The following is a 72,089-nucleotide window of genomic DNA, read 5'->3' as shown; positions in this document are numbered from 1 at the left end:
CTTGGAGGGGATTACAGTATTGAATGCAGAACTGAAATCTATGAACAGCATTCTCACATGTGTGTTTTGACTGTCCAGGTGGGTGAGGGCAGAGTGAAGCGCTGTTGAGATGGCGTCCTCTGTTGACCTATTGTGGCGATAGGCAAATTGGAATGGGTCCAGTGTAGCAGGGAGACAGGATTTTAGGTGGGATGCAACCAGTTTCTCAAAACACTTGGCAATGATGGGGGTGAGTGCAACAGGACGGAAGTCATTAGGGACCGAGGCAGTGGAGTGTTTCGGTACTGGTACGATGGTGGAGGTTTTGAAGATAGTGGGGACAGTTGTTTGGGCCAGGGACAGATTGAAAATGTCCGTGAAGACCCCAGCTAGCTGCTCCGCACAGGCTTTAAGCACACGACCAGGTATTCCGTCAGGGCCAGCTGCCTTCCGTGCATTCACCTTACGCAGAGTGGAGTAAACATCTGATGTGGAGAGAGTGAGAGGCAGTTCACTGGGTTGATGCTCAGCTTTGAGTGAGATCTCCTTATTATTTTGATCAAAACGAGCATAAAAGTGATTGAGCTCGTCTGGGAGGGAGGCAGAGCTGGAGGGGGGCACAGAGTTAGGTGGTTTGTAATCTGTGATAGATTGCATGCCTTGCCACATACGCCGGGGGTCTGAAGAGTTGAAGTGTTCTTCAATCTTCTGTTTGTGTGTGAGTTTGGCCTGGCAGATACCCTTCCTCAGGTTGGCTCTGGCTGAGCTGTAAGCCTCCTGGTCTCCAGACCTGAAGGCTGCATCTCTTGCTTTGAGCAGGAGGCGAACCTCTCTGTTCATCCAGGGCTTCTGATTGGGGAAGATTTTTATTTTTTTTTGTGTAGTCACTCTGCTCACACATCTGTTGATGTGCTCCATGACAGAGTTGGTGTAAGTGTCAATGTTAATCTGAGAGTTTGTGGTGGCCTGGGCAGCAAACTCACTCCATTCTGTGTGCTGGAATTGATGTTGAAGAGTGGAGTCAGCACCTTCCAGCCAGATTTTAACAGTCCTTGTTGTAGGTTTCACACGTTTGATGACCGGGGTATACTTGGGGAGCAGGAACAAAGAGAGGTGATCAGACTGACCCAGGTGGGGGAGGGGTGTGACTTTGTAGGCATCACTCACATTAGTATAAACGTGGTCCAATGTTTTATGTCCCCTTGTAGTGCAGGAGACATTTTGATTAAATTTAGGGAGAACAGATCTAAGAGTGCAGTGATTGAAGTCCCCAGCAACAATAAAGGCTCCATCCGGGTGCAGGGTTTGTAATTTGCTAATAGCAGCACAGAGTTCTTTCATAGCCACGTTAGCATTAGCGTCCGGAGGTACATAAACTGCAGCAGCAACAATGCAAGTGAACTCACGTGGTAGATAGAATGGCCTGCACTTGATAATCAGGAACTCCAGATCAGCAGAGCAGTAGGTATCAACAATGATAATATGACAAAACTATTTGAATTGTGTAAATTTGAATTATTGACAAGTGTCATTTAACAAAGTTCTGAATTAGATTTTTTTTTATATACAATTGATTTTTTTTTACATAACGGAAATGTATTATTATGTGTTATTTGCTATTTCTCATTTCATGGGACTAGCTTGTACCGTAGTTTTCATGTTAGACGTAGTTAACTATGACATTTTACACGTAATTGTGTTTTTAGCTGGCAAACCAACTCTGCACGCATGCTCTGGATTGTTTTTCTTTATTTATATCTCTGTAAAACATTTTTGATGGATCGTCCAATGGGAATTCTATTACATTTTAAATGATCTTCATCATGTTTTCAACACTACCTACATGAGCTCAGTGAAATGTTCTATTGGTTGTTAATCTGCCCGGTAATTGGTTAAAGTCCACAAAAAAAAAAAAAAATTATAATTTTTTTTTTTAATCTCTTTTTATTTATGAAGAGCCGTGGAAGCGGCAGGGTTTTGGGTGCACGAGCAACGCATGCGCACCGCCAGCGAAGCCGCCTACTTTCCTGCTATTCACAATTTACATAAAAGTTTTAATAAGTGAGTTTTGTCTACCTTAATGCGGGTGTGGTTCGGGTCAGATAACGGGTTGAGTGTTCTGTCAATTTACATTTATTCATTTAGCTGACGCTTTTATCCAAAGCGACTTACAATTGCTATATATGTCAGAGGTCGCACGCCTCTGGAGCAACTAGGGATTAAGTGTCTTGCTCAGGGACACATTGGTGTCTCACAGTGGATTCGAACCCGGGTCTCTCACACCAAAGGCATGTGTCTTATCCACTGCGCCATCACCACCCCCAATACAGCTTGTATCAATTACTGCGGGTGCGGGTCTCAAACAGGTCCCGTGCAGGACTCTGCCTCCAGATGCTATGTTGAGGGAACCATATATTTTTCTCATCTTGAAAACTTGAAGCTGTATTTTTTAAAACTGGATATTTGCAGTCAAACAATTCAGAACAAAAAAATCTGTTGTTTGAAAATACATGTCTATTAAAAAACTGCCATAAAAAATTCAATTGTGTTAAATTTCAAATGTTCATTATTCAAGTTTAAAAAAAAAATGTTAAATGTCACATTCAGTTTTGTTAAATGACACTTGTCAATCATTCAAATTTACACAATTCTAATTCAAATAGTTTTGTCATATTATAAGCTCCATAAATAATCAACATAAAAAATAATGATTGCACTCACAACAACATTAACAATAATGAGGGGGAAAATAATTGATACAAGAAGTAGGCTAGCCTACATAAAGACAAAAAATACTTAAAAAAAAAAAGATTTAAAAAAGATTTTTCAAAAATTAAATTAAAATTAATAGGAAAAACAATAATTAATTTAAATTAAATTATAATATAATATGGATTAATAGTGGAACTTTTAATACATGTGATTCAAAAATTAAATAAAATTAATTTAGATTCAATTATATTAGGGGTTAATAGTGGAACTTTTAATACATGTAGGCTAATTAAAAAATTAAATGAAAATAATTTTTTTTCAATTAAATTAAATTATTAAATTAAATTAAATTAAATTAAATTAAATTAAATTAAATTAAATTAAATTAAATTAAATTAAATTAAATTAAATTAAATTAAATTAAATTAAATTGCCTCCTGCAGGTTCATTAACAAAAAAAATGCAGTTTAGTTATAGCCAATGACATAAAAACAAACAGCAGTTTTAGCAAAATTACGGATTAATTAGTCACTGCAAGACATCAACCCCCGGTTTCACAGACAAGGCTGAAGCTAGTCCCAGACTTAAATGCATGTTTGAGCTGTCTCAACTGAAAATATCTTGCTCTGACATATCTTAGAATATGTCAGTGTCATTGTCCTGTGTCAAGATGCACACCTTAATGTTTTCTTCTAAGGCATTTTTGTAAAAGTTGCTTAAAAATCTTAATTTAACTAAGGCCTAGTCCTGGCTTAAACTAAACCCCGTTTGTGAAACCGGGCCTAAATGTGTTGTATTATGTGGCCTGCCATTTGACAAGGTTTGAGGACGACTGTGTCAAACCAAGGATTTGTGGAGGTGAAGCTGGTCTTACAGTAGATCAAATGCCCACTTAGGAAGTTTAGATGAATTGATGGGAGGGGAAAGTCAAGAGGTGGAGCAAGCAGAGAAAACACAGGGAATATGTGATCTAAAAATAGCCAATGGCTCTGTTGGAGTGGAGCTAATCCTCTTTGCAGCAGAATTACTGGCTGTGGGATTAGGCAGCTTTACTGTGTGCAAGACATCTACCCTCTGTAATACTGTGCCGGAGCAGGCCGTACAAACTAACTCTAAGCATCACCGGAAATGGTCATTTTACTTCAGCTAGTTAAGCCACACTGTGTTGCTGATGTCAGCCTGAGAAGGAAATGATGTCAGCATCTTTCTGCATGTCATGAAGGAACATTATATGTTAATAAAAAGTTTTCGAAAGCTATTGCACTTTGGTGCAAGCAAAAGCATTCAAGCAAAAAACATTTCAGGCTCTGAAATCTAAAATGAATAAATGTGGCAATTCAAAGGCTACAATCTGTGTTTTATCTGGTCAAATGTGTTTAAAGGGAGCCTCTTTTCTTACTTAATAACTTCTATTTATTATTTAGCATTAATGGCATCATAAGCATGTGAGGTAAAATCATTAACAGACATGAGTATAACAGTATTCCGCTTCCCTAAACCATGCAATAGCATCCGCTTCACTCTATTGTGGCTTCGTGTGCTCTTTAAACTGGACTCTACCATTTGGTCTGACAGCATCAAGTGTAGGGAGAGTCCATCTGGGTGAGCCGGTCGACCCATAATCCTCTGGTCTGCCCAACAGCCTCCTGTTAAGGTGACATGTAGTGCGGATTTTCCTTTGGATTTTTCAAATTCATATCAAACACCATAACACTTAAAGGAATAATAATTCTGGTAAGTTCATTTGATTTAATTTTAATTTTAAGGATTTAAAACTGCTTTCAGAACCATTGCTTTTAAACCATGCCTGTATTTGATGATGTGAATGCTTCACATTCAACATTAAATGTTTGAAGTCGTACAAATGACAGATCACAATATTTGACTACATACGTGTGGATCACAACAATAAAATGGAAACCATAATCAGAGATTAGAATTATACTTTGAAAGTGTTGCATGCTTGTATTTTGCAGATCTATAAAGCTGATGGAAAAGTCCACAGCTGAATGTATATATATATATATATATATCCCGGACATCACTCGAACTTGCTTAATAATTGCTTTTTTTGCTCTTATATTTGTGGATTTCTTTTGTATGTACTATGCCTGAGGAAGGTCTGCTGATTGAAATGTTGCATATTAAAATTATTTTTTATATTATTTATTAAGTTTGAGAGGTGTGCGGGATATATATACATGTATGCAGAATATAAGAAAATATAATGTAATTAATTTATAATATAAAAGTTTTCCAGTTCACCAATTATTAAAAAAAAATAATAATCTTATTTATTGTATTTTTAATATTTTAATAAACAGCAATGTCAGATAATGACAACAAACAATTAAAATGCCCAAATATATCTGAATGAAGTATGTTGATACAGGGTTAAAGGTGACTGCCATGAGGCTACAGATGGCATGCTTAAGCAAACGTGCCCTTCAGACTTGCCCTCTGTTAGGTACCGTCACCTCCTTGTGACATCACTAAAGACCCGGCCACACCATGTGCACTTTCAGCCATGTATATTCATATATACACACACATCGTTGTTATTATGTATTAGCTTTCAATAAAAAAAGTGTATTTGCTTTATTTCATGTCATCTACTGATAGTCATTTTAATAATGTGCCAGGACATGTATGTGCATTTTATATGCCCATTGGATGGTATTCAGAACATTATAAATGGATAAATATCATGATCTGATCCCATAACAGTCCCTACAGACCTAACTGCATGCATTTGCAAGGTTTGTTTTAGCTTATTTTGTCTCAGTACATGTCTAAAGTTACATAATGCCCATCTGGGGCCGTCAGATCATGATGACCAGTGATACTCAGTGAATGTAGATGTGTTCTCTCAGTAATCTCTTTTCTATTGTTTTTAATGTTTGGGCAAGGGACAGCTGTCAGTGCACAGGGATGAATGGCTTGATTTTTGATATGCTGAAAAAAATGTTTTCCCCCAAACCAGTTCAAAATATGTATTATTGCTCTCATACTCCAAGTCGTATACTCTATTATGCTCCAAAAATTTGATTATTTCCTCAAGAGACATGTTCATCACCCTCCAAATTTAATCTGGTCTTCTGGGAATGAATAAAATTAATCTGTTTTTAAAATGGATTAAATCATAGCTCTCACTTGGAAAGCGGGAGAAAATACGACACACGTCGAGGCACAAGAAAACCAAGAAAAGTAGTCTGTCTTTATAGTACTTAGACATTTGGATATTGTCAGTGTCTTGATCCATTGCTAAACACACATTGCATCCATGTGTGTGTTGCCATGAAAGCTGCCACATTGCCATGCATGCCATTCATTCATCAGTATATTACAAATGCACAAATACGTAAGTGTTCAATATGAAATACTTTGATTTCAGGCATGTAGTGAGCAGGATGTCTCGTCTCTGGTGTGTTCAGATCAAATGGCTTGGGCTGGATAAGTAGGGGTCTTATAATGAGGTCTAGTCTTGACCAATGAGAGTGTGGGATTACTGTCTTTTATCAGACACTCGCATGGCAGCAGAAGACTAGAGGAAGTTTCAATACTAAATGTAATGTGTACTTTATTTTTGCTAAATGGCACCTAAAAGTATTTAGTCAATGTTTTACCATAAAGTGTCCAATTCTCTACATTGTAAAAAGTAAATAAAAAAGAACAAATAAGAAAGAAAGAAAGAATATACTGGTACTTTTCTGCCAGGACATTATGCTTTAATTTTATGGACAGTTCTGTTAAGCCTAAAACAAAACAATGAATTGCAAAATTCAAAATACAGGTAGAACACCTCAAATAAATAGTATATAAGAAATCCTCATGTTAATACAGTATATTGTGCCCTGTTTTTGCTTCTTCAAACTATTAATGACTCCCTTCTTTTTGGTCAATTAAACATAGGCTACAGTGCGAGCGGTAGTCTATACGAATGATTAATAAGTCGGTTCTTTTTAGTGAATAAAACATATAGGCCTAGCGCGATTTTAAGGAAGGAGGATGGTTTAAGAAATTTGTGCTCTGCATTTAACACACACAGCAGTGAGAAGTGAACACACACACAGTGGGCAGCCAATGCTGCAGCACCTTGCTCAAGGGTTTCACATCAGTCGTGGTATTGAGGGAGGAGAGAGCGTTCTCTCCACTCCCCCCACCGACAATCCCTGCCGGACCTGAGACTCGAACCCACAACCTTTGGGTTACAAGTCTGACTCTCTAACCATTAGGCTGTTTTAGCACGATTTTCATACAAATGACTTAGTAGGTTCTTTTTAGTGAATCTACCACACACAAAAATATTGTAAAAATTCATTACAAGTGTGTAAAAATTAATTTGGCAATCGAATTTAGCATTTGTTTTTTTCTAGCATCCCACTGAATTGACTGCACATCTGTGTTTCACAGCCTGGTTTTCATTCATGTAAAGTTAAATCTATAATCTATTCTTAATAAGCTTGATTAATATATTCCCCCCCCCAACGTATTCACTTTTTCTGACTAATGTTCATTTTCTTGCAGGTGCAGCATGTGGCCTTGTGTAGAATCAACCAAAGGGAACTAACTCATTGTCATCATAAATACTGAGGCCTTAACTTAAATCAGGTGCAATTAATATTTTAAGACCTTTTTGGATTTGGAACTGTCACCAAAGGCTCAGAGATTTCTGGGGATTATACTATTTTAGCCATTTTTGTCTTCAAGAATAACAAATTCAAGCCAAAATGGATGACCCTTACCAAAACAATATAAACCAGCAGGGAGAAACGTATCCAACATACGGAGAAGGAGGAGAGTACACTTACCCCTATCAGGCAGACTACCCTCCTCAGGAGGAGGAAGATGCTGCTAGTGATGCCACCGAGGGGTATGATGAAGATGATCAGATGTACGAGGGTGAGTACCAGGGCATCCCTCATCCGGATGAGATCAAGGAGGCACGGAGAGCCGCCCGGAGGGAGGCTCGAATGAAGGCCAGAATGGCAGCTGAGGTGGAGGAGGAAACGTTGCCTGATCAATACGAGTCCATCATGGAAGACTGCGGTCACGGCCGCTTCCAGTGGACCCTCTTTTCAGTGCTGGGTCTGGCCCTGATGGCTGATGGGGTGGAGTGTTTCGTAGTGAGTTTCGCCCTGCCCAGTGCTGAGAAGGACATGTGCCTGTCAAATGCTGACAAGGGCATGCTGGGTGAGTAAAGGAGTGGAAATCAGATTCCACTATATTTCTGATCAGACTAAATCAATCTGATAAGTCTTTGTTTGTAAGAAAGCCCAATCGAAGAATTAGACATATGTGGCAATGCGGTTCAATGCAGAGTTTTCAGAACTAAAAACACAATGTGAAGTGAATAATAGCAAATGTAAATGCTCCTCACATACAGTACTTTCAATGAATATACTTTCTAGATGGCCCAGAAAGTTTTATATTTGTCAAATCAGCATCTAGACCTACAATATTTCAACATGGGATGATATATAGTAGTCAACATTTGAAGTGGATCAAAAAACTTCATCAAAGTTGATAAGAACGCATTTTGGTTTTAGGTTTTAGGACAACTTTGATGAAAGGTTTTGATCCACTTCAACTAGTGACTAATGTTTAAATAATTTAAAAAGTAAAATGTAAAACATTTCACAGATGGTTCCCTGTCGTCTCTAAGTAATTACTTAAATTTCAGTTATTAATATTATTATTATTATTATTATGTTTTGGACAGTATGATGTTTTTAAGAAATTACTGCTTTTATTAAGCTAGGATGCATTAAGTCAAAAGCGACAAAGACATTTACAGTATAATGATACAAAATATTTATATTTCAAATAAAAGCTGTCTTTATGAACCTCCTATTCATCAAACAATCTTGGAAAATATTTTTAACTGTTTTCAAAAATAAGAAATGTTTCCTGAGCAGCAAATCAGCATATTAAAATAATTTCTGAAGGATCATGTGACACTGAAGACTGGAGTAATGATACTGAAAATTCAGCTTTGCATCACAGGAATAAATTACATTTGAAAATCGAAAAAACAAAATGTATTCCAATAGAAAATAGAAATTTCAAATAAATGCTGTTCTTTTAAACTTTCCATTCATCAAAGTATTCAGAAAAATATTAAGCAGCACAACTATTTTCAACATTTAATAATAATAAGAAGAAATATTTCTTAAGCACCAAATCACCATGTCAGAATTAAAATTCAGCTTTAATAATAAATAATATTTTTAAATATATTCAAATAGAAAGCAGTTATTTTAAATTGTAATAATATTTAGTAATATTACTGTTTTTACTATATTTTTGATAAAGCAGATATTAGATCCCATGTACACCCTGAAGCATATCTTCCTGTAATATGTTTTTTAAAGCCTGTTGGTGACAGAACGACAGCACAGGTCAAATGAGAATGTTTCTTTGATCACGTGCCATAATAAGCAAGAAGCAGGAAAAGTTTCAATCAGGGATGAAAGTAGTCTGCTACAGTGTGTAATCCACAGGGAGGTTCACAATCCCTGCCACGTGCCTGATAATCACTTATCCCATTCTCTAATTAGCCGTTTGAGACTGTGTGTGTGTGTGTGTGTGTGTGTGTGTATGAGAGAGAACGAGAGAGAGAGAGAGAGAGAGAGAGAGAGCAGACCACTGATAAAGGCAAGAGAGACTGAGACAGGGTGTGACATTCGTATGCTTTTGTTAAATATTCATTGTGATGAAGATCACAGCTTTGTCCAAACTAGTAAATACAATACCTCAGGGATATTTCACACAAAATTTAAATTCAGTCATCACCTATTCATCTTCATATCACTCCAAACCCATATCACGTTATTTCTTCTGTGGAACAGAAATTAAATATAAATAAATAAAAACTGGAAACTGTTGTTTTTGATATGTGACCCTGGACCACAAAACCAAAAAAAAAAGGGTCAATTTTCCAAAATTGAGATTTATGCATCATCTGAAAAAATCTAAATATTGAGAAAATCACCTTTAAAGTTATCCAAATGAAGTCCTTAGCAATGCATATTATTAATAAAAAAATAAGTTTTGATATATTTACAGTAGGAAATTTATGAAATATCTTCATGGAACATGATCTTTACTTAATGTCCTAATGATTTTTGGCATAAAAGAAAAAAACGATAATTTTGACCCATATAATGTATTTTTGGCTATTGCTACAAATATACCCCAGCGACTTAAGACTGGTTTTGTGGTCCAGGGTCACATATTTGGTTTCAAATATTTCAGAAGTATTAATTTTATGATTTGCTGTGTTATTGTTCCTCAGTAGCTGACTGCGTGGCTCTGTGTGTTCAGGTTTAATAGTGTACGTGGGGATGATGATCGGCGCTGTCCTGTGGGGCGGTCTGGCTGATAAACTGGGCAGACGACAGTGTTTGCTCTATGCACTGGCCATCAACTGCATCTTCTCCTTCCTGTCATGTTTTGCACAGGGCTACGGCTTCTTCATCTTCTTCAGACTCTGCTCAGGAATCGGGTGAGACTCTCCGAAAGCAGCAGGAAATGATTTATGCAGAATTTTGCAGTCACTAATACTTTTTAGTTAATTTTTCAGCATTGTTTGTGCAGACTGTAGATGTTGTAGATTACAGCAATGAGGAAATCTCTTAATATACTAGCTTTATGGTAAGCTTAAATGATGGTCTCTGATGATCTCCTGCAGGATCGGTGGCTCAATCCCTGTTGTGTACACGTACTACGCTGAGTTCCTGCAGATGGATAAGAGAGGAGAACATCTCAGCTGGCTGTGCTTGTTCTGGATGCTCGGGGGACTGTACGCTTCCTTCCTCGCATGGGGAATCATCCCACATTATGGTCATTCATCATTTCTAATAATGGCAATTAAGTAAAAACACACTTGAAACAAGAAATGCAGTGAGCAAAGTACTGGTATATTCCATTTAAACGAGCCTTTTTTTGAATGTTAAGTCCCAGTGCAGGACCTTGTAGCGGAAAGCCACAGTGTTTAAATCCATAACAATATTACAAGTTGTCTGGAAGTAGTTGGACCTACCAAAACCACTTGTCAAGATGCATGTTGTCATGTTTCTCCTGAGGTTTCTGAGGGTTTGGTTGTTTTTTGTCGCAGGCTGGGGTTTCAGTATGGGGACAGAGTTCCAGTTCCACAGTTGGAGGGTGTTTGTGCTGATTTGTTTCCTTCCCTCTGTGGCTGCTCTCGCTGGGCTGGTGTTCATGCCAGAAAGTCCCCGTTTCCTCCTGGAGGTAATATGCATGATGGTTTACTAGTAGGGCACACAGGATTTTATCCTATTTACAACTTTTAAAAAAATATTTTAGTTGATGATATCCGTTGGCATCCATTGACACAGTGACACATTATTAACATAATGACAAATCAATAAAGCAGAGTAAAAAAGCACAAAAGGTTGTGCACAATGTCCTTTGAGAAAATATTTTCAAACATCTTTATTCAGATTCCATTATAATACAAAAGTGCTCAGTGCATAATAAAAAAGTGCACAGTTAAAGACAAAACAATTTCAATATCACATCATCATTAGTGTCTAAAACAGTAATAAACTAAATGAGCAAATAAAATGTCAATAAAATAAAATATTAGATATTAAAGGGGTCATATGATGCTTTTTTAAAGATCATTATTCTGTGTATTTGGTGTAACAGAATACGTTGACATGTTTTATTGTTCAAAAAACACATTCTTTTTCAAATACTGTACATTATTGTAAGTCCTCTATGCTCCGCCTCTCTCAAACGCTTCGATTTCTACAAAGTCTGAAACGAAGTCTGTTTGAACGAGCCGTTTCAAGGGGGCGTGGCGAGTCTTAATTTTTATAAAGAATATCTCTTTAGTTTTGAGACTTTAGTCTTTGCAACTTCAGGGATCTTATCTATGCACAATCAGCTTGTAACACTCCAAAGAGAAAGGAAAACTTGAAATCGCATCATATGACCCCTTTAATTAAAGTAAATTTTGCTCCGAACAAAGCAGTTTATTAGCTGTTGTACTGCCAACACTACTTTGAGTTTTAGAAAACGATGTACTGTACACTCTTAAAAAAAGGTTCTTTATTGGCATTGATGATTCCATGTAGAACGTTGAACATCCATGGAACCTTGGATTCTTTATAGCGGAAAAAGGTTCTTTAGATTTTTAAAAGGTTCTTCAAAATGGTTAATTTAAGAACTGTTTACTGAAAGAATCTTTGTGGAACCAAAAACGGTTCTTCACTGCAAAAAAACAGTGAAGCCTTCATTTTTAAGAGTGTACTGATTGTCAAAATGGCATATTGTGAAAAATATCATATTTTTAAGGCATAAAGTATATTCTATTTGTATAAAATTAGTTCTAATAATAATTGGTGCACACCCTGTTAAAAAGCTCTGTGCTATACAAATTCATGGTCTTTTTTGTGAATTTCAGACTGCAAGACATGATGAGGCCTGGATGATCCTGAAACAGGTCCATGACACCAACTGGAGAGCGAAAGGAGAGCCAGAGAGAGTGTTTCAAGTAAAGATGTCAATTTTAAAACTACTAGACTACTAAATAACAGCAAAGCAGCTCATATCCGTGTCTGTGATGAATTGATGACACCTGATAAATCCTGTTATGTGGCTCAGCTTACATGGTCTTATCTATGAAATAAATCCCTCTCTTGCAGGTTTCACAGATCAAAATGCCTCAAGCACAGGATGACGAGTTCATAGAGATTCAGAGTGAAACTGGCACTGCCTTCCAAAGATTCATGGTCAGACATATGACCCTGGTTAAACAGGTATGCACCATTTGAGCTAAAGACCTGAATGATAGCTAAAAGTGTGAGGTTTGTTGAGGAGAGGTCTACCATTACCTTTCTTTGGGTTCAGAATTAGAGCTTTTGTCTGGCAGATGATAAAAGCATTGAAGCATGCAATAAAAAGATTGGCTGTTAGATGTTTGTTTTGCTAAAGCAAATGAAGTGTTTGTTTCCATTGTCCTCCAAAGGTCATGAAGAACCTGATGTCACTCGCCGCACCTGATCTCAGACTCCATGGTTTGTTCATTACCATTGTGTGGTTTACGATGGCCTTCAGGTGAGCAGCTCTTGATAGAGCAGCTTCATAACAGATATAGTGAGCATCTCGCTGCTTACTTTCTACGACGCCTGTCCTAACAGTCAGAGAACCTCATAAAGCATTGTTTTGATATGTTCTACATACTGTAGTCAGTATACATGGGATAGGCATTAAAAACTCAACTCAGAATCAATATCAGTACATAAGGTGACATAATAGTAATAATAGCAAAATAATTTTTTAAATAACAAAAACTTAGTTAAATAATTGTTCAAATTAAAAAACAAATATGCAAATATTATAAATACTTAAATGTACAAATGAAATGCTAATAAAATAAGTTTTAATATTTATATTAAAAGTTTTAATACAATATTTAAAAACATATATTAATACACTACTATTCAAACATTTGGGTTCAGTAAGTTTTTTTTTTTTTTTTACCACCGAGGCTGATTTTATTTGATCAAAAATAGTTAAAAACAGTATTTTGTGAAATATTTTTTACCATCTAAAACAACTATTATCTATTTTAATATTTACAATTTTAATTTTCTCTTAAATAGCAAAGCTGGATTTTTAGCAGCTATTACACCGGTTTTCAGTGTCACATGATCCTTCAGAAATCAAGAAATTCTCGTCTTTTTATTAAGTATTAGTTTAAATTATTAGTTGTTCTGCTACTTAAGGAAGTATGGAAGTGTTTCAGGATTCTTTGAAGAATAAATTAAAAAGAAGAACATTTATTTGAAACAGAAATCTTTTGTAACATTATAAATGTTTGTCACTTTCCAATCAATTCACCTACCCCAGTTTTTTTAACTGTTGTGCACGTTAAAATTGTTCCTTATACATGGCACACACTAATGAATTATATAAGTATATTTATAATCATCATTTTTCTTGGTTCATCTGCAATCTTGGAAGGTTTTTTCTTTTTTCTTGACTGCACTATTGTGATTGTCTTTTCAAAATTGCATGTCAGGCTGCCTAATGAGGTATTTTTAGTCGCCAGCATGTCTGGAGCATGTAAATAATGATCTCTCTGTAGGTTAAAACAGGGCAAAATGACTCCTTTAACAGTAAACAACCTACAGCATTAATTCATCTTCCACCACACAGCTATTATGGCCTGGGAGCGTGGTTTCCTGACCAGATCAAGTACCTCCAGTTTGAGGAGTATGAGTCCAACGTCAAGATCTTTCATCGTGAGAAAGTGGAACGCTTTCATTTCAACTTCACTCTGCAAAATCAGGTCCACAAGGAGGGCGAGTATATCCATGACAGGTACATTTATTCCTTTACAGGAGTACACTTTCCAATTATTAACTTAACTGTCTCTCTGGCTTGATATATGTGACCCTGGACCACAAAACCTGTCTTAAGTCGCTGGGGTATATTTGTAGCAATAGCTAAAAATACATTGTATGGGTCATAATTATCGATTTTTCTTTTATGCCAAAAATCATTAGGATATTAAGTAAAGATCATGTTCCATGAAGATATTTGGTCAATTTCCTACCATAAATATATCAAAACTTAATTTTTGATTAATATGCATTGCTTAGGACTTCATTTGGACAACTTTAAAGACGATTTTCTCAATATTTAGATTTTTTTGCACCCTCAGATGCTAATTTGAGGTCATTTTTAAATATAAAGTCCAAATATTTGTATTCAACCAACTAGTTAGGATTTATTTGATGGAAAAACAAAGGATTTGATGTTAACTACAGTAATTGCCCATTGCCCCCGGGGACATTTTACCCCACACACTATGTTTGAGATAAAAAAAATGATGTCATTCTGAAAATATAATTATATTTTTATTAAATAACACCTACTCTCTATCTACAGGCCCTACTGTTCTCATATCATATATAACTGTGATGTTCAAAACATCAAGCTTTAAAACACTTTTTTTTCTTACTGCTGAAAATGAGATCATTTACTGTGAAATCTGTTTTTTCTCCAGTACATCACCAGTGTAAGTTTCATGGTGAAAACTTCGACATCACTCTTGTCAACGTAGTCCATAGTTACAATAAAAATTTATCTCGACTTTATCTTGTGGTTATTTTGGGAAAAACAGTAGGGGGGCGTTTTACCTCTCTTTACTCTATATGATGTTTTATAGAATGAAGGACTATTGCAGGTAAATTATCATTCAAATGTTTGAGGTTGTTAGGATTTTTTTTTTTTAAGTTTTCAAAAGAGGTCTTTTATGCTCACCAGGGCTGCGTTTATCTGATCAAAAATACAGTAAAAACAGTAATATTGTGAAATATTATTACAATTTAAAATAACTGTTTTCTATTTGAATATATTTAAAAATGTAATTTATTTTATATAAATGTAATTTAATGTATGTGTATTGGTTGAGCTGTCATTTTTATGTACTTTTCATGCAGGTTTATCAACATAGAAATAAGAAACGTGAAGTTTGAGGAATCACTCTTTGAGAACTGTTATTTTGAGGACGTCAGATCAACAGACACCTACTTTGAGAACTGCACCCTTAAAAACACAGTCTTCTACAATACTGGTATTCAATTAATACATATTTTGTATACAGTGCCCTCCATAAGTACTGGAACAGTAAAGACAAAATTGATTAAAAGATGAATATGAGACAAAACTACAGAATGTCACATTTATTATGAGCCGTTTCAACATACATATGTTTTATCAAATAAAAAGAACAGCACTTTTAGAGTTCATCCCACTCATTGATGTGAGCATAAGTATTGGGACAGTTGAACATAAGGTAGATATAAAAGATTAAAAGTTATTATTTAGTTGCAGATCACTTGCGCACAATCACAGCAGTGAGTCTGTGACCCATAGACATCACCAGACTCTTGGTCTCATCCTTTGAAATACTTTTCCCAGACTTTAATGCAACAATTCTAATTGTTGAGTTTCTGCCTTTACTCTCCTCTTCAGCTGGAAAAATTCATGTTCAATCCACCATGATTTACAGATGAGGCTGTATGCTTGGGATTATTTGCAGTTCCCTTTTTTTCTCCACATTTTTGCTTTCCCATCACTTAGATAAAGGTTCATCTTTGTCTCATCGGTCCATAAACACAGTTCCAAAACTCTTCTGGCTCATCTTTGTGCTTTTTTGCAAACTCTAATCTTGGCTTTCTATTTTTGGTGCTGGTCAGAGGTTTGCATCTTGCTGTGTAGCATCTGTAATTCTGTGTCAAAGTCTCCTGAGGACAGTAGATTGTCAGAGCATCACCCCAGCTTTCTGGAAGTTGTTGGTGATTTTACAGACACGTCTTTTAGGGTTCATTTTCACAGTTTTTATGATTTTTCTGTCACCAGCTACTGTTGTTTTCTCAGCCGATCAGGTCGTTGTTGGTTGCTGGTGTCGCTGGTGGTTTCCAAACTCTTCCATGCCCTTTGTTTTTGCTATAGCTCTAATTGACTTCCTCTTTTCTTTTAGCATCCAAATTGCTTGCTTTTCTCTCAAAGTCAGCTCCCTCATCTTCATCCTGGTTTGTGTGTGTCATCATCGAATGCAAGATTCAGAATACAGAAGTAATGGATATAGCTGATACGACACATTCCCTGCTTTTAATATCTGAAGAATGAATGCAACAGGACACAACTGATCACTTAGAAAGACCCGTGAGGCAACTGTTCCAATACTTATGCTCACATCAGATAGAGGGATGAAACTATAAAAGTGCTGAACTTCTTAGCTGGTAAAACATCTATGTGTTGAATCACCCAATAATAAAATGTGACATTCTGTAGTTTTGTCTCATATTCATCTTTTCATCATATTTGTAAATGTCTTGACTCCACAGCCAACAGAGCAATTTTGTCTTTACTGTTCCAATACTTTTGGAGGGCACTGTATATTATACATTAACCTTCAGCCCATTAGATTTCTGAATGATTATTTGGTGTTTCCTTTCATTAACTGTAATTTTTGCCATATTTCTTGCAGACCTGTGGGAAGATTCCAAGTTCATTAACTGTAAGCTGGAAAATACAACATTTCTGCACCCCAAAAAAGGTTGCCATTTAAATTTTCAAGAGGAAAATGACATCCTGATCTATCTAGTCAGCTTCCTGGGGAGTTTGTCTGTAATACCGGGCAACATCGTAGCAGGCCTATTAATGGATAAAATAGGACGACTTAAAATTATAGGTGAGTGGTTACACAAAACTGTTATGGCTTTGTCAATAACTTTCAATGGGTTTATAGTATCTAAATGAATTGTCTGTGTGTGTTTGTTTGCAGGGGGATCCATGTTAGGCTCCGCTGGCTGCACGTTCTTCCTGCTCCTGTGCTTCAGTCAGTGGGCTGTCGTCTTCTTCCAGTGCCTGTTCTTCGCAGCCAGTGCTGCAGCTTGGAACGGCATTGAGGTCGTCACAGTGGAGCTCTATCCAGCCTCAAAAAGGTACAAAAGAGCCATTACAAAAAGACATCTCTGATAATTAAAATTCATATAAGACAGATGCCTTTAAAAACAGACTTTGAAAACTTTATTAAAATGGCATTCACTTTTTGAACTACACTACTGTTCAAAAGGGTTTTTTAATGTTTTTGAAAGAGAGCTCTTATGCACACCAAGTCTACATTAATTTCATCAAATATTATTATTACAAAATATTCATATTCTAAAATAATATTACAATTTAAATTACTTTTTCTATTAGAATATATTTTCAAATGTGTTGTATTTGATGCAAAGCTAAATTTCCAGCATCATTACTCCAGTCTTCAGTATCACATGGAATCATTCTAATATGCTGATTTGCTGCTCAAGAAATGTTTCTTCTTATCATCAATCGTTGAGCCAAATTTTAAGGCAACCAGCTTCAGCAGATTTTTGAGATCTCTCAACTTATTTTTGTAGGAGATCCTCAACTTTTTGTTGTATAAACTTAAAACAACAAGTTGAGAAAACTCAAAAATCAGCTGAAGCTGGTTGCCTAAAAAAAATTAAGTTGGCTCAACTTTTTTTTTTACAGTGTATATCTATAGAAGTCTTCTACAGTCTTGTATATAGTCTATATAGTCTATAAGGTCCCAAATCTCCCCCCCCCCTACTTTGAAAACATTTTTGTCTGGAAATTTATAAAGACATTTTTTTTTACTATAATTTGAATTTTGAAAACACTGCAACATATACACCTTTAAAAATAAAGGTGCCTAAAAGGTTCTTCACAGCAATGCCATAGAAGAACCATTTTTGGTTCCACAAAGGTTCTTTAAAGAACCATCTCTTTCTTACCTTTTTATAATCTGAAGAACCTTCTTTCGCCAACAAAGAACCTTTTGTGAAACAGAAAGGTTCTTCGGATGTTAAAAGTTCTTCATGGAACCATTTAGACAAAAAGGTTCTTCTATGGTATCGTGAAGCACCTTTATTTTTAAGAGTGTAAAACAACCTGAAATTCAGTGCCTCAAAATTTCAACACATCAAATTAAACATGATGTTGACTCTGAATAAAGCTATGAAGTATGTATACTACTGTACTACTCATCCATCATTTGTGTCTTCAGAGCCACAGCTTTCGGTGTGCTGAATGGCACATGTAAACTGGCAGCGATCATCAGCACTTTCACTTTTGGCAAGTTTATCGGCATCACCAAGATCATCCCCATCATCCTCTCCTTCTCAGCGCTGGTGTGCGGAGGACTGCTAGCGTTTAAGTTACCTGAGACACGAGAGGTCATTCTTCAGTGAAAAAGCCAAACTCCTCAAGGCCTCAGCGTTTGGTCCAGCTGGACACTGGATGACCGCATGCTGGACTGCTGAACACTGACAGCTAAAGGGCTGAAACATGTAAAGCTGATATGGTGTCATGCTAGAACCACTGCACCGTAGTATTACAGTCATAGTATTACTTCTTTTAAACTAAAGTTGTAGAGCATATATTTGTTTAAAGTGTTCACAGAGGCTATATTTTGAGTAAGGAATCCAAAGTTTGGAAATATGGGTTAAATATATTTGCAACAATGATTTAGATCATTATTGAATTCCCTTTTTTATATTGGAACAAATAATAACTTTTTGACTGTAAGTTCAATCTTTAAATGAGATCTTTGCATTTTACTTAAATTTAATATTAGGGCTATCAAACGATTAATCGCATACAAAATAAAAGTTTGTGTTCACATTATAAATGTATAAATAGTATGTATATATAAATAAAAACATGTATATCTATATATTTAAGAAATATGAACATGTGAATATATATTTATAATTATATATAATATATAATTTATATAATTTATAATTAAAAAAATAACATATTTTTCATAAATATATGCATGGTGGGTATTTATTTATATATACATAATTATTATACACAGTACACAAACATTTATTATGTGAACACAAACTTTTATTGTGTATGCGATTAATCACGATTAATCGTTTGACAGTCCTATTTAATATGTAAAAATTGAGTTATTTTAGTTTTTTGGTGCAAAAATCTTTATCACCAACTTCATCTGCTCACCAGCTTTTGATCATCCGCTAGTTTTTTGTTGTGTTGTATTTGTTAATACTGTAGTATATGTTTATTTATTGTGTTTGTTTATTTTATGTGTTTTAACTCTAATGTTCTTGGATTCCCATCTTTTCAATTATTGTTTGTCCTGCCTTTTAATTAGAAAATGATACCGAATGAAAATATTGTTTGTATGAGGATAGATATTTTTAAATTTGACTTGTGAAGAGTGTATAATGCTCATTTGCTGTGAGAAAATATGTAGATTATGTGATTTTGATTTTATTTTTCTGTTTTAAGCACGTGTGAATAGTAATTATGAATGAATGGCTCAAAAAATAGTAATTTTAAGAGTTTATTTTTTTCACTTTTGACCACAGAAAAGTTTATTCAAATTTATTTTATTTTAATAGGTCAACACTGATTAAATGCTGCAAAAGGACCTCCATAACAAGTCTTAATAGCTTTATGTCAAATCTAAAATCTAAAATATATTCTTTTTGTATTTGTTCAAAAATGTAAATAAGAAAAGATCAAATGATGTTATTGTTTTGTTGATTTTGGTTTGTGATGGTATAAAAATAAACTATAAAACATTCTGATTTTCAGTGACTCATGTTCTTTCTCAGCACAATATATTAAAAATGGGGAAGAAAATGAGAAAACCAGTGTTTTGGTCTTATTTTAAGTTCCCATGCTTTTCAGTGGGTATGTGAACATGGAAAGGCACTTGTAAAAACAAAGCCAGGGCTCACGTGTGAATCAGTCACACCTCTTGTGACAGTCATTTATTTATGCAAAGGTGTGAAACAAAATCCAAATAATTCTATCACCAGATTTACTTGATTATAAGTTGTTGTGCATTCTTGTAAAAGCTAAATATGCTACTCATGTTTTGTTTTCTTATATTTATAAGTTTGTGGCTGCATAATGTTTTCCTCTTAACACAGCTTTAGTTATTAATTTAGAAAACCATCATAAGCAATATTTTTCAGTAATGCCAAACCGGGAATTTGCATGTGCAGTGATAGTTTTATTCATGCACAATGTGCTTCTCATTTTAAATCTACTCCGTGATTAAGTCAGTTGTCACGTTCCATACCAAGGGTGTGAAAGGCATCACTTTGCTAGGTCTTGCCAGGCCACAGTAAAAATTTTATTTACCCAGTAAAACTACAGTAACTAAAGTCAAAGCAGGTAACATGCAAATTACCAAATGTACAAATGCATCATGCATGTTTCCACTGCAAAAATAAGCAGGAGGAACAGATAATTTAGTTGTGTTTCTGTGGGAGTTTGATAGAAGCTTGGAGAAGAGTGGAAAGACACACACAGGTGCCAGCTTCTCTCATTCTTCTGCAGTACAGAGGTGCCAAATTTAGCACGCTGCTCTTTCACTCTCACACTCCAAAAACCAGAGAGGCAGCCTGGAGGTCACAGCATCGGTCACTGAGGTCAGAGGACCCCTTCTCAAGAAGTGGATCTGGAAGATGTGAACAGTTATCTGGTTCCAGCATATCTGTAAGGGCAAACTAGTCAAAACTATTATGACAACAAATACTCATTTTAATTCTATGGAAACCTCAGTGTGGCTGACATGATAACATGATTGGAAATCAATTTCTTGGAAGTAGCACGGGTTATTAGACACATATTTGTGATAGATGCTATTTACACTCAGTGCAAATAACAATGGATGCTATTTACCCTAAGTGCAGATAGCAAAGGATTCTATTTACACCAAGTGAAAATAGCAGTATTTTTTAACGATATGCTATTTACACTAAGTGCAAATAGCTATGGATTCTATTTACAAGATTTTCTGCTATTTATACTACTATAGGCAATCATCTGCACCTCAGTATTGTAGTACATTATAAAACAGTGCGCAATAATAACGTATTGAGTGTAAATTATAGTTTTAATTCAAATTATTAAATGGATGCCACCTTATGGGGACAATAAATCCCTCCCTACACCTACCCATACTTGTATTTTCAACTTTTTGATTATTACTTCATTTTTATTGAAAATAAATGCCTTTCCGATACAATATGAGATTTGAAAAGGGAGGGGAAAAAAGTTCGGTAAAAGGCGGGTTCGAACTCGGGTCGATCGCGTCAAAAAGCACTTGCATTATCATTAAATTAGCATCTTTTTTATTGTTGACTAACCCGATCACACGTTGGTGAGCGGCGTTAGTGTAAATAGCCTTTAGTGTAAATAGACACTCAGTATTAGATGTTTGCTGGGACTGATTTAATTTTCTGGTGTGATTATGTTTACACATATTCCAGTCATCTGATGTACTCACCCCTCCTTCATCGCAAAGCTCGCGGTTTATTTCAACTTCTTTAGCTCTCTGGTCTTTTGTTTTAATTGAGATTGTATTATTATTTTCCTTTCGAGTATATATATATATATATATATATATATTAATTATTCATATTTGGTCTGTATAGCCTACACACTTTCTTCTTCTGCGTCCACATTCAAACAGTGACAACAAACGTAATTGTTACGACACACGTTCTATTCAGCAACAATGCTATCGAATTTTCCAGAATTCCTGCTCCGACTTGCGTTCAAGACTCTCGCAGCAATTTGAAGGCATTTTCAGATTCAAAATCCAGTGTGAAGAATGCAGTCAACAGGTGGCATTTAACTCAACAATCGCCCAGAACAATACAGAAACCACAAAGCAGTACGCTAACAAGCACACCCATTCACTTTTAATTCTATTTCTAAACTAATACGTTGTGGAAGTTTCTTAAACAGCCAGTCACTTAAAAGCATTAAAAACTCTTACCATCTCCAAACTTTTCAGTTTACTCTGTACATTAGCCTACACATTCAATATATTACTCTTAAAAAATAAAGGTTCTTTAGCATCAGTGGTTATATGAAGAACCTCGAACATCCATGGAACCTTTTTAAATGCAGAAACGGTTCTTTACAATCTAAAAAGGTTCTTTAGATTTTTTAAATGCTCTTAAAAATGGTTCTTTTAGGAACTGTTTACTGAAAGGTTCTTTAGGGAACCAAAAATGGTTCTTTATGGCATCACTGCAGAAACACCCTTTTGGAACCTTTATTTTTAAGAGTGTATGAATATTTTTCTTTAAAAAAAAGCTAGATATTTCTAATTATACACTGATCAATCAATCAGATACAATTTGTGTTTTTATAATGCATAGGCCTACTCATGATCACTTTGAATCGCTGAATGTGACCCATTTCACTGACCACAGTGACTATATCGACCTCTAAACTGCAAACCTGCTCACCAGTCTGTGTGAATGTCACACCTCAAGTGCAATCTGCTAATGGAGTTTATTAAGCATCATTAAACATCATTAAGATCAATTATGCTGCTTAGCTTTTTGAAATACAACCCCATACTGACAGCTGACAGCAGTTTTGAATTATTGAGGACTATATCTTATATTTGCTGTAGGATGATTCCACTGATAGTGGGAATCATCAAATGATTAAACTCGACTGTTTTACCTTACTAGTCTAACCTAAATCTAAAAGATTTAAAAGTACTATTGAAACATGGTTATTTGACATAAGATTTGGGGTCAAGATTTTTTTAATGTTGTTAAAAGTAGTCTCTTATGTTCACCAAGGCTGCATTTATTTGATCAAAAATACAGTAAAAACAGTAATGCTGTGAAATATTATTATAAGTTAAAATAACTGTTTTTTTATTTGAAAATATTTTAAAATGTAATTTATTTCTGATATAAAGCTTAATTTTCAGTATCATTACTCCAGTCTTCAGTGTCTCATGATCCTTCAGAAATCATTCTAATAATCTGATTTGCTGCTCAAGAAACATTTCTTCTTATTATAAAAGTTGAAAACAGTTGTGTTGCTTAATATTTTTGTGAAAACCATGATGCAAAGATCAAGATTCTTTGTTGAATAGAAAGTTCAGAACAGCCTTTGTTTTATAGATTTTGTAACATTATAAATATTTTTACTGTTACTTTTGAATTATTTAATACATCCTTGCTGAACGAAACTATTAAATTGTTTTAAAAGTCCTCCTTTTTGTGAATTATCAGAGGTGAGTTTCTTAGGTAAATTAAATCGGTTTAAACAGAACCCATGCATTGTTTGGTCAGTTGCACAAGCTGAGTTTTCTGGGAGAGTAGCTGCACTAGTTTGTTGTTTTGAAGAGGAGTCAAAATTCACACCTCTGCTCCTGCGGCCTCTCCGAGCCTTTCCCAGACAGATCCAGGCCAAATCCTGGGGTCTGAGAGACAGAGATGGCTACCGTAGGCCTGCAGAGGTGTCACCTCGCACCTCTGAGTCCAACATATAAACCTGCAACCCTCCGTCCAGCCTTCATTCACCCGCAGAGTCGCAATATGGAAAGCTCAAGCCACAACCAGCAGAACCAGTGGAGCTGTTCGAGCTCAGAGTCAGAGTTTTACAGCGTTTCCTCTCCAGACATCGTCTCGCCGGATCCATCCATGGACCGGGGCTTCTCCCCTTCCCACCGGGCCCAGCCTGCATGCTCAAAATCAGCCAAACCTGCAGGTGTCGTAAAGAAGAAATGCAGATTAAGGCTGAAGAACCCGAGCGAGCAACGGCAGAACGCCAGTGAGAAGGAGAAGCTGAGGATGAGGGATCTGACCAAAGCGCTCCACAATCTCAGGACCTACCTGCCTCCGTCCGTAGCTCCTGTAGGCCAAACCCTGACCAAGATCGAGACGCTCCGGCTGACCATACGCTACATCTCGTTTCTGTCTGCTCAGCTGGGTCTCAGTGAAGAAGAACTGAACCAGAGGAGGAACAGGAACTCCAGCGGCTGCTCATATTCTCCAGAGATCGTTGGTTATGTTCAGTACAGGTCTATGGCTGGAGATTGGGTCGAGCAAGGACAGGGTTGCGGTCACTATGATGGACAGTATGAGGGTTGCTCTGGTCATACAGGGCAATATGATGAGATCAACATGGATCAGTATGGTGGTTCCTCACAGCAGCATTCAACAGAGCAAAACTTCTCTGCAAATGTAGATGGCTTCCTTCAGACACAACAGTGTGCTCAAACATCACAGACATACCAGGTATATAAATACTGCTTATGTTTTTTTATGGATGATAAAATAATTATATGTTTTTCATATATTTTTTAAATTATTTAATTATATTTAAATATAATTTATAAAATATTTATATAATTATATTCCTATATATTATCTAGTTATACATTTGAATATAATGTATTATATGTATGTATACATTTATATAAATTATAGAAATATTATATATTTATACTAAATAGTACAGAAACGGTAAAATAATCATCATTTATGTACAGAGTCATCTATTTCTACATTATATTTTAATAGTACTTCATTTGTTTTAATTATATTAATATTTAGCTGAACTTTAACTTTAGTTAAATTTAATTAATCTGAAATCAAAAAATAACTGGCAGACCTCTTGCAGTAACGCAACTGACCCTTCAGGTGTTGCAAGGCACAAGGTTGAAGATGATTGGTATAAATTCATATTTTAGATACCGCAAGTGTATCTGGTCACTAGTTTCACTTTTCAACACTTTAAATAACCAAAACCTTCAGGAAAATTAATAAATAAATGTAGGAAAAAATAGGAAAACTAATAAAAGAATAAATAGCTTGATGAAACACAATATATATATATATATATATATATATATTATTTATTTATCCGTGAAACTATCTTCATATATTTAACAAATATATTTCAAAAATATTTACAGATGGCAAAATAATATCTGAATTTAGATAACCTATATATATATATATATATATATATATATATATTGTTATGAGCACTGAACACAAGGCAAATTTTGTTACTTTGAAAATAATGCCACAATCAGTGTTATGTAATTAACAGTTGAAAATGAACAAATCAAGCAAACAAATATATTTAAAAGCATTGTATTCTAACCAATTTTCTATCCTCTGTTTCAGGTTTATGGCAGAAACTTTGGCTATCATCTTGTTCCTCAAGCTTACTGGAGCTGACCGCAAAATCATCTCCATCACACCCAATGCAAGACCGATGCCTACTGTAATGTGTACAGTAAATGGATGTGGATGTTTGGCTTGTGAAAGCAATAAATGTGCATCAAAGTTAATCCTGTTATTCTTATAATTTAAGTTATATGTGTTATCCATGTCTGTCCTATGTAAATACAAAACTATATTTGATACGTATTTATAATAAAACATGTATTATTCTTGTTCTCTACACTGGTGTTTCAATCATGTTGACTGCAATAAAAAAATAATATAATATCTAACATTTATAAATAGAAATCAAAGAGGGATAGTGTTCAGTTATATTTGTAGATGTAAATCAGGTATGGTCAGCTATAAGATGACAAAATAATATATTGTCCCTGTAAATCACATGTGGTTTGGGTTGCTAACGTTCTACTACCTAAATGTGGGAACTACATGTCCCACAATGCTCCTCGACTACTTCCGGATTCAGGATTAGGTTACGTGAGTTACAAAATCCACCAGATGTCAGTATCGTCCGAGTAAAATAACCTCTTAGCAGCACACAATATGACCAAACTTTCGTCGTGACAAGGCTATCAAAGTCAAATTCCTGTATTCATTGCCGCAAAGTAACTTTGTGTCCATGTCAGTAACTGTAATGTGGCAAATGCTATCAAAAGTTTCAACATTTACAATATGAACAAATAATATCAAATATTTAGTCTACATGACTGAAAGCATTTAGCCTAAGTTCGGTACTGATCTTCATTTTAATAAACATTATGTTCTATCAAGCGGACTAATGATTACCAATAATCACAGATAAAATATTTCTGGTAGACTGTTACCTAACCAATCTGAATTTTATATATATATATATATGTATATATATATATATATATATATATATATATATATATATATATATATATATATTGTCAAGAAAAATGTCCATGTGACCTTGGACCACAAAACCAGTCATAATTTTTAAAAATTGATATTTATACATCACATGAAAGCTGAATAAATAAGCTTTCAGTTGATGTATGGTTTGTTATAATTGGACAATATTTGGCCGAGATACAACTATTAGAAAATCTGGAATCTGAGGGTGCAAAAAAAATCGATATATTGAGAAAATTGCCTTTAAAGTTGTCCAAATGAGGTCCTTAGCAACACATAGGCTCCCTATTACTAACCAAAAATTAAGTTTTGATATATTTACAGTAGGAAATTTACCAAACATATTCATGGAACATGATCTTTACTTAATATCCTAATGATTTTTGGCATAAAAGAAAAATCTATAATTTTGACCCACAGTGTTTGGTTGGCTATTGCAACAAATTAACATTTGCAACTTAAGACTGGTTTTGTGGTCCAGACAGAGTCACATAAAAGCTGTTTATTCATTGTAAATTAAGAGTCTCACGGCTCAGACAAACAAATCTTCTGTCAGACGCAGTTGAAGATAAGTGCCTGAGAATAACATGTTGTTCTGGTTCAGTATCTGCTGTCAGATGAGATGGTCAGTCTGTCAGTGTTGTTATTCTATTAAATACAGCCTTGGTGATCATTAGAGACATGCAAAAACCAATATGGGATTTTACCAATCCCAAATTTGAACAGTAGTGTATATTTTGGCAATACCAAGGTTTCTGGACCTATACCTTGGTAGTAGACAATGTTCTTTCTTTCTAACCTTGAAGCACCATGTAAACACTATGGTAAACATTCAGTACCATGGTATATATCAAAATATCACCATGTGATTATACCATGGTACTGAATGTTTATCAATAGTGTACATTTTGGCAATACCTTGATATAGGTCCAGAAGCCTTGGTATTGCCAAAATGTACACTATTGTTCAAACGTTTGGGATTACGTTCGGGGTACTGCCAAAGTATTCAATTCTAAGAACTAAAGTTTTTGGCCAAAATCAATGGAAACTTGATTTTGTTTTTTTGTTCGTCTGTAGTTTAATAACTAGCCTATTATGTATTGCCACTAGATTGTCTGTTATGTTCTGTTTCAATAAATCTTGTTATTGAATTAAGTAAAGCTGGCACAGCTGCATCATAATAACCAAGCAAATGTGACATTTCCTGGTTGAGAAAGGAAACTACTTTGACCTCTGATCACAGATATTAGTTATTTTGTAAATTGCAAAAGCATGATCCTTAAGGTGTGATGTGTATTCAGTCTGTGACAAGTGAAGCCTATTGCTGCTAATGAAGTTCAACTGACTGCGAAAAGCCTGTTCACGCCACGAAGTCTAGCCTCAAACCTAGTTTTTGAGACCCCCCTCACAATACTCATGTCCTAATGTGAGCGAGCTGCATTTTAAATGCATAGAACAGTTGTGTGTGAATTACAGTAAATTGTGGAATTAGCCCACAAAGTTTATTTTGCCAGCTTGTGAGGGATATTTGATGTGCAAATTCCAATGTCAAATACACACATTCAGCTCTTTCATCTTAGAAGGAAAATACACAATTAAAATGTGTGAATGTGTAACAACACGTGTTAATCGGCTCATAATCACTTGGGTGTTAAACAAAGTTAGAGGAAATCCCCCAAATGAAAGGGTTAGTTCACCTAAAAAACAAAATTTCCTTAAAACGAGATGAGTTTGTTTCTTCACTGGAACAGATTTGGAGAAATTGAACATTATACATCACTTGCTCACCAGTGGATCCTGAATGGGTGCCGTCAGAATGAATCTAAGCTGCTAAAAACATCACAATAAGTCCATAATTTAGGCATTTTATTAAACATACAAGACAACAGAAAAATCAAAGAAGACAATTATCTTACCACCCTCAGCATGTTCAATTACACAGGGCAAAAGAAAAAAAAGGAAAATAAATTTTTGCTGCACATGAGCTAAGACAGACAAATATTACCATATCAAATAAAAGTACATCACATTTACATCAATCACTGGTTTGAGAGGAATCTAACATTTCTTGTATTACCATTTCATTGTTTTCAAGGAATTGTATAAAAAGGTCCCATATTTTATAGTAATCTTTCAGTTTACCCTTAGTACTGGATGTCAGTTTTTCCAAAACAATACAGTGTGATAAATCTTTTAACCAATGACCAATTGATGGACCTTCTATTTTCTTCCAATAAAATGCTATTGACCGTCATTTAGGCATTTTAAACTTGAAACCCTTGTTTCTGACCAAAATAGTCCTCATCCATATCCATTATCCATCCATAGTCCATAATCTATAATAATGCTCCCTGCAGTGAAAAGTTTTGGACTGTTTTTGCTTGTAAACAGTACTTGATTTGTGTATACTTCTCTCCTGATTCAGACAAGACATATTTCTCTTTCACTGGAGAAAGCAATATTATGGATAGAGAACTTGTATTGTAGCTGGAAGCGTCTTAGTGATGGATTTGTTTCAAACACATTTTCACTTCTCAAGACGTTAATTGATGGACTGGAGTGGTGTGGATAACTTGTGGATTATTGTGATGTTTTTATCAGCTGTTTTGACTCTCATTCTGACGGCACCCATTCACTGCAGAGCATCCATTGGTGAGCAAGTGATGTAATGCTCAATTTCTCCACATCTCTTCTGATTAAGAATCAAACTTGTCTACATCTTGCATGGCCTGAGGGTAAGTAAACTGCCAGAAAATATTCATTTTTGGATGAACTGTTCCTTTGAGTTATGTAAGACACCCTCTCATTCTGGTAGTTTAGTTCAGTTTATCAAATTTAAATGTCATATCTGCAATCTACAGTCACATGTGAATTCAAATAGTGCTAAAACCAGCATGTCTGTCAGGACTAGTGTTTTTCTGGTGAAGTCCATGAGAACTTTCTGAACTAACACCGTAAACATTTCAGAGGTGTGACTTCACTCCTTTGATTAGGAAATTACAGTCTTCTTAGTTAAAACTGACATTTATAATTAAACTAATACATAATTTGTGATCACATTCATTGAGCACATCGATGAGAACGTTCAGAAAATATTGCAACATATATAATTTATGTTGATATCTATGTATATGTGTGTCTCTATTGAAGCAGGAGTCAAATACGACACTTCTGTTTGTGGGAACTGCAGTCACTGATCTCGTCCACCAGCATCATCTGCTTCTTCACTACAGGAGCCCTATAAGAAGGTGTCATTTTCAGACCCCTGAGATCAAAACTTCATGTCTAGCTATGAATGTAATCAGAATGGTGTTAATCATGTTAACATGAAGGAGCGGGTGTGATGTGATTGTGTTTTTCTCATGCTCCTCTCCTCACGTATTTTGATGAAAACCAGACTTACTGATGAACTAAGGTTTATCTAGCTACTGTGTTTGTTAGTTAGGGGATTATTTGGATTTGTAATCTGAGATGCAAACGTCTCTGACCTCAATCAAACATGTCATCACCAGTAAATTAGCACTGACCTTGAAAAGCCCAGGGCCTCAGGAGTCTGAGATTATCAGGAAAATACACACAAACACAAATAGAAGTTCTTCATTATGGTTGGTCAGCTTCAGACAAAGTCCAACACTGAAGCCAGTGGTGCATTTCTCAGAAATACTGCATACGATTGAATTGTTCTGCACTCAAGCTTTGTGCTGGGTAGCTGACAAATAACATGGGCTTCAAGATTTGTGTTAAAATGTATCTATGGAAAGTGTAACTTTTTTATGTAACTGGTCATTATATGTTTTTCAGTATTTTTTTAAATAATATTTTAGCTTTCTTTCAGTTTACTTAAATAGTATTTTGTTGTGACAAATAAAAAAAAAACATGTAATTTTAATAATTTTAAAAATACTATGTAGTTGCATACTGCTAAGTTTAGTATGTAAAATTGCAAGATGTGTATGTATATATATTCCACCTTGATCTAGTTACATCTATTTATAAATATGAATTTCGGGTTCAGTAATATATGTTTTATGTTTTTTTAAGAAGTCTCTTGTGTTTTACAAGGTAGCATTTATTTTTTCAAAAATACAAAAATTTAATTTAAAATATTATTAAATTGTTACAATTTAAAATAACTTATATTTGAATAAATTGTAAACTGGTCGTGTATATATTAGGCATTAAGATTTATGTTAAAATGTATGCATGATTAAGGAAAAGTGCTATAGTTAGTATGTAATTAGTACAATTACAAACTATCTATCTAATTTATCTATATATCTAATTTATCTATCTATCTATCTATCTATCTATCTATCTATCTATCTATCTATCTATCTATCTATCTATCTATCTATCTGTCTGTCTATCTGTCTGTCTGTCTGTCTGTCTGTCTGTCTGTCTGTCTGTCTGTCTGTCTATCTATCTATCTATCTATCTATCTGTCTGTCTATCTGTCTGTCTGTCTGTCTGTCTGTCTGTCTGTCTATCTGTCTCTAATTTAAACTTGCAAGGGTTGTGTGCTCAGGCTGTTTCTGGTCCTCACACCTCACATCTGAGGCAGGAGAAGCTGCTCTTTCCCACAGACCCCCTACTTCTGGTGTCACTTCTCCTCTCAAGTACTGACTGGGATCCTCTGAGGTGCCAAATCGCACCTCATGGAGGATATATACAGGAGGAACACGGTCTACCAGCAACCACAACAACCTCATTCAGCAGAGACCTTCTCAACTCTACAGCCATGGATACCTCCAGCTCGCCTCTTCAGCTCCAAGACAGCGGCGCTTTTGTGTTTAACTGTGAGAACCGTCTGGATCAGAGCTACTCTGTATCAGATGTGGGCTACTACAGTGCCTGCAGCAGTCTGTCTCCAGCCTCTTCCATAGATTCCTGCAGCTTCTCCCCTCCAGCTTACCCTTGTGGAGCGGGACAGGACATACCCCAGATCTTCCCACACAACAGCATCACCACCCAGGAGAAGAACAGGGTCCAGCCACCCAAGAGAACCGGGCGGCCAAGGTCAAAATTCCCTGGAGTGAAACGGCAAACCGCAAGCGAGCGGGAGAAGCTGAGGATGAGGGATCTGACCAAAGCTCTTCATCACCTCAGGTCATACCTGCCTCCATCAGTGGCTCCTGTCAGAAAAACCTTGACCAAGATCGAGACACTGAGGCTCACTATCCAGTACATCTCCTACCTGTCTGCTCAGCTCAAACTCAGTGAAGACGAGACAAATCATGGAGCTCAGGCCGAGGTCAATGCTGCATCAACCATCTTTGACAGCTTCACTGCGACTCCTTCAGTTACACAAAGTTTACCAGCTCAGCAGTTCCCATCTATGACCTGTTATCAGGTATGTACATGGTACTTCAACACAATTTTAAATAATAATATTTATAACTAAATATTTAGTAAATGTGTAGTAAATTTAGAGTTCATAGGTAATATTGTACTTTAAGTGTTATTTAGGATAACTCAGTTTCTATTTTAATTTTTGTTAAAATTTTAGTAACTTGTGTGTGTGTGTGTGTTATTTTTATTATTATTTTTTAAATTAGTTAGATTTAGTCAGTTTCCTGGTTAGGCACCTCTTTAAGTTTTTTTTTTTTTTTATTTACATTTATTTTTATTTAAAGTACAATTTTTCTCTGATTCTTTTTCTTAATTTGATCTGTATTTTATTTTTCCAGACTCAGAATCCAGTCGAAGGCGAATTCCTATCATTCCCAGCTCAGGATTGTTGGTTTCTCGAGCAACATAATTTCTTCCATGGACAGTGCTGATCAAAGTGGACTGAATTGCACAATCTGAATGCAAATATTAATTTGTGCAATGTGTGTAAGATAATGAAAATTAAATAGTTTATTTTTTGTATACATGTTTGTACAGCTATTTATATTTTTCTGTGTTTAAAAATATATGAATATTTATGAATTAGGCAAATAAAGCCTTGAAAAATCTTACATCAGTTTTGTGAGTTTTGTGTTTTTAACATTACATACAAATGGTTTCAATAATATGCCCTTTAAAAAATGTACACCATAAAACAGATCATTAAGCAGCATCCTAATGAGGGACAGCTGTGATGGTCATTCCACGTTGTAATTCACACATTTAAGGAAACACCCCTGCAGAGCCAGCATTAATGTGGGCAGGAGAGTAAACTAACTCTCACAGGTGAGATCCTTTAATATCCCTCTGACTGTAAACAAAGGCTCTTCTTCTGAAATGCAAGGTCTGATGCCTCTTTCAAGCTAAAAAAGATAAACTGATGTGTTTCCTGAGATCTTAAATTCTCTTTTATCTCAAGTAGGAAAAATTCACCCAAAAATGAAAGAAATGCTGAAAATTCCATTGGACCATCCAAGATATAGATGAGTTAGTTTCTTAATTGTATATAGATACTGATATAAAGAAATTCAGCATTACATCACTTGCTCATCAATGGATCCTCTGCAGTGAATGGGTGCCGTCAGAATGAGAGTCCAAAAAGCTGATAAAAACATCACAATAATCCACATCACTCCAGTCCATCAATTAATGTCTTGTAAAGTGAAAAGCTGTGTGTTTGTAAGAAACAAGGCATTTGAACATTAAACCATCGCTTCTGACCAAAATATGAGTCCATAATGCATAATAACGCTTCCTCCATTCTGACGGCACCCATTCACTGCAGAGGATCCATTGGTGAGCTGAGCTAGTGATGTAATGCTAAATTTCTTCAAATCTATTCTAAACTCATCTAAATCTTTGATGGCCCGAGGGTGAGTGAATTTTCAACAAATTTTACATTTTGGGTGAACTATTCCTTTAAGTAGCCATGGTGCCAGCAACAAGGCGACATGATGAGAATCTCATGATCCCATGTCAGATTGCACAACACAAAAAATCCTTGCTGTGACTTTATTAAAGATATCAATAGCTCCATTAGTGACGTGAGTGACAGCTGTTCTTCAATGATCATTTATAATATGTGGTAAAAGTCGTAAGAGTCTTGAAGGTGACAAGTCTGCAGCTGCTTTTAGACATCATAATAATTAGTCACTTCCTCACACTCCCTTCCTCCCATTTGTGCAGTCTGGTCTACTTCCTCTGTTGAGCCCCTAATGACACAGAAGAATTAACCACGTTCATCTAGTTACAGAAACAACAATCCTAGTATGTGCTGTTACATCTTGGCCTGTGTTACTAAAGGTCCATTCCACTGCGGATGCTATTATTTCATTTTTTTTCCCATTAATTTCCTCCATAGGTATTTTCACAAATAAACAAACAAAAAAATAATAATTAATTAAAAATGGCAAACATTTTGGTTTGAGGTTGACTTTCATTAAAAGAAAAATAAGGCAATGAAACTACTCGTCCTATGAAGAACAATGAAAAAAAATGATAATTGAATCATGACAGTACAACATAACTGGTGATTATAAACTAAATATATTTGATGTTTATCGCAAAATATTTAAATGCATACAAATATATATTTTTTTCTGAGCAAAAGAAGATTGACATCAGAATTTAAACAACTACGTAATAAAATACTGCAAAACATTTTGTGATCTAATTTAATAATCAAAGGCACAGAACAGCTGATTATCAAACTTGATTATAAAATGTCTGTATTTTCAAAATATAAATATATGTAATACTCATGCAAGTATGAAAATATTATACACAAACGGTCATAATAAGAATGTTTAGGCTGTCTGTTCAATCAGCCAGTTCATCACTTGCGCTTTGTTTTCAGATATCCATTTAATGTTGGCTTTTGTTTGTTCAATGGCCTGCTCTATTGCCTGCATACCAAAACTAAAACTGCTTGCTGCAATGTCCTCTTTAAATCGCTGCAACTGTGATTTGTCAAAGAAACAGAGAGAAAGAAAGGGATAAATACACACATTTCCATATTGATAATAATAAGAACTGTTACATGAGCTTAAAAATCATAGGAATAAATTATATTACAGTAGAAAATCATTATTTTTAATTGCAGTAGTACTTCACAATATTACTGTTTTTTTCCTAAAATAAACAGTACACGGCCTTGGTGAATATAAGAGACTTTCAAAAACATTTGAAAAACAGTAGTGTAATAATATTTGTTTTGCATTTGCAAATACAAGCTTTTATTCAAATAGCACAAACCTGTTGCAGTTCAAATTCTGTGGAAAACTTTTTTGTGATGCCTTGAATCAGTCTTCCAAAAAAGAAGGATCCATCATCAAAACTATGGAAATCACATGATCGAAAATGTCAGTAGAGGATATAAATATACATTTAGAAAGAAAGAAGGAAACACAGTACTTACTCCTTAATTATAAGCTCCCAGTTTGCTCTGACAAAGTCCCAAACCAGCCGCTGCCCTATTACATTGCCTGCAGTATACACAATGGCGTAGGTAGCATCCTGCTTCCTGATCAGGTTTAGATTTATTGAGTATTCCAGGTACCTTTAGAAAACATAAGGCAATTAAATGAGTGAGACTTAGTTAAATTAATTAAATAAATTAATTAAAATAAACGGACATCATCATCTTCCGTCATATAAAATATAAGCTATATACTACCATTCAAAATTTTGTGTCAGTAAGGTTTGGGTCAGTTTGGGTCACTTTTTTTGGGTAAGAAGCTTATGCTCAAAGTTGCATTTATTTGTTCATAAAATACAGTGAAAAGATCAATATTGTGAAATAGTATTACAACTGTTTTCTATCCTAATACATTTTAAAATGTAATTTATCATTCCTGTGATGCAAAGCTGAATTTTCAGCATCATTACTCCAGCATTCAGAAATTGTAATACACGGATTTGCTGCTCAAGAAGCATTTATTATTATTATCAATGTTGACAGCAGTTATAAAGTGCTTAATATTTTTGTGGACACATTTGTTTCAGGATTTTTTGATTAATAGAAAAGTAAAACAACAACAACAGCATTTAGTTGAAATATTTGAAATCTTCAGTTACTTTTGATCAATTTAATGCATCTACTGAATAAAAGTATTCATATTTGGTAGTTTATATTTTGAGATGTAGTATACATGACTCACCTGTTTAACAGCCAGGGCTCTTTAGTGCACGATAGACCATATAACAGTTTCTCTGCCTCTGCAGCAATGGTACTGTTCTTGAACATCTGCCATCCGAAATCCCACTCCTCAACCCCTCCAGCGGCGATGGCATTACAGTACACACTGACCTTCAGATTTTGGGGAATTCTTGAGTGGAAAAAAAAATTATAATCAAACCGAAATAAACACAACTGAACCAAACCAGAAAGATCTGAAGTGAACTGGCTTGAATCAAACTGAACAATATCTGAATGAACATTGCTAAAAAGAACCTAAATGTTTTTAACTGAATTCTGAATTGAACTGAATTAAATACATTAACTGAACTAAAATAAAATAAGTGATATCAATAGACTTAAAAAGAACTTAACTGGAACTGAATTGAATTAAACTTCCATAAAAAGATTTCAAAAGAACTAGAAATAAATGAACTAGCTTGAACTGAATTCTGACTTGAATTTAATAAAATATAATTAAAATCAATGGTATGGATAGACCTAGAAAAAGCTGAACTGGCTTGAACTGAATTCAGAGTGGATCTGAACTGAACTCTCATAAACATAAAAAAGAACTAGAAAGAACTGAAATGGCTTCAACTGAATTCAGAGTGGATCTGAACTGAACTCCTATAAACATAAAAAAAGAACTAGAAAGAACTGAAATGGCTTCAACTGAATTCAGAGTGGATCTGAACTGAACTCTCATAAACATAAAAAAGAACTAGAAAGAACTGAAATGGCTTCAACTGAATTCAGAGTGGATCTGAACTGAACTCTCATAAACATAAAAAAGAACTAGAAAGAACTGAAATGGCTTCAACTGAATTCAGAGTGGATCTGAACTGAACTCCTATAAACATAAAAAAAGAACTAGAAAGAACTGAAATGGCTTGAAATGAATTCAGAGTGGATCTGAACTGAACTCCTATAAACATAAAAAAAGAACTAGAAAGAACTGAAATGGCTTGAAATGAATTCAGAGTGGATCTGAACTGAACTCCCATAAACATAAAAAAGAACTAGAAAGAACTGAAATGGCTTGAAATTAATTCAGAGTGGATCTGAACTGAACTCCCATAAACATAAAAAAAGAACTAGAAAGAACTGAAATGGCTTGAAATGAATTCAGAGTGGATCTGAACTGAACTCCCATAAACATAAAAAAGAACTAGAAAGAACTGAAATGGCTTGAAATGAATTCAGAGTGGATCTGAACTGAACTCCCATAAACATAAAAAAGAACTAGAAAGAACTGAAATGGCTTGAAATGAATTCAGAGTGGATCTGAACTGAACTCCCATAAACATAAAAAAAGAACTAGAAAGAACTGAAATGGCTTGAAATGAATTCAGAGTGGATCTGAACTGAACTCCCATAAACATAAAAAAAGAACTAGAAAGAACTGAAATGGCTTGAAATGAATTCAGAGTGGATCTGAACTGAACTCCCATAAACATAAAAAAAGAACTAGAAAGAACTGAAATGGCTTGAAATGAATTCAGAGTGGATCTGAACTGAACTCCCATAAACATAAAAAAGAACTAGAAAGAACTGAAATGGCTTGAAATGAATTCAGAGTGGATCTGAACTGAACTCCCATAAACATAAAAAAAGAACTAGAAAGAACTGAAATGGCTTGAAATGAATTCAGAGTGGATCTGAACTGAACTCCCATAAACATAAAAAAGAACTAGAAAGAACTGAAATGGCTTGAAATGTATTCAGAGTGGATCTGAACTGAACTCCCATAAACATAAAAAAGAACTAGAAAGAACTGAAATGGCTTGAAATGAATTCAGAGTGGATCTGAACTGAACTCCCATAAACATAAAAAAGAACTAGAAAGAACTGAAATGGCTTGAAATGAATTCAGAGTGGATCTGAACTGAACTCCCATAAACATAAAAAAGAACTAGAAAGAACTGAAATGGCTTGAAATGAATTCAGAGTGGATCTGAACTGAACTCACATAAACATAAAAAAGAACTAGAAAGAGCTGAAATGGCTTGAAATTAATTCTGACTTGAATTAACTGAACTGAACTGAACTCCCATAAACAACTCCCATAAACGGTTTAACTGAACTAAACTTGAACTGAATTCTGAGGGGAAATTAATTGAACCTAGCTCCCATAAACAGATTGAAAATAACTAAAAAGAAGTGAACTGAACTGACTTCTGATTTGAATTGCACTGAATGAAACTGATTAGCTCAACTGCAATAAAATCAATGGTACAAAAAGACCTAGACAGAGATGAACTGACTTGAACTGAATTCAGAGTAGAACTGAATCACTGAACTGAACTAAATTCAACTGAATTTGCAGAATAAGAATTAAGAAATAATAAGAAATAGGAAAGCTGATCGGAACTGGTATGAACAGATTTCAGAGAAGTGGTTTCCATACGGGTTAATGTCAGGGTTCTTCATCCACTGTCTGTACCACATTCTAGTGAGCGCTGAACATCCTTTCACTCCAGTTTTGCAGGCCATTGAAATTGCGTTTATTTGGTTGTATCTATAAAAAGAAGTCACACAAACCATACAATATTTCAGTTTCCCTTTCCCATATATTCCCTTTTATCACAGTGAACATTGCTTATATTGCTAAATTATATGTAAAAACAGAAATGAATTAAACTCTCATATGTTATGCAACTTCTCAGTTATAAGGAGAGTTTAAAGGGGCCATATCAGCGGTTGTGCCTTTATGACTTTTATGTAAACATCCTCTTTACATATAAAATTACCTATGGGTTTGCACAAGCTCTGACAGGCTTCATTCATATTTACCACATTTGTCTTGTGTTTCTGAATAGTATATATTTCCCCATTACCTCAGTGTGGTGAAGTTAGTGTGTATATGTGGGTGGTCATTTCTTCTTGTGGTCTGTCTGACGTCAGTACAGAACGAGCTGCTTAGTTTCAATAAACGATTCTGATGAGAACACTTTCATGGTACTTTAACTCTTTTATATCCAAAAATTAACAACCATTTGTTTTATCATGATGTGACCCCTTTAAAATTGTGGTTATAGAATTAAAGCATATAACTGACTGTGGAAACACACTGTGGTGGTACTAAAGTAATGTTTAGAATAAACTGCAAACAGAGTAATCATGTATTTACTGGTCCATGTATTTTGGGGGTTTCTGAGTCCAGTTTGATGTGATTTTTTTGAAGTGGTCAAAAAGAGGTTGCACCTTTCTCCGCAGGTAAGTCTGGAGGGTTTTAAAGAAATGTATAAATGTTAAAATAAGTGTCTGATATGTTCTGAATGAGCATTCTCTGTGTACTGATTTTTTGTATTGTAATTTTTTATGTATTAGCGGTATGTAATAATAATATTTGTTGTACTACGTGAACAGACATACCTGCAAAGGTCCATAGACTTCTGTTTGGTCAAACATGAGGAAAAAGTACTCAAAATTTCTAATGGCAGATGCCCACGGTATGTACTCCTTCTCCTCGTAGAGATAATTGGTTGTTCTCAGAGCCAAGGTTATGTTGATTATCTCTGCCCTATGAATAATCACATTCAGATGTTCAATTATTTTATTATTTACAGCCAGATAATTTTGTCCATTGATGAAATATCTTTGCAGCAGAGAGTTTACCTTGCCAAATTAAATGCATCATCAATGATCTGGCCCCTATTAAGAACTGGAATAACCTAAGTGAATAGTGGATAAAATCAAATGTTATATTATGTTATTATTTATAATATGCATATTATATCAAGTTACTTGTAAATATAATTTATAATTATATATTAGAACAATTCAGAACTGCAAAATTATACAGCAGAACACTATATATTATAAAGATTGTAATACGCTGACTCAAAACCTTTCATCAAAATTGTCCTAAAACCTAAAACCAAAATGCGTTCTTTAAGACAACTTTTATGAAATTTTCTGATCCACTTCAAATGTTGACTACTATATTTAATACTATATAATTTTGTTAAAGTTGTGCTAAATCAATCATTTTTAATGTTCAATTTAAACTGATTATTATTTGGATTTTATTCAGGTATGCTACTTTGATACTCTATGTTTTCAATTAATTTAAAGATAATGAGATACCTACTTTATGATCTGAAGTCAGCTGTGTGAGGAGACGTTCCCAGTTCTGGGGATCATAATTAACCCTGTAGTATCCCGTGACATTCAGGTTGGCCAATAACCAGTCAGTATCAGTCTTCATGGGCTCATATGAAGCTGTTTTAGTGAGCAGCCAGTGCTGGCCCATGTTACTGCCACTCTTCATCCATGTGATTGGCACAAACCATTCATAACTGCAATCATTTTTGAACATTCACACAGTATACTTTAAAAGCACAGGACCCTGTTGGCACATTTGCCAGTTTAAACATACTTGTATTCAGATGGTGTTTCCACTACTGCCTCTGGGTGTATCAGGAAGTGCTTCTGAGTGATACTTCCTGTTCGAGTGTCAATTGTTACTACAGGAAAACCCATCTGAAGAATCCAGCGATTCATAATTTCATTTATTGAGGCTGGGAGCTGGATGCTTGAATCTGTGTCTACAACCTGGAAAAAACATTATAATGAAATATAATGAAAATTATGGTTGAAAAGACAAACAAGCTGACACTAATGTTTACGGATTCCATTGCATCAATTTTGAAACTTACTTCCTGCAGTTTTTTCCAAAGATCTGTGTACACAGTGTTGCTGTATGCATACTCATGCAAATAGTTCTGTGGAAATCATGCACGGGTGTTAGTCTGAGAAAAAGTCACTCTAAAAGTCACATTAATGCATCATAAAACCTAAAAACCCTTCAGACATACATGAAGTCCTTTAGCAAAGATAGACTCAGTCAGAAACTCAGACAGCATTCTCAGTATTGCAGCCCCCTGAAATGACAACAATTTAGCATTAACTAAAACACCGCAATACAACTTAACAGTGCTTAACCGTGTTATTTCAAGTTGTTCTTGACACATGCTGACAACCTTGCTATACGTGATGGTATCAAATAGCTGATCGATTTGATCCGGTGTGATGACGTCATCCTCTCGTGAAGAAAGCGGGTGGGAGTAAACAAGAGCGTCGACGCCAAACGCCCTCTGAACCTGTTGCTGCACCATCAGATCTTTCTTCAGGAGAGAAAAGACAATGAGTGAACCCCTCACTTTAATATATACATAATACTTAACACACACACACACATGTTTGTTTGTAATACTTTTATACTGACCAAACAATATTTTTTATCCCCTATCCCTTACAGAAGACCTGTTTGCATTGTTACACTTTCAGATAAACTTCATTTACTATTTTTAATATTTTTTCCCCTCAAAACTGTCATAACAAGCATAAACAAGTACACACACACAAGAAAAGAGGAAGTCAATTAGAGCTATAGCAAAAACAAAGGGCATGGAGAAAACAAGAGTTTGGAAACCACCAGCGACACCAGCAACCAACAACGACCTGATCGGCTGAGAAAACAACAGTAGCTGGTGACAGAAATATCATAAAAGCTGTGAAAATGAATCCTAAAAGACTTGTCTGTAAAATCGCCAACAACTTCCAGAAAGCTGGGGGGATGCTCTGACAATCTACTGTCCTCAGGAGACTTTGACACAGAATTACAGATGCTACACAGCAAGATGCAAACCTCTGACCAGCATCAAAAATAGAAAGCCAAGATTAGAGTTTGCAAAAAAGCACAAAGGTGAGCCAGTAGAGTTTTGGAACTGTGTTTATGGACCGATGAGACAAAGATGAACCTTTATCTAAGTGATGGGAAAGCAAAAATGTGGAGAAAAAAAGGGAACTGCAAATGATCCCAAGCATACAGCCTCATCTGTAAAGCATGGTGGAGGTGGTGTCATGGCATGGGCCTGCATGGCTGCCTCTGGAACAGGCCCTCTCAACTTTACTGATGACTTAATGTATGAGGACAGTAGCAGAATGAATTTGGAAGGGTACAAAACCATCTTGCCTACCAATATCCAAGAAAATGCCACCAGTTTCATTGGGAATTGCTTTATATTGCATCACGACAATGACCCAAAACACTCTGCCAGTTCAGTCAAGGAGTTTATAAGGGCAAAGAAATGGAAAGTCTTAGATTGCCCAAGTCAATCTCCAGATTTAAATCCGATTGAACATGAATTTTTCCAGCTGAAGAGGAGAGTAAAGGCAGAAACTCAACAATTAGAATTGGCTGCATTAAAGTCTGGGAAAAGTATTTCAAAGGATGAGACCAAGAGTCTGGTGATGTCTATGGGTCACAGACTCACTGCTGTGATTGTGCGCAAGTGATCTGCAACTAAATAATAGCTTTTAATCTTTTATATCTGCCTTATGTTCAACTGTCCCAATACATATGCTCACATCAATGAGTGGGATGAACTCTAAAAGTGCTGTTCTTTTTATTTGATAAAACATGTATGTGTGTTGAAACGGCTAATAATAAAATGTGACATTCTGTAGTTTTGTCTCATATTCATCTTTTGATCATATTTGCAAATGTCTTGACTCCACAGCCAACAGAGCAATTTTGTCTTTACTGTTCCAATACTTATGGAGGGGACTGTATATGTTTTTGAACTGTGTATCAGGATCAGGTAACGGCTCCACTTGAATTTTTACCAAGCCTCGTCTGCATGACTTATTGGTGCGCAAGTCGAAGACCTTTTTTTGTTGGAAATCAAGCAGTCGTGACATAACTACATTTTTAACGCGATACTCAATCAGTACAGGGCGAAAAACACTAAAATGCACTAAAACACGATTAAATACAATTTAACTGTGGGTTAAAACCATAACAAACATGGGAACGTATCGGTGTTCACCGGTCACCTGCTACTATTTTATGAACATAGAAATGATTTTCAAATGTTACTTGTTGAATATAATGAATAAAAACTTACAATATTCCAGGTGGGTTCAGCATAATCAGCTCCAAGATATGAAACATAGCTTGCAAAACCTTCATTGAGCCACAGGTCGTTCCACCATCTCATGGTCACAAGGTTCCCAAACCACTAGACAATAATTTGACTCAAATAAATTAATTAAATCATTTAAATTAGTTCAAAAACACCATTTTTAGAGAGAGAGAGAGAGACGTTCTCCACATACCATATGTGCAAGTTCATGTGTAATTACAGTGACCACCCATTCTTTATCTTCATTAGAGGACACTTTAGGATCGTAGAAAAGTGATAGCTCTCTGTATGTGACCAGACCCCAGTTTTCCATGGCTCCAGCAGAGAAATCAGGCAGTGCGATTTGGTCTAGGAAATGGAAAGTATTAGTCTGACTGCTTTTTTCCCCAATGGCCCAGTATTAATGCATTGAGACACAAAGTTTGGAATGAGCCTGCATGTTTAAACTCTCACCTGATTTGGATAGGGGGTATGTGGTGTTGTAATAGTTTTCTAAATACTTCAAAATAGGGAATGTCACATTAAGGGCATAATCTCCCTGTCCACTTTCAATGGCTTCTCTACGTCCCCATATTCTGATCTAAAAAATAAGTAAATAAAATAAAATAATACATTTAGTGGAAATTACAAATTGATTATGTAAAATATTTTTAACTTAATTGTTATCCACATTTAAAATACATTTATAAGAGGAAAGAAGGGAGCACGAGAGTGAATATATCTTGATTTCTACCAAAATATTGGCCTCTGGAGGGGATCGTATGTTGGTAAATTCACTGACGACAAAGGCCAACAGATATGTTGACATTTTTGGAGTTGGCTCAAATCTGGTCTGTAAAACCTCTTGATTATCTATGGTGATGCTTTCAGTGCCTAAAGGGAAAATCAGAATGAGTGAAGAATTAAAATGTGTCCACAGATAAATCCATTCAATATACACTTAGTACAGTTCAAAAGTTGGGGTCTAAATAATTTTTTTGTTTTTGAAAGAAGTCTGCGATCATGCGGTGTTTATCAAAAATACAGCCAAAACAGTGATATTGGGAAATATTATAATTTAAAATCACTATTTTCTGTTTAAATATATATTTTTTTAAATTAATTAATTCCTGTGATGCACAGCTGAATTTTCAGCATCATTACTCCAGGCTTCAGTCTCAAATGATCCTTCAGAAATCATTCTAAGCTGATTACCTGTTTAAGAAACACTTCTTATTATTAAAGTTGAAAACAGTTGTATTGCTTAATATTTTTGTGGAAACTACAATGCATTTTCCCCAGGATTCTTTGATAAATAAAGTTCAAAAGAACAACATTTGATTTTTTTTTCCAGTATTATAAATTACTTTAATGTCACTTTTGCTTAATTTAATAATCCATCCTTTCATAAAACTGAACTGATCCATAATAATTTATTTTAAAAAACCTTTGAACAATATAAAGAAATATGGTTAATGGTTAGAGAGTCGAACTTGTAACCTAAAGGTTGCGAGTTCGAGTCTCAGGTGAGGGGAGTGAATAACGTCTCGGTTACGTATGTAACCCTCGTTCCCTGAAGGAGGGAACGGAGAGGTCACGTCGGATGACCGACGAAATTGGGATCTCGCCAGAGAGACCAATCCACTTCGAGTGTAACTAAACGAGCCAATGGACATTGGCATGCGATCATTGCATCCAGCTGCCGCTGATCACCGCGTGAGCATAAGAGGCAGCGGGTGCACCGCATTAATTCATGCTTTCGCTGAGGAGCCGAGCCGGTGACCCGGCAGCTCAGCGGTGGTACAGCGACTGTGGCGACGGGACGTGACGTCTCCGTTCCCTCCTTCAGGGAACGAGGGTTACATACGTAACTGAGACGTTCCCCTTTCAGTCGGTCACTCCGAGTCACGTCGGATGACCGACGAAATTGGGATCCCTACCAAAGCGCCACAGAAGCTGCCCCTTCCAGTGCTCTGTGTAGGCCTCCTGATCCTTCCTATAAGGCAGACAATAGGACCGGGCTCTACACAGAGAAGGTCAACTACTGTTGTTCCTTGAGCAACCCACCAGTAGGACTTAGATAACTGGGAAGCGTGCCCTTCCGCTTGGAAGAGGCACACTGCGGAGTCACCTCCTCCCAGAGGGGGTTAAGTGACATTTAGACATGTGAAGTAACCCCATAGGGCCCTATAGCACATGGAAGTCTCTGAGATGGCTTAGGCTGCATCATTAGAGATGGCAGAGCGTGGTCTGCCAGGGGAAACACGGCTCTAATAAGCATACCGTGGGATACACATATGGGATCCCGACAGGGTCTCTCATATGGGCACTAGCCTCACACCAGATTTCAAGAATTCATTGGCTGAAAGGCCTGGTGCCGGACGCTCCGCCACGTCCGGACGCCGGAGTGCTGGAGGACTCGACGGGGTTTGCCTGGTTAAGGAACTCTCTGGAGAATTAGGCGTAAGGGCGCCGCAAGCCGACTCTGAGCCGGGCCTCTCAGTGCCACTACCCGTTTGAGGTGAGAACACAGGAGGAAACCTAGCGAACGTGTTGGGAGTCGCCCAACCCGTAGCTCTACAGATGTCTGCTAGTGAGGCACCACGAGCCAGCGCCCAGGACGATGCGACACCCCTAGTGGAGTGAGCACGCAACCTGAGCGGGCAGGGCACACCTTGTGCTTCATAGGCCAAGGTGATGGCATCCACTATCCAGTGGGCCATCCTCTGCTTGGAGACAGCCTTCCCCTTCTGCTGTCCTCCGTAACAGACAAAGAGCTGTTCTGAGGTCCTGAAGCTCTGAGTTCTATCCACGTACTGTCGCAGTGTGCATACAGGACAGAGCAAAGCTAGGGCTGGGTCTGCCTCCTCCTGGGGCAGCGCTTGCAAGTACTACTTGGTCCCTGAAGGGAGTGGTAGGAACATAGCCGGGCCGGGGCCTCAGTATTGCACTGGAGTCAGCCGGCCCAAACTCAAGGCACGATTCGTCAACCGAAAATGCCTGCAGGTCCCCCACCCTCTTGATCGAGGCCAATGCAGTCAGGAGTAGGGTTTTCTTTGAGAGAAACTTCAACTCAACTGACTGCAAAGGTTCAAAGGGGGCAATTTGTAGGGCTCTTAGCACCAATGCCAAATCCCAAGAGGGTAGGGAGGGAGACCTAGGAGGATTTAGCCTCCTGGCCCCCCTAAGAAACCTGACAACCAGATCGTGCTTCCCCACCGACTTCCCCTCTACGGGGTCGTGGTGAGCGGAAATGGCAGCAACATAAACCTTAAGGGTGGAGGGGGACAGCCTACTCTCCAACCCTTGTTGCAAAAAGGAAAGCACAGCTCTGATCGAACATTTCCGGGGGTCCTCACGGTGAGAGGAACACCAATCGACGAACAGGTTCCACTTCAGAGCATAGGTCCGTCTTGTGGACGTTGCACGTGCTGAAGCGATAGTGAGTGCTACCTCCTGGGGTAGGCCACCTAGAACCTCCACGTCCCATCCAGGGACCATACGTGGAGTTTCCACAGGTACGGACGCGGGTGCCAGAGGGTGCCCCGTCTCTGAGAAAGCAGATCCTTCCTCAGAGGAATCGGCCAGGGAGGGGCTGTCGCGAGGAGCATAAGTTCCGGGAACCAGGTCCTGTTGGGCCAATATGGAGCCACTAACAAGACCTGCTCCTCGTCCTCCCTGATCTTGCACAGTGTCTGTGCTAGTAGGCTCACTGGGGGGAACGCATATTTGCGCAGGCCCAGGCTCCAGCTGTGTGCCAGTGCATCCGTGCCGAGCGTTGCCTCGGTTAGGGAGTAGAACCACTGGCAGTGGGTGGTTTCCGGAGATGCAAACAGGTCTACCTGAGCAACTTCGAACCGACTCCAAATTAGCTGGACCACCTGGGGATGGAGTCTCCACTCCCCTGGAAGTGCAGCTCGAGACAGCTCATCGGCTGCCCGATTGAACACTCCTGGGATGTGGATGGCACGAAGGGACCTCAGATGCTTCTGACTCCAGAGGAGGAGGTGGCGGGCGAGTTGCGACATGTGACGGGAGTGTAAACCGCCTTGCCGGTTGATATACGCAACGGTCGCAGTGTTGTCCGTACGGACCAGAACGTTCTTGCCCTGGAGGCGCCCTCTGAGGCGACCCAAGGCAAGGCGTACTGCCAGCAGCTCGAGGCAATTGATGTGCCGTCCAAACCCCTGACACTGCGTGCCCATTGTACGTGGCTCCCCAGCCGGTGGCCGAGGCATCTGTGAATACCACAGCATGCCTGGATACCTGCTCCAGGGGCACTCCTGCCCGAAGAAACGAGGGATCTGACCACGGGCTGAAGGTTTTGGGGCAGGCCGGTGTAATCTGAACCCGGTGAGTACCGCATTTCCACGAGAATGCCCAGGCACGTGAGGCAGCCATCATGACCGTCCTGAGGCGCCAGGAAACGACCACACCCAGAAACGCACGGGTGATAGGACATCTTTAAAAAGACGCGATCACCCGTGTTACTCTTTTAGAGAAATTTGCTCTTTCAGTGCTGAAGCACGCAGGGGAGCTGGCCACCGCACACTCCTGGTGTGACCGTCCTCACGGAAAACGTGACCAAACGTGATCTCTCTGGCGAGATCCCAATTTCGTCGGTCATCCGACGTGACTCGGAGTGACCGACTGAAAGGGGAACCAGTGCTCTTTCCACCTTCAATACCACGACTGAGGTGAGCTCCCTGGACACCGCAGCATTGGCTACCCACTGCTCTGGGTGTGTGTGTGTGTGTGTGTGTGTGTTCACTACTGTGTGTGTGCACTTAGGATGGGTTAAATGCAGAGCACATGTCACTTTCATTTCATATAAAGCCTCAATAAGTGATTAAAGAGCAGGTTATAAACCACCAAACAATCAAGGCTACCATTATACAACTTTGGAAAAACTTCAGTCAAGCTAAAATAATTGGTAAGGTCTGAACTTCTGAAGTCTTTCAGATTGGCAATGCATCATCAACTTCAAAAGATTTGTGAGCTCAGAAACTCAGATGGCTATGTATCTTACTGTAAAAAGCCTGTGATGTAGATCCTGTGGTTTAAGCCTATTTTTATTTATTTAATTTTTTTTATTTAAAAAACCCCACTAAAAGTAATGTCTAATTACTAAAAGTAATGAATTTAAAGCATATGCTTAATTTTATAATTTTTGTGAAGTAAGTGATAAATCTGTTTGGATAATGTAGAGCTTTGATTACTAAATTAATAGTAATATTAGTAATAGAAGACATTATCATGGGTGGTGATGGCGCAGTGGATAAGACACATGCCTTTGGTGTGAGAGACCCGGGTTCGAATCCACTGTGAGACACCAATGTGTCCCTGAGCAAGACACTTAACCCCTAGTTGCTCCAGAGGCGTGCGACCTCTGACATATATAGCAATGGTAAGTCGCTTTGGATAAAAGCGTCAGCTAAATGAATAAATGTAAATATAAATGGATCATGCCCTCAACAGAGCATCTATTACACTTGTCACTGATGCGATCACTAACCCAGCTCCATGCCATTAGAAAGGGCCACAGTTCCAGGAGGATGTTGGAGAGTCAGATGGAAGACGGCCTTCATTGATGGTTCGTCAAAGCAGGGGAAAGCATTTCGGGCGGCAGTGGGCTGCATTTGTGTTGTGGCGACAACTCTGCCAAAATGAAGTTCTCAGTTAAGTGTGTAGGAAGTAGTACAGCTTGCAAAGGTCCTCATAAATGTTTTGTTCAAAATTCAGTGTGTAATTGAAGGGAAACATTACACCTAGTAATGAATTTACATGTACATTTTTGCATTTAGCAGACACTTTAATCCAGTATTCAATAATAATAATTCAACAACTATCAAAATATAAAGCAGTGGCTTATGGTGTCACGGTTGCCTTCTGTGGCAAAACGAAGAAAAAGGAGACGAGGGCAAAACTCAAAGTATACATTCCTTCAAAAACAGGGAAACACAAGGCAGGCGGAAACGCACAGGAAACAACATCGACGTTCAATACCGGACGCTGGACACAGGAGACCGGGGCATAAATACTAATACCGGACGCTGGACACAGGAAAACGGGGCATAAATACTAAAACTAAACGAGATAATTAAACAAACACAGCAGGACACAAATTAACTAATAATGAAACAATAAGGACAGGAACATAGCCAACTATGGGCATACACGAAGATGAAAAGTCAAGGGGAGCATGTAGAGACAGAAAACACACACTATCAGTCCTTGGGCATGACATATGGCGTAATATGATAACTATTTGAACTTTTGTTTTAAAATAAACATTAAATAATTCTTTCATAAAGTTTTGAAATTCTCCAATTCAATTATGCCCTGATATTATATACCCAAGATACATAAAATATTTGTACATTTTAAAATTAATTTCTCATACCACAGTACAATTACTGAATTAAATGAACTTTAAAAAATCTAAAAGTTGATTAAAACTTAGTGGAAAAAACATACTGCATGTTACAGGACCTAAAATACTATTACTTTATGCATAAGTATACTATAAACAGAAAAGGTTGTTAAAAAGGTCATTAAAAAATGGACATAAATTGTTTGTCAAATTGTCAACCTTCTAATTGAATTAGTGGAGTTATTTTACAAATTATAGTGTTTCATCATAAATAATTTGATATTTGAAGAGTTCCAATGCAAAAGCCTCTAAAAGCCATCTTGGTCAAATATGAGATAATGATACTGAGTGAATGCTCTCCACACATAGTATATGTTCATCAAGTACTTGCAAATGCGCTAAATCCCAGCCTGAACCCATTCAGAAGTAACAGTACTTAAATAGAAACCTATACATAGTAGCCAGACAGAAATGCTCATTTTAAAGAAAAACGTCAGACTTAGAGGCTTTTGCATGTGAACACTTCATTTATACAATTATTTCTATAAGATTGCATCACGATTAATTAATTAGTATTAGTGTTGTCAAACGATAAATCGTGATTAATCGCATCCAAAATAAAAGTTTTTGTTTACATATGTGTGTGCACTGTGTATATTTATTATGTATGTATACACATTAATACAATATATATTTTGAAAATATTTATGTGTTTATATATAAATATATTTATTATGTACAAATATTACATATTTTTCTTAAATATATATACACATGCATGTGTGTGTATTTATATATACATAATAAATATAAACAATACACACATATATTATGCAAACAAAAACTTTTATTTTGGATCGCGATTAATCATTTGAAAGGATTAATTAGTATTATAAGTATTTACTTTGATCTTGACTACAAAACTGTAAAATGCAAACATTTCAACCCTTTTTTAGTAAAGTAATGCCAGTAGTACATCTTACTTTTTTACACCATTTTCTGTGTATTCGCTTCTGTAAAATCCTCCAAGGTCATCTGACAGCTCTCCACGGAATTCCATGTAGAGCCAATAGGATTTTCCAACTTGTAGATTTCCCTTCAGCTGAATCACCATGAACTGCGTTTGTGTTTGAAACCAGGTTTTCAGTATGGCCGGAGCGCTCGTCCCTCCCAAACCCATCAGCTTGGCATGGTGCATCTCCGAGGTCAAGGTGAAGTTCAGCTCATTGGAATGAATAAGGATCAGGTCGGTCTCCTTCACGCACGTGAACGCAACTCCAGATTTCCCAGTGAAAACATACATGCCCTGTTCGTCTGTCACCAAGCGAGGCCAAAGCGTAACATTGTAGTACTCAGGAAGAAGGGCGTCAGGAAGTCTGTACTTGTCCCAGGACTTGTTGGACGGTGCCGAAGTTTTGTGGGGTGCTGCAGTCGTCACCATGCGGGTCCCGTCTATGGCATTTACCTCGTTTTTCCGTTTCTCTTGAGCATAGATCACTGACAATGCAAAAATGGTGAGCACGGCCCCTATGCTCAACCCAAATAGCACAAACCCTAAAGGCTTACTAATGTACAAGCCTTTCCCCATGACCACAGAGTTAAAATGAAGCCTCAGGAGTTGTTGTCAGGAGTTAATGATGGGGCCAGGACAGGATCAAGTCTATGCAGACAGTCATGAAGCGTGTGTGATTAAATAGTGGTGACTGTGATGAATCATGCTGTGGTCATATCCATGCCACTTCTGCGGAAAATAGTTACTCAAGCTCTGCATGTTTGCATAGTTCTCATTTTTAAATCAACAAAACAATGGCAAATATGTCTTTAAACTTTGCATTTGACTTGACTTTGCATGTGACTCTTGTTTGCCAAGTTAAACTGGGACACAGGGCTTATTAGCGATCGCTTCAGGGTAATTACATTACTCTTGAGTCTTGAAATCGCTTTATACCCCTTCCAAGTTAATATTTCAAATGTTATGAAACAGCCTCCTGGTGTTCGTGTGGTTATGACAGTGAATTAAATAGAAAAACAATCCAGCAGAAGTCACCAAGAAGCACTGTATCTTGTGTTCAGTGTGTCATGATGACAATGTATAAGCGCATTCAGAAATGAGGAAGATGCACACTAAAAAATACAGACACAGTAACAAAGCTTGAAATAATGATTTCAAAATGTTTCTGCTACTTAATTATTTATTTAAGAGAAAAAAGACAGATGTGCATGTATCAAAAAAGGCCTTAAAAAACAGTTACCTCCTACTACCACTACCATTTAAAAGTTTGTGATCAGTAAAAGTCTCACCAAGGCTACATTTATTTGATCAAAAATACAGTAAAACTGTGAAATATTATTATAATTTAAAATAACTGTTTTCCATTTTAATATATTATAAAATGAAATTTATTCCTCTGATGGAAAAACTGAATTTTTAGCAGCTCAGGTAACATGTTTGATTATTAACAATGTCGAAAACAGTCATGCTGCTTAATATTTTTTGTGGAAAACATGATTCTTTTTTTTCAGGGTATTGAATACAATGCTCAGAAGAACAGTAGTTATTTTAAATGTCTTCTCTGTCACTTTGATTAGTTTATTTCCATTGCTGAATAGGGGCCAGGTTTACTAAATTAGCATTAAGAGCGCAATTCCATAAAAGCTCCAATGGGACGGGATAATTCTGTGGGTGATTTACTAACAATGCGCACATTAAAGAACACAAACGCAGCCAGATCATTTCCATAATGGCAATCAAGAGCAGTGCTTTTTTTGGCCGTTAAATATTGGCACAAATACCAGTAATTTGACGAGTGCAAACGTTAGTAAATCACGTTGCATGATTCATTTTAATACCTTCCTCCCATAAATTTTGTGTACAAATGCATATTCAATAATGTCAGGTGCAAAAATAACTGTGCCCATGCCTTTTCAGTGCTAATTCTTCACTGCACGTCTTTAGTCAATTCTGAAAGTACTACAGTATTTTAACACCAAAAGACGGTTTGCGCTGGCGCAAGCTGTTATTAATTAGCTGGCACTTACTTTCTTTAAAAAAAACTTACTGACCCCAAACTTTTGAGCGGTAGTGTGTGTTTGTACTTTTTAATGGCAGCATATTTACAAAAATGCAAAATCCAGTCAATAATAGCAAGTTAATAATAAAACTTTATAATAAAAAAATGTACATTTTATTAAGAAAATATGAGTGTGGTTGCCCATACACAATTGTTTTTGAGTGTGCATAGTTATACGATTGCTTGGGTTTGCTAGTGTGCTACTTAGTCAGCACAAAACAACAGATTTTCCAAGCCCTAAATATGGCTTGGATCACGTGCAAGTCTATAGGACGTCCAAACCAAATGATTAGAAACGTATAGCAAACCTCATCTGAACAACCTGCATGATTTGAGGTATCAATGATGTCCATAGCAGATATTGTGCATGATGAGTATGAGTATGAGCAATAACAATAATAATACTGATGCTTGACTTAGCATCACCACTAATTATACACAAATTCTGAAACAGGTTCCCTGCTTTTTCAATACTGAGGGATCCATTGTCAGTGTATTTTGTATAGTCTCAGGGAAATCCTCGTTTGTATCCGAGTGATGTGATCTAGTGGTTAAATATAAGAGTGCTGTATGCCCTTGAGCAAGGCATTTCTCAGGTTACGTCAGGAGGGCTGCTCCTTGGGTACAAACATCCTGCCAAAATGCTGTTAGCATCCATTCATTTTCATTCCATCAGGTTACAGGATGATGAATTCATGTGAGGCTGTAGCCATCCTGCAACATACACACACACACACACACACACACATTAACAGGAACAGTTCACCTAAAAATGATAATTCTGTCATATTCACTCCCATTCATAAATTTGGGTGTCAGTAATATCTCTTATGCTCACCAAGGCTGCATTTATAAACAGTAATTAAATTTTTTTTCTGTTTCCAATTTCAGGATTTTCAAAATCTCCTTTTTGTGTCTCACGAGAGAAAAATCATACAGGTTTGGACGACATGGGGGTGAGTAAGTGATGACAGAATGATTATTTTTTTAAATTAAGTGCATCCAGCTGAAATTACTGAAGCAATACTTGAACTCTTACTCTGATCTCACAGCGCATAGATGTGAGTTTTACTCTGATTCTGAGAGGAACCACTGCAGAACCGGTTCCTTGTTCTCCGCCAGCCACTTAATCTTGGCTGTTGTCTTCTCGATGGCCTGCTGCAGCGCTTGAGTTCCCGAGCCGAATCCAGTCTCTGCGTTGTCCTTTTGGAAGCGTTTCAACTGAACAAAGACAGCGAGGATTTAACACTTAAGTCAGGTTGTGTCTTATAAGCCTCTCACAGTGCATGCAATAGATTTTTGGCATTTGGCAAGGTCAAAGGTCATGTACCTGACTGAGTTCAAATGGTGTGCAGAATCTATAGGTGACGTCACTAATCAATCTGGAGAAAGTGAATGATCCAGTGCCGTACCTGTTGAGTAAAACCAAAAGTGTGTACTTTTACATATGTCTCTTTCTCTCTCTTTGTGTGTGTGTTATGGTATTTGGCATACTTACACTTTGAAGAAATAGTCCCAGTTTGCCCGGACAAAGTCCCATGCCAAAGGTTGGCCAATAATATTACTGGCAATATACCCAATGGTGGAAGTGGCGTCCTGTTTGCGTATCTTTTCTGGGTTCATAGTGTATTCCAGGTACCTTATTAAAACATGAAACATTTTATAAGTTATACTCCACAGAGTATTACAATGCATCTACACAAACTGTTCAAAAACACATTAGAAATGCAATTCAGACAGGCAATGACTTGAACACACAATTTCTATAATAAACATGTTTCTAATTTCTGAATTGTAATTCCTTTTGATATTTGTTTTGGTGGGGCTTTAAGTAAAAAAAACTGATTCTCTCTTAAAAAGCACAATTAAAAGTCTACAATTAAAAAAATGTGAAGAAAACGTTTTGCCATCATCTTGTCATAAAAAGCATATTGCATAATAAACATATGAATATTAAGCTATATTAATATTTGAATAAAAAAAAAACGTTGTGTTAAGATATTTTGTCGTCAAACTATAAAACTGGAAATGATAGGATGCTTAAAAATATCAGAAGGTAAGAAGTTCTGTTCAGGTTTATTAGGTATAACCCCATCAAATGTGTTTGTCATTCGAAAGTTTCTAAGAACTTGAGTGTTAATATAAGTCTTTTAAATTGATTTTTTTTCTTCAACCTTTATGCTTCCCCAGAGCTACCTGTTCAGTAACCAGGGCACTTTGGTGCAGGCCAGAGCTGATCTCAGTTTGACAGCTTCAGCTGCGACTGTGGCCTTCTGGAACATCTGCCAGCCAAAGTTCCATTCTTCTGCACCACCTGCAGCGATGGCGTCACAGTACACCGTCGACCTCAGGTTAGGATGAATCCTGAATGGAATTTTTCTCATTATTTATTTATTTCATCGCAAATGCAGCACCAAAAATGTGAACTATTGTTACTATATAAAATAGCAGTTTCAACTCATTTTAAAATTATTTATTCCCAATTATTCAGCAGTCTTCAGTGTCCTATAATCCTTCAGAAATCATTCTACTATTATTTGTTATTATCAATGTTGAAAAGTTTTTTTCCTTTTTTATTTTGAAACTTTTATATATATATATATATATATATATATATATATATATATATATATATATATATATATATATATATATATATATATTTTCAGGATTTTTTTTGATGAATGGAAAGAATTTGAAAGAACAGCATTTATTTGAATTAGAAATCTTTTTATAGATGACTTTACTGTCACTATTGACCAAATGAATGTATCACTGCATAATACATTCTATATTAATATATTAATAAATTAGAAAATCTAAATAAACTCAAACTTTTAAATGGTAGTGTATATTCAATGTGCAATATGTATATTTTTAATTTTTTAATTCTATATCAGAGAGGTGTATCAAAGTCTTAAGTGTAATTTTTTCGAAATTGAGATTTATGCATCATCTGAAAGCTGAATAAATAATCTTTTCATTGATGTATGGTTTGTTAGGACAATATTTGGCTGAGATACAACTATTTGAAAATCTGGAATCCGAGGGTGAAAAAAAATCAAAATATTGAGAAAATCGCCTTTAAAGTTGTCCAAATTAAGTTCTTAGCAATGCATATTACTAATCAAAAATGAAGTTTTATATATTAACAGTAAGAAATGTACAAAATATCTTCATGGAACGTGATCTTTACTTAATATCCTAATGATTTTTGGCATAAAAGAAAAATTGATAATTTTGACCCATACAATATATTTTTGGCTATTGCTACAAATATACCCCAGCGACTTAAGAGTGCTTTTGTGGTCCAGGGTCACAAATATTAGAGGTATGTTTCTGATATTATTGTGCACAATATTGGTGCACTGTATGAAAATATGTTAATATTTGTAAACTTTTATCAAAATATATTAATTGGTGTAATTCTGAAATTACTTTCTTTTTCAGATGTTGTTACAAATCACACTTTTCAGCCCATCCCTTCAAATCTCCTGCCTGTATTCTGGTACGTAACACTCACTTTTTACACTCACCGGGTTTACATGTTAACTCAATAAATATCTTGTTTCACTCTGAATTGCAGCATCGCATTACAGAAGTTAATTGAGTTGTGAGTAGTGTTTGATGAATCTCAACACACTCTGAATTAAAAACTATTCTTTAAAAATCAGGTAATAATTAAATTAATTTGTTCACTGTATAAATCTACGTTTCATGGGAAGTCGTGGCCTAATGGTTAGAGAGTCTCGGGCCAGCAGGGATTGTAGGTGGGGGGAGTGAATGTCCAGCGCTCTCTCCACCCTCAATACCACGACTGAGGTGCCCTTGAGCAAGGTACTGAACCCCCAATTGCTCCCCGGGCACCGCAGCATAAATGGCTGCCCACTGCTCCGAGTGTGTGTTCATGGTGTGTGTGTGTGTTCACTGCTGTGTGTGTGCACTTTGGATGGGTTAAATGCAGAGCATGAATTCCGAGTATGGGTCACCATATGTCACTTGTTCCTTGTTCATTTCCTCCACTGATATTGAGTGTCAAGCATTTGAAACTTCTCAAAAATACATCATGCAACATTCTGAAGAACTGGAACTGATCTACAAATTGCTTAAGACATGGTATACAATAAATCACATAGGATATTGCTTAATTTCCTTTGAGAGTTGCACTCACGCATTGTTATGAGAATTCTCCATCCATTTTTTGAACCAGCTCCTGGTTAGTTCTCTGCATCCCTCGATGCCGGTACTGCAGGCTAGAGACAGCGCAATGATCTGTGTGAACCTGAGGACAAAATTAAACATAACTTTACCTATATAAAGCAAATTGAGTCTGGGAAGCATGTGACATATGAAAGATTTGTCCTTACTGATCAGTGTGGCCAGAGGGAACTGTTGTCCAGTTTGAGCTGATAGTCCCAAAATATTCAAATAGTGGTTTGACTTGTTTCTTAAGATAAGCCTAAAATAAATACAAACAGCAGTCCCTGTAATCTATCTGTATTACTTCAGTTTTGATTATAAAAATGAGATTTAACCAACCTGCATAGCACCATAAACTTCACTGCGATCAAACAACTGGAAAAAATAGTTCAGATTTCGAAGCGCCGCCTCCCATGGAATGTATCCCCGCTCATGCAAAAGATATTTAGTTGTTCTCAAAGCAAGCGTTATGTTTATAATGGATGCTCTGGAAAAATAAACAAACAAACAAACAAACGTTTTATATTGAATACAGTCGTCCACATTTTTTACCAGTGAATTTCCACAACGTTTCGTGACCTGTTAAATTGTTTTCAATTACTGGATGGATACAAACTTTTAAAAATGACTTTAATTCAGACGGATTTACTCATTAATCATTTAGACTGAATTGTGAATCATGTTTAACTGATTCATATCAAAGAACTGGCTCAATTCACTCACAAATCCCACTAACACGGTTTGAAAGATGTATTCCACACAAAAACCAATGGAATATTTTTGAGCAGCACATAACTAGAATAACTATAAAAACTTATATCAGTTCATTTTAGTTCATTTTTGTCATTTTATTAATTCTTATTACTTTCCCAGGCCAAAAATAAATACCTTTCCAAGACAGTAACCCATTACCATACAAAAATGTCAGTAAAAGGTTTTAATGATTTTTAAAGAAGTCTCTTCTGCTCTTCAGGACTGCATTTGATCAAAAATATAGTAAAATCATAATATTGTGAAATATTGTGAAACATTATTGTAGTTTAAAGTAGCTATTTTCTATTTTAATATATTTTAAAATGTAATTCATTCCTGTGTTTTTCTGCAACTATTACTTATTTTTTTTTACTGCTTAATATTTATCTCTTTTTTTTTTGGTTTGTTTCAGGAAGAGAAAGAACAGATTTATTTGCTTTTTTGTAACATTATAAATGTCTTTACTGTCACTTTTGATTCATTTAATGCACCCTAGCTAAATAAAAGTATTAATTTCTTTAAAAAAAAAAAACATCACAAACTTTTGAGTGGCAGTGTACATGCAATGTGCAATAACTCTCACTTTGCCAGATTAAATGCATCATCCAGAATCTGAGCTCTGTTTACCACAGGTATCACCTATATAAAGAAAACACATTAAAATATTGTTTATATGTCTTTTAGCCCTTTTGAGTCTGTTCTATCTCATTATTTTCATGCAGGACCTGGTGATCGGACTCCAGTTGGCTGAGAAGTCGCTCCCAGTTCCCAAAGTCGTAGTTCACTCTGAAGTATCCCGACACATCGAGGTTGGCCAGCACCCATTCATTTTTGCTGACTTTCATGAGTTTGTGTAGAGCTTAGAGCAGATAAAATAAGGTAATATTTTAAACAGTATCTCCATACAAGGAGAAAACATTTCATTTGACAACAAGTTACAGTACTGGCGGTGCAAAGACTAAATGAATACATGCATCTTTATGCTTGGGCCAGTAGATAACCACCAAGCAACAACCCTGGCACTGTGACGACTAGTTTTACATGGTCAAACACTTTTCCGTTGGTCTTCAGTAAATGTAAAAGCAAATGCATGCACTCAAAGCTTTCTCTCGAGCCAGAATAGTTTTGTAAGCTTCACTCCCTTGTCTTCTAAAAACAAATTATTAATTTCCAAAATCCAGGATTTCATGCATCTCCAACCCCCTGTAGAATAACGAGTAAGATTTGACTCTTTTCCTACTACGGATTGGCCGGATGCACTTGAGTTGGAGCGCAGAGACACAAAACTTTAAGAACCGAGTGACCTGCGATTTTATTGGCTGAGCGAGAGCGTGCAAGACCTGTTGCAAGATCTTGAGGTAGATGAAAAGTATAAAGTGACTTAACAAGGTTTAATGTACCTGATTTCTGTAGAAGCCACAGCTGATCCTGCTCCTGGTTTTTCTTCATCCATTTGATGGGTACAAACCATTCATAACTGAGGTTTAACACAGCGGTTAGACTTATAAGATGGGTTTTCACAGGATCTGGAAATGTTACATTGCAATGATGATGTTTGACAACATACTTGAATTCAGATTTCCTATCCACCACTGCTTCAGGCTCTAGAAGAAAGTGCTTTTGGCTGATGTTCCCTGTTCGAGTGTCAATAGTGATTACTGGGAAACCCATCTGTAGTATCCAGCGGTTCATGATCTCATGAACACTATATGGCAGTTTCACTCCTGGAGTTTGATCTACTGCCTATTTAAGAAGTGAAAATGAACAGTTCCTTAATGTTTTACAGTGTTCACTACGCCACATATTAGGGCATTTTTTTACATTTAACTAGTGAACTTAAAAAATGTAACTACAACATGTCTCAAGTATGATTTTCTTTATTAACAGTCTAGCTAAAGTAAGTTTTATTCCAAGTGCAGAACATGTAAAGTGGTTGTAAAATAAATTCTCTTCTTAAAAGTGGAAAAGATGCATGAAATTGTACAAACACACATATTGTACAAGCTTGTTTTAAACACAGCTATGGGCACAGCCCGTTTCCGCAACTGAATAAAAAGTTAATGAGGGTAATTCCGATTGTTTATCTCGCAGTTCTGATGTTTTTGTTTCACAATTGTGAGTTTGTATCTCGCAATTCTGACTTTATAACTCGCAATTGCAATAAAAATAACGTTTTTCTCCGAATTTTGTGAGATATAAACTCATAATTGCGAATAATAAAGTCCGATTCTGAAGGAAAAAAGACCATTTTCTTTCAGTTGCGAGTTTATATTTCACGGTTCTGACTTTTTTTCAGAATTAAGAGATATAAACTCGCAATTGCAAATTATTAAGTCAGAACCACGAGATATAAACTCGAAATTGCAAGAAAAAAACATCAGAATTGCGACAAAATTTTATCTTGCAATTCTCATTTTTTTCTTAAATTTGCACAATAACTTGCAATTGTGAGAAAAAATGTCAGAATTGCAAGATATAAGCTTACTTTTTTCTTGCAATTCTGATCTTTTTCATCAGTATTGTGTGAAACTCACAATTGTAAGTTTTAAAGTCTAATTCATAGTTAAAAAAGACCTAGTGTTCTTAGACCTAGTGTTTATACGTATCTCACAATTCTGACTTTTTTCTTGCAGTTTTTTTGCAAATTGTAAAGTCTAATTTGTGAGCAATTGCGAGAAAAAATGTTGAGATATAATTGTGAGATATAAACTTTTTTCTTGCAATTCTGACATTTTCTGAGTTGAAATATAAGGGAAAAGACTGTTTTCTTACAATTGCGAGTTTATATCTCGCAATTCTGATTTTATAACACGCAATTGTGACTTTATATCACGCAATTCTAACTTAAAAACATGCATTTGCCCAGCTTTACCACATATAAATCTCAAGCAGTTAAACAGCCCACCTTTTGAAGATGGTCCCAGAGATCTGAATGCACTGAGCTTCCAAAAGCAAACTGCTTCAGATAGTTCTGTGGGAGAAGAAAAACACAACTGTACTATCAGGTCATGAAATACGGCGCGAAAGTTGCATGAACTCTCGAACTTGTTCAAAAACATGAGAGTAAAGTAAGACTTACACCAAGTCCTTTGGCAAACACAGGCTCTGTCAGGAATTCAGAGAGCATTTTAAGCACTGCAGCTCCCTGTAATGACAAACATATGAAATGCATTTATCTCTGACTGTACTGAAACTACCCTGACTGCTTTATGATTTTATTTATAACCTCTCGAGAGTGGTGGTCTTTCGAAATTCCACAATATCAGTGTTCAAGCTGAAACCCAGCATAAAGATCCAAAACATTTTTAATGTTGTAATCAATACTATTGTTGTGAGTGCTTGTCAGGCAGTTTGTTCTAATTTAGGGTGTTCTTCATAGTCGTTATCCTGTTTGCTATCCCGTTTCTGGGTTTGTAGATTGTTGTCAGGGTGTTATGTGGTTGTTACAATGTTAAGTATTTAGAATGAATGCCATTGCTATCCAGTTGCTAGAGTGTTCTTATTGTTTTTTAGGCATTGTTAAGTTGCTAGTTGTCATGATTATGCAGTAGATTTTTGTACCTTGCTGTAGGATATGGTGTTGAACATTTCACTGATTTCTGAGGGTGTGTTGACCTCTTCCTCCTTTAGGGAGAGGGGGTGAGAGGAAGTCAAGCTATCCACAGCAAATGCTCTTTGCAGGTCGTACAGAATCATCTGGTCTTTCTGGTGAGGGACAGAGTTGATTGTAAATTACATGTTACAAGGTGTGTCTCTTCAGTACATTTAGCTGAACAACAACATGCGACAATACATCATCCTCTCTCAAAGGTGAAGTGTGTAATATCTGCACCACCAGTGGCTATAAACGAAACTGTAAAAATAATTCATGTTTCCAGGGGGCTGTTTCAAACAACAAATTTACCAAATAAGCCAGGCTTATTTTAGTTAGACTGACTTATTTTGAATCAAATCAAGTGACAATATGTCAGACTAACTTAAATAAACCTGGCTTATTTGGTAAACTTGTTTTATGAAACAGCCCCCTGGTTTACCAAGTTTGTTTGTTTGTTTTGAGGGCATATGGTAAACCTGAAACATTGATGGAAAAAAGTACCTATTTATTTATTTAGAAGGCAAACAAGTTCTTAGTAAACTTGAAAAATATATTAAATAAGATATTTATTTATTTAGTGGGCAAACAAGCTCTTAGTAAACTTAAAAATATATTAAATAATATATATATATTTATTTATTTACAAGTCAAGTTTTTGGCAAACCTGAAATAATCATAATAAATTCATTCATTCATTCATTTTTCATTAAATTAGATAAATATATTATTTACCAAAAGCTTGTTTGTCTTATAAATAAATAAACAAATATCTTATTTAATATATGTTTCATTTACTAAGTACGTGTGTGTCATAAATAAATAAATCAGGTTCACCAAGAACTCATTTGACCTTATTTATTTATTTTTTTATTCATTCATTCATTCATTCAATTATTAATTTATTTATTTATTTATAAATGCCCCAGATTTCCCAAAAACATTGCCAAATGAATGAATGAATGGATGTTTCAGCTTCATCAAGAACTTATTAAAGTAAACAGGCACTTTTTATATGTTGCCTGCAAACAAAAGTTGATTTTGTCATAATATATGGCTATTTCTAAATGACCATCAAGGGAGACAGCATCCACCAGCAGGACTGTCTGCTTCCAACCAGCCAAACCTTTACTTCAACAAACAGGCCGATGTTTTGAAAGCATCTACAGATTACTTTTAGTTGTTTCTGTTCATTAAATTGGAATAGAGAAAGTACGAACACACTTCAACTTTAAATACAGGCATGTTTTTCTACACTATGTAAGGGCAGTGATGAATATGTAATAGTAGACTTAAAAATATTTTTAAAATCCTCTGATGTTCTTACCATGTTCCAGGTGGGCTCAGCATAATCAGCGCCCAGATATTCCACATATGAAGCAAACCCCTCGTTCAGCCAGAGATCATTCCACCATTTCAGCGTCACGAGGTTTCCAAACCACTGGAAGACACATAAATCACATGGCAAACTGTGCAAAGCAAAAAGTACTCAGAGTCCCCTTTACTGGGCCTAGACATACCATGTGAGCCAGCTCGTGAGAAACAACAGTCACAATGCTCTGCTTGTTGCCATTGGCAGACGTCCGTGGATCGTATAGAAGAGCCGTCTCTCTGTAAGTGACGAGACCCCAGTTTTCCATGGCTCCTGAGTTGAAGTCAGGCAATGCAATCTGGTCTAAGAAAACAGGAGGATAACTGCTTATTCTACTGTGCTTTGAAGGGTAATGGTTTTATTTTTTTTTATCATGAATGAAGCTGCTTGTACCTGACTTAGAAAGCGGATAGCTAGTGTTGTAATATTTCTCGAAGAACTCCAGTATTGGCTGAGTGATTTTGAGCGCATAGTCACCTTGCCCGTCTTCAATGGCTTTTTTCCTTGCCCATATTCTTACCTTTGACAAGCCAAACAAACAAGTTTTCAAATAACTTCACGTCTATACATTCCTCTTCATGAGCTTAGATTTATAAATTGGTGCAGAGGCCCTACCAAAACTCCCTTCTTGTCTTTAGCATTGATGTACTTGAAATCACTGACAACAAACGCGACGAGATACGTTGACATCTTCTTTGTGGGGCCAAATATCGTTCTGGTAACTGCCGTTCCATTGATGATGACATTTTCTGTTTCTAAGATGAAAAAATAGGAAATTACAATTAGAGCTATGAAAATATAGCAAGTAATGAAATGATTTTGAGTTCAATTATTTACATTTGCATTTATGAATTTGCCATTTACATTTCAATTCAGCATTGCCATCATATTAATAAAAAGTACATTTTCAAATATATTATATTTATGAATTTATTCAAAGCGACTTAAATTGCATTTAAATGTATAGTCCACCCAAAAATACTTTTTGTTCTGTGCAACACGAAAGAAGATATTTTGAAAAATGTTGATGACCAAATAGTTTGGTTTCCATTGACTTTCATTATGTGAAAAAAATAATATATATATATATACTGTATATATATAATGGCAGTCAAAGGGAATCAAACCAACATTCTTTGAAATACATTTTTTTGTGTTCTGTCGGAACAACATGAGGGTGAGTGAATAATGATTTTCAAAAGATTAAAAGATTTTAATTTTTGGGTTAATATCCCTTTAAGACATATATTTTATCAGTTTGTGCATTCCCTGGGATTCGAACCATGCATGACTTTGCCATTTCTTTACTGTTTGAGCTACAAAAATGCCTTTAATATGCCACTTAATTTTAGCTAGTAGCATATAACAAATATGAGTTCTTAAATGAAGATAATTAAAGTACAATACATTTGTCGTGGCATGAAAAATCATACAATAGATAGACGTTAAAACTGTTTAGAGTGAATAGGCTAATTCGATATATCGAATAAGTCCATTTTAATTCATTATTGTTAAACACGTCTATCACTGGCCTACAGTCCACAGCATTATGTTTTGCAATTGAAAAGGGATATGTTAGAAAATCTTGACAGGGTTCAAGTAATGGGATACAGAAACACTGTTTTGATTTGAAATTGGCCCTGCAAGCAAAACATGATTTGAGGCAAAAGTTTGCCTGCTTTTCTCATGTTCAGATAGTCAAGATAAGATTTGAAGCTGATGGCAGTTGAGGGAATAACGGCATGGAAAACAAACAAAGCTGAAATAAATGCCAACATCAGGAGGACAGATGCTGCCGAATGTCACACAACCCCGCAGACTATGACTCAAAAACCACAAAAGACATGCTAACAAATATGCAAACTTTGCACAAATAGTTGATTAGTCATAATCACTTTCATGTTGCTCTAAACCCATAACTCTCTCTTGCATGTGAATGGAAGAGATGGGAATTTTTGAATATCAAACTCAATTTTTTTCATCATCTAAAGCAGTGCTTTTTTGTTGGTGTAATAGACTGAAATTGAAGTCCTTATTCTCTGAAAACCTTCCTCTCTGCAGCAGCTCTCAGATCAAATATGGTGTCTATTGACCATTTTTGTAGTCTATGATACAAGTCTAGTAGCTTCAGCAGGCTTGGGAAATAGAGCACAATTCTTAGACTTTTTTTAATGGTATTTTTATGGTGTTTTATTTTGTGATCTTTACACACCCTTTAACTTCCACGATAAAAAAAGAAAAAAAGAAAACTTCAAGATGTGAAATTCAAGGCCGTTTCTAGATAAGTGCAGACTCTTTTCATTTTCAAATACACTAAAAACTGGCTCAGGAAGCAGTTACGGCTCAATTAGACCCTTATGGGGCCCTCTTGTGGTCTAAGAGGGAGAAAGTAAACAAAAATACATGAAAAAAAAACTTGAATGGAAAATGTAATGTATGTAGTATAATTATTTATTTGTTGTCATTTTGGTTCATTTTACTCTTAATTTATTGTGTTTAGTTAATGTATTCCAATTTTAAGATAATGTTTTTTTAAATATTTAAATTAGTAAATAAATCAGATGTTTGGAGGGTGAAACTAATGCAAATTTTATAGTAAAATTTGCAGGTGACAACAATTGAATCCTACAATCTCCAGTGGTCCTGAAAACCCTTTTTGCTGCAGCTTGTTTAGGGCAGCACATACTGATATTATAGGCTTAGTGATGGATTGTTTGCCTTACTAATTTCTTGGCTGTTCGACAGTGCTGTCGTTCCCAGGTCATGGATGAGAGTGATATGAAACACAGCTTTCATGCCAGGTTCGTCGAAACACGGGAAAGCTTTTCTAGCATAAGTGGCCTGCATCTGAGTGATGGCAATAATTCTGCAAAACATAAGAGCAGTTCAAGTGTTGCTGGATCACAAAACTATAAAAAAGGTTAAAACCATTTTTTGTGCAGTTGCACTTATAAATACATTGAATGACTTTGTCAGTGTAATGTCATATTTCAAAATTTAAATGATCTACAATGTTTTTCTGAGATTGAAAGGATCAACATCACGATCAACGAAATGATTTTTAGTAATACAAGTCACATGTCTTGATTTAATTGCATTATAAAAATATCAAACCAAGTGGCATTTATTTTTCAGAATTTTTTAAGCAAAACATTTCAGCAAAACATTTCAGAAAAAAAGATATTTGTTAGATTTTTAAATGATAAAACAATATATATATATATATTACCATTCAGAAGTTTAGTGTTGAGTTAAAATAGTAATATTGTGATATATTGTTACAATTTAAGTCTTATATTTTATATATATTTTAAAATGTAATTCTTTCCTGTGATGGATAGCTGAATTTTCAGTGCCTCATGATCCTGTTAATTTGGTGCTCAAGAAACATTTTGTTTATATATATATAATATTTTTTTCAGTATTATTTGATGAGCAGGAATTTCAAAAAGCAGCATGAGTTTGAAATAACATTAATAACATTAATTTTGTAGCATTACACATGTGTTCCCTATAGTGAAGAATAAATATACTAAAATGTATTTGAAATTCATTTATGTTAAGTATACTACAAATACATTTAAATATTTATGTGCTTAATAAAAATATCCAGCAATTGTATATTTAGGATACTAAACTGGTATGCTTAAAGTCTGATAAATTGGAACAACTGATTTTATGCTTCATGCACTTTAATTGTGCAGAAGTAGAGATGAAGAACCATTGCAAGTATACTTCAGGTACACTTTAAATATCTTGCATTAAAAGTCTGATGTTATTCAAAGATCATGCAGCATTACGAAATGTGCATTGTGCAGAAGTAGTACTCCAAATAAGTCTATTTTAATAGATTTGAACTATACTTTGCATGAATTAAATGTATTTTAAATACATTACTTTTTTACTAGGGTTTATAGATACCTTTTGTTCGATTTAATGCATCCTTTCAAGTATTTATTTCAAAAAATATTTCTGACCTTGAATGTTTGAACAGTAGTGTATATGCTAATCAAAATGAACGCACATATGAAGTTTCGTGACATTTTCTGGTTGCTGAACATGAAGGGAAGTACACCTGTGGTTTGTCTGCTAGGGAACTGACTTCATACATCCACTGATCTTTAAAAGCAGTTGCTTAGAAGCAATTGCAGAAATGGCTCAGAAAAGCAAAGTTATTTCAGAGAAATCTCTAGCGGATGTTTCATCTGTTTGCAGATGCCACGTGGTTTGATATTTTGTGTCTAATGGAAGGACATTCTGACATTTTTAGCTGCTTTAGTATCTATGTACTTTTTGTGGAAAATATATTGCTTCCAAAAACAACTTCTCACTTTTTTTCCCCATCTTCCATGTATTCACTCCTGTAGAAACCCTCCAGATCATCAGCGAGCTCTCCTGTGAACTCCGTGTAGAGCCAGTAGGACTTGCCAGGCTTCAGTTTTCCCTCCAGTTGAATCACCAAAAACTGTGTTTCCGTCTGAAACCAGGTTGTCTTTATGGCTGGAGCCGTTACACCGCTCAGACCCGTGAGTTTTGCATGGTGCCCCTTAAACAGAGTCAAGTTCAGCTTGTTGGAGTGAATTAATATCAGGTCTGTCTTCTTCACACAAGTAAACATCACTCCAGAGATCCCAGTGAAAATATACATCCCGCTGGCGTTCCTCACCAAACGGGGCCAAAGAGTCACATTGTAGTACTCTGGAGACAGAGTATCAGGCAGTCTGTATTTGTCCCAGGGCTCGTTGGAAGTCTTTGGGGTGGGAGGTACTGGCGATGTAGTTGCGTTGGTGAATTTTGCTGCGTTTTTGGACTTTTCTCGATTATAAACCACTGATAATGCAATGATGGTCACCAAGGCTATTGTGGCCAGCACCATGGCTGCAGTGGCCAGATGTTTGCTGATGTAATATCCTTTCCCCATTGTTCACTGTGGTTTGAGTTGGGAAATTGGTTGTGTCCTTTATGTGCGCTTTACTCTTTGCGGTGTTGTTGAGATGATGCTAGCATGAAATTGCCTTCAACAAAAACAAATAGATGGTTTCCATCTTCGGTGATATAAATACCTAGAGGACACAAGTGGAATAGTTCATCCAAACATAAAAACGTCAATATTTACTTACCCTCGTGACATTTAAAATTCTTTCTTTCTACTGTGGAACAAAAAAGGAGATATTTTGCAGGATCTCCACGCTGCTCTTTTCCAAACAATGAAAGTGAGATAGGCTGCCTACAGTGTTATTTTTTTAATGAGATTTTGTCATTTTTATTAGTTTTAGTTTTCTTGTTTCTTATTTGATTTGACTAATTTTAGTACTTCAACTTAAACGTATTTCATTTAGTTGTAAGGGCAACATTTGTACATTTTTATTTATTATTTATCAGCGGCAGCCCTTCAGTGGTGTCCTGCATGAATTAATCCACCTGGCATCATAATGATATCACGGCTATAGAAACCATAAATATTTGACAGGAATGCAGTATAACAGGCCATTGCATCACAGACAAGTATCTAATGTAGCGAGAATGATATATACATGATACATCATTTCTAGCTGAAGCATTAAAGTAATAAAATGACAAAAATATAGTCCACCCGATATTCTTACAGACATGTATTAACTCAAACATATTATTAGGCCAGCAAAGAAGGCACTGTTATTTATTGTTATAACATTTATACATATTATTTATATAAGCATTCATGTAATAATTATACTTTATTTACATCAATTACACACAAAGCTAAATTATTTTACTCGCACACAACTACTCAATTATTTGTAAGCTGTATAGACAACTTTTACAGTAGTTTTATAATACTGTTTTTCTCATTTTGCAGTCTCCATTCACTGTCATTGTATGTAAAAACAATCTACTAGAACAAACTCAAATTAATAACTTTAAAAATAAAATAAAATATAAACTAAAATAATATTTTTTTCCCCGTAAAATCCTAAATTTCATATTTAATACACTTCATATTCATATTAACCCAAGCTATGGTGTTCAAGCAATTGGCTGACAAAATCTGCACTTGGTGAAGAATAAAAAAGATTGAACTCTGTCAACCTTAAGCTTAGCTTTAGTTAAACATAATATTAAGCCTTAGTACAAAAAGTTGCATGCTGCACATCTGGAACAATCAAATGCACTAATTCATTTTGTGCCATTTCCCACAGGTGCTTCCTCTTGATGCCTGGCCTCATTTACCATCTTCCTGTTACCATGTTATGTGAGTTCAATCAACAATCACATGCACATATTTTAACACTTAAAAACTGTTTATGTGTTAGGAAGCAGAGGTATGCGCAGAAGTGAACAGGCCTGTAAGCTTGAACAGATTTTAAGTGCACTCATAATGGACTATGCCATTGGTGCAGGATAGAATAGGATGGGAAGCCTTCCCTGTCCAGCTGATTCATTTTCAATTAAACCAATGGATAACATGAGCAGTCTTTTCTTAAGAAGAATAATTTGTGTCCTTGTAAGTGGGAAATATATGTGAAAGTTCAACTTGCAAATGTTTTTGCATTGGAAACAAACTGCAGGGGTCATGTAAGGGGGCAATGGATATTTAACCATAACACCAATAAGCTTTGCCATAAAAATGCCATACTTTTTTTGATTTGATTTGAGCACTTAATGTAGTTGTCAAAGCAACATTTTTATATTTTTATTGATCAATTGTATTTTATTTATTTATATAACATTTTTATATATTTCTAATATATATAATATATATATATATATTTTTGTTTTTATTATTATATATTATTAAATATATAATTTGCATTATATATTTATATTTTTATATATTTCTTGATGTCTATTTACATCAAGGTAATATATATATATATATATATATATATATATAATATTATGTACTATATTGTTTATGTTAAATATATATGAATTATATCAAATGTTTTGAATTTATTTTGCAACATTTTTCTCTCAGAAATTGCTAGTATGTTTCACAAGTAATTACAAAGAACTGGCAAATAATACATTTAATTAAATGTGAAATATTGAAGTAGACTGAACAGGTATTTTCTTGTAAACTGAACTCCAGTGATCTTTAATTTATTTACAACTTGATTTTTTTTTTTTCTAGACCACCAGCTGGATCTGAATATAAACCTGTATGGAAATTCATGCTGGTCTCAACTGATCTTAACAGGTATGCCAAAGCCTTTATTACATATCATTGTTTTGCATATACAAATTCATGCAATCGTTGATAGGAATATTTTGCTCTCACCTTTCAGCTGTAAAACCACTTTGGTTAAACGCCTGTCTGATAACTATAAGCCTTTCGTTCTACTGCGTACGACCGTCTCCACCTGGAAGTTATTTGAGGTAAGTAAATATACATAAACGTTTTCTCTCCAACCCTCTAAAATATGAAACACCCACACTGCAGTCCATACCAAAGAAAACCATCTCATCCGTTGACCATATGCTAAATCACTCTGTCTGGAAAGCCATGCAGGAGCGCAGAGATCTTGCAGCAGTTCTCTTGCTTTTGTAGAAAGACTTCTTCTTAGTTCTTGTTTGAGATGAATGTCAAATCAAATAAACACACACACGTGCTCGACTGCCAAACAGAAGACAGTAAAAGTGTACATACCAGGTATCCATAGGGAAAGTCACAGAAGTGGGAGAGTCGGTGAATATTATGAGGCTGATGGGAAAAACAAGCACACACACACACACACACACACACACACACACTTCTTCCCATTTGGGAGGAGGGGCGAAACGAAGCTCAGGTTTTCTCATACACACCCACCCACCCACACACACACGTATGCACACAGACTGTGAATTCTCTAACAAATCTTTGTCGAGAGGTTTTAGGGGGAAAATATGAACACTCTGACACATTTATTGTTATGTTTTTTCATAGCTCAAGAGGCTCTGTTATGTTTAATGAGCACAGTTTGAAACCACTTTTGAACCTCTAATGAAGGTACATTGGATATTACAAAGGTGCTTTTCTCAAGAGTAAATTAAGAAATTAAGAGATATTTCGAGTTCTGTCCTGTGGCTATATTTTGTATTTTTGGCACAAAAATGCAAAATTTAAACCGTTATTATGCAGCCATTATACACACATATTTTTCATCAGTCTGCCATCAACTATGATCTTGAAAGGTAATTTGGATGTGATTTGATTATGTTAAAGCCTCCCACTGTTTATCTTCCCTTTAGGAAAACATAATCATCAATACAGCAAAAACAGACGAAGTTTAATACTCGCTCAACATCACGCAATTATATACATACTGTACATACATCTATGTACTCAATCAGCAATTATTTGATCAAAAATACTGTGAGAACACTATTATTGTGAATACCATTACAATTTAAAATGTGTTTTCCGTTTGAATATCATTTCTGTTTGAGTGTAATTTATTCCTGTGATGCAAAGCTGTATTTTTAGCATCATTACTTTAGCTTTCACTGTCACATGATCCTTCAGAAATCATTTTAATATGCTGATTTGATGCTCAAGAAACTTTTCTTACATTATGAATGTTGAAAACAGTTTTTTTTCAGGATTATTTAAATAATAGCAAATTCAAAAGAACAGCATTTGTTTGAAATGACTGTCTGTTTTAATAAATTTAACGCATCCTTTCTGAATAAAAGTAATGCACATTTTGATGAATTGATAAATGAATTAATGCAAATGTTAAAGAGCACATTTCAAACAGCTTAAATGTTCAAATGCAATAAAGATCAGGGTGGAATTTATGGCAAAAATGAACAAGCAGATTGAAATTCGTAGAAACTCATCTGTTCTCAGTATGCATGTGATAGTGTTTTCCCAACAGGGAAAACGGTTTATTTCAGCTGAAATAAACCATTTCAGCTGAAATGCAGCACACAGGGAATGCCAAGCAGATAAACAGAGAGAAAGTCTTGATGGAAATGTTCAAAACCAGAAGTGAGCCTCATAGTGTTTCAGGAGAAGATTCAAACGAGTCATGAAAACGTTAACTCTAAATCTGAATTGTCTGATGAAGTTTTGAAGGGTGAATATGTGTCGTTGCACATACTAAAGTGTTGCACCTAATATAGGTTAGAGATTGTATTCTACCTCTATTAGCATCTCCAGGGATATTTCCTGCAAAGAAAAGCAATTTAAATCCTGCTGTTATGTGTTTCAAACTGCAATAACCCAAAAAATCACAGCTTTAAAGACACTCTTTAAGTGGCTAACATGAAAGTACAGTTTGCATCAAATGCACACATAAGCTAAGGCTTGAAAAGGCAGCACATGCAGATAAATAACACCTAAATATACCTCAGTTTTTGTTTTAGTGAATTTCCTTCACTTATGTAGGAAGCATATATTTGAGGTTAATTTTGAGGTACCTTGTTTTTGTTTGCTAGACTTTTCCAAACTTTTCTTAATTTCAAAAGTACAGTAAGTTAGAGAAACTTACCATAAATCATGATCGTGTGTACTTAGTAAGAATAACCAAATGTTATACATTTACAGGCCACTCAGAAAAATTGAATGACAGAAGTAATAATTGTCAATATGATGGCTGTAGGTCCTTTCAGTTGATGATTTTCACAAACTTCTTCACTGTTTTCTGTATAACCCTTTAGAAAGACTGACACATTTCCAAATGCATTTTCCATGCCAGTATATTACTTCAACATGCATGGTCAGTTTCAGATTTATACAGCTCTTACATTAAAACAAAATGTGCTTGGTCACAGTACTTTAATTAGATGGTCTCTTCTATTGGCATTTATTTGCCAGACGTTTTGGACCCCATTGAATTTAATTTTGTGAACAAGAAACTTTGAATACTGAAATACTGAACTGTTTTGTGTTTTCACAGATGAAAAAAAGTTATCTGGGTTTTTGGGAAGACTTGAGGATGAGTCAGTGTTATTATAGTAAAAAAAAAAAAAATTGAATTAAATTAAAAACAAAAATGATTAAAAAAAAATGTTTAAAATGAAAACATAAAAATACTTGAAATAAAATCAATCTTATATATAATATTTTCTTTTATTTCTCTTTTATTATAATATAACTCTAAAGTAAATAAACTAAAACTAATCAATTAAAATTCAAGAAATCCGTATAAACATTAAAAAACAAATCAAAATGACAAAACAGCAAAATGACTACATCTTTTTGAAAACATAAACTTTTTATTTGTATTTCTTATTTTCGTTTAGTTTAACTTGAAATACTAAAAGAACTCAAACTAAATCAAATAAAACTAATAAATAAAAATGAATATGGACAATTAATAAAATTATAAAAATGGCAAAAACACTTTAACTTTAAAAAACTAAAATTGATGTAAAAACAGATGCAAAAACTATAATAGAATTTTTAGAATAGTATTTTTTTATCAATCATACTAAAATAACACCAGGTTGAATAAATAATGACAGAATCCCTATCTTTTAGGTTAATGGCTTTGCATGCATGAAAAAATAAAACAATGGCCGTAAATATTTGAAAAGAAATGTGCTGATTGTGACAGAATTGTACAGTATGGTTAAACTGGTTAGTATTCCTCTAGTTTCACAAAAGAATTTCGCCAC

General features: G+C 35.7%; 4 protein-coding genes across 5 annotated transcripts; 2 read left to right on the top strand and 2 right to left on the bottom strand.

Moving 5' to 3' along the window:
• Nucleotides 1-7,421: 7,421 nt before the first annotated feature.
• LOC306879224 (synaptic vesicle glycoprotein 2B-like) lies at nucleotides 7,422-18,473 on the top strand (the record flags this gene model as incomplete). Its single annotated transcript, XM_079432011.1, has 12 exons — nucleotides 7,422-7,884; nucleotides 10,018-10,198; nucleotides 10,385-10,536; nucleotides 10,811-10,944; nucleotides 12,125-12,214; nucleotides 12,366-12,479; nucleotides 12,689-12,777; nucleotides 13,882-14,046; nucleotides 15,171-15,304; nucleotides 16,724-16,927; nucleotides 17,021-17,180; nucleotides 18,290-18,473. 12 exons carry the CDS (start codon nucleotides 7,422-7,424, stop codon nucleotides 18,471-18,473), a joined length of 2,070 nt encoding a protein of 689 aa, XP_079288137.1.
• Nucleotides 18,474-30,901: 12,428 nt separating this feature from the next.
• On the top strand, nucleotides 30,902-31,943 carry LOC306843074 (uncharacterized protein; the record flags this gene model as incomplete). Its single annotated transcript, XM_079374324.1, has 2 exons — nucleotides 30,902-31,513; nucleotides 31,851-31,943. 2 exons carry the CDS (start codon nucleotides 30,902-30,904, stop codon nucleotides 31,941-31,943), a joined length of 705 nt encoding a protein of 234 aa, XP_079230450.1.
• A 1,636-nt stretch (nucleotides 31,944-33,579) lies between these two features.
• LOC306882215 (aminopeptidase N-like) lies at nucleotides 33,580-50,180 on the bottom strand. Its single transcript, XM_079436705.1, has 19 exons — nucleotides 49,498-50,180; nucleotides 47,657-47,799; nucleotides 42,896-43,035; nucleotides 42,616-42,742; nucleotides 42,356-42,510; nucleotides 42,145-42,258; nucleotides 40,216-40,359; nucleotides 40,051-40,116; nucleotides 39,892-39,957; nucleotides 39,612-39,787; nucleotides 39,324-39,531; nucleotides 38,849-38,904; nucleotides 38,606-38,753; nucleotides 38,361-38,452; nucleotides 37,638-37,748; nucleotides 35,211-35,378; nucleotides 34,469-34,609; nucleotides 34,306-34,387; nucleotides 33,580-34,010 (listed from the first exon to the last, which is right to left on the bottom strand). The coding sequence occupies exons 1-19, from the start codon at nucleotides 50,100-50,102 to the stop codon at nucleotides 33,858-33,860; spliced, it is 2,895 nt and encodes a 964-aa protein (XP_079292831.1). The 5' UTR covers nucleotides 50,103-50,180; the 3' UTR covers nucleotides 33,580-33,857.
• A 494-nt stretch (nucleotides 50,181-50,674) lies between these two features.
• On the bottom strand, nucleotides 50,675-69,253 carry LOC306882222 (aminopeptidase N-like). Of its 2 annotated transcripts, XM_079436715.1 has the most exons (23): nucleotides 69,133-69,240; nucleotides 68,764-68,845; nucleotides 65,834-66,565; nucleotides 64,226-64,368; nucleotides 62,118-62,257; nucleotides 61,896-62,022; nucleotides 61,651-61,805; nucleotides 61,458-61,571; nucleotides 60,100-60,243; nucleotides 59,618-59,683; nucleotides 59,444-59,509; nucleotides 58,106-58,281; nucleotides 57,939-58,015; nucleotides 57,264-57,397; nucleotides 57,122-57,177; nucleotides 56,125-56,272; nucleotides 55,953-56,044; nucleotides 55,757-55,867; nucleotides 53,782-53,949; nucleotides 53,084-53,224; nucleotides 52,916-52,997; nucleotides 52,625-52,806; nucleotides 50,675-52,299 (listed from the first exon to the last, which is right to left on the bottom strand). In XM_079436715.1, the coding sequence occupies exons 3-22, from the start codon at nucleotides 66,421-66,423 to the stop codon at nucleotides 52,654-52,656; spliced, it is 2,883 nt and encodes a 960-aa protein (XP_079292841.1). In that variant the 5' UTR covers nucleotides 66,424-66,565; nucleotides 68,764-68,845; nucleotides 69,133-69,240; the 3' UTR covers nucleotides 50,675-52,299; nucleotides 52,625-52,653. The 2 variants fall into 2 exon arrangements, with proteins under 2 accessions (XP_079292841.1, XP_079292840.1); XM_079436714.1 differs by lacking the exon at nucleotides 68,764-68,845 and having other exon boundaries at nucleotides 69,133-69,253.
• Between the last annotated feature and the right edge of the window lie 2,836 nt (nucleotides 69,254-72,089).

Source organism: Barbus barbus, assembly GCF_936440315.1.
Source record: "Barbus barbus genome assembly, chromosome: 2".
In the NCBI taxonomy this organism is placed as follows: Eukaryota; Metazoa; Chordata; class Actinopteri; order Cypriniformes; family Cyprinidae; genus Barbus; species Barbus barbus.
This window is presented reverse-complemented; position numbering and strand designations above follow the sequence as displayed.

Bases quoted from the DNA above. Each gene is read 5' to 3' on its own strand.
- LOC306882215 (XM_079436705.1), bottom strand. From the start codon at position 50,102: ATGGGGAAAGGCTTGTACATTAGTAAGCCTTTAGGGTTTGTGCTATTT. The intron at 38,453-38,605 runs GTATGTCTGTTC...AAAACCCTCCAG, and splicing joins AAGTCTATGGACCTTTGCAG to ACTTACCTGCGGAGAAAGGT. The intron at 35,379-37,637 runs GTATGGAAACCA...TTTCCACTCAAG, and splicing joins AAGAACCCTGACATTAACCC to AATTCCCCAAAATCTGAAGG.
- LOC306882222 (XM_079436714.1), bottom strand. From the start codon at position 66,423: ATGGGGAAAGGATATTACATCAGCAAACATCTGGCCACTGCAGCCATG. The intron at 64,369-65,833 runs GTGAGAAGTTGT...TATGTTTTGCAG, and splicing joins ATGGAAGATGGGGAAAAAAA to AATTATTGCCATCACTCAGA. The intron at 58,282-59,443 runs GTGGGCTGTTTA...CTTCTTAAATAG, and splicing joins TCTGGGACCATCTTCAAAAG to GCAGTAGATCAAACTCCAGG.